General features: G+C 38.8%; 2 protein-coding genes and 1 long non-coding RNA gene across 3 annotated transcripts in view; 1 reads left to right on the top strand and 2 right to left on the bottom strand.

Moving 5' to 3' along the window:
- LOC122556177 (zinc finger protein ZIC 1) overlaps positions 1 to 12,487 on the bottom strand; it is a 15,137-nt gene extending 2,650 nt beyond the window's left edge. Inside the window, exons 1-3 of the mRNA XM_087993325.1 lie at positions 12,018 to 12,487; positions 4,164 to 4,296; positions 545 to 2,361 (exon numbers count right to left, since the gene is read on the bottom strand). Coding sequence (XP_087849451.1) covers positions 545 to 1,517 — 973 coding nt within the window. The 5' untranslated portion in view covers positions 1,518 to 2,361; positions 4,164 to 4,296; positions 12,018 to 12,487. The remainder of the gene's footprint in view (positions 1 to 544; positions 2,362 to 4,163; positions 4,297 to 12,017) is intronic.
- Positions 12,488 to 14,001: 1,514 nt separating this feature from the next.
- LOC122556176 (zinc finger protein ZIC 4-like) lies at positions 14,002 to 20,362 on the top strand. Its single transcript, XM_043702695.2, has 2 exons — positions 14,002 to 15,364; positions 18,542 to 20,362. The coding sequence occupies exons 1-2, from the start codon at positions 14,200 to 14,202 to the stop codon at positions 18,976 to 18,978; spliced, it is 1,602 nt and encodes a 533-aa protein (XP_043558630.1). The 5' UTR covers positions 14,002 to 14,199; the 3' UTR covers positions 18,979 to 20,362.
- Positions 20,363 to 22,354: 1,992 nt separating this feature from the next.
- LOC122556178 (uncharacterized) lies at positions 22,355 to 37,409 on the bottom strand. The gene is made up of 3 exons (XR_006313472.2): positions 37,322 to 37,409; positions 36,709 to 36,811; positions 22,355 to 22,974 (listed from the first exon to the last, which is right to left on the bottom strand). It is a non-coding gene; the product is annotated as an uncharacterized LOC122556178 (long non-coding RNA).
- Positions 37,410 to 72,089: the final 34,680 nt, after the last annotated feature.

Genomic DNA, 72,089 nt, shown 5'->3' with positions numbered 1-72,089 from the left:
GACACACACACTTATGTACATATATAGACATCTATAAATATGTAAACACAAAATGCGACAGAAAAGAGGAAGCGAGGAAGAAAAATATACAGTGCAATTATTGGCTGTGAATTTGCAACGAAACTAAGCAAACCATCAGTCCTGAATAATTTCCTCAAGAGATAAAATTAAACACAGTAATAATTGAATGAAAAGATATGCAATTATCACAATATATTTGCTGCGTGACTATTTCCCTCAATTTTGGAAATCATTAAGCATTGCTTTTAATGCAATTGCAGAACTGCACAGAATGTAACATAGTTCTAGATTTTAAAAGAACAGAGCTCACAAATACAGAACACAGGGAGTTAAGGGAAATCAAAATACTTAAACATGCTAATTTTATTCTGATATAAATATTTATCTTCACACGCATGTACAACGCGTTACTGAATAAATACTTGTCCCGTTTATTTTAAAAATATGAAAATACGTTTGAAACGGCTAGTAATGTTTCACAGTATTCTACTCTCTCTTTTACTGTTAAACACATTCGCCATACCTGTGTGAGTTCTCTTGTGGATCTTGAGATTTTCTGATCTGGCAAAGACTTTCCCACAGCCAGGGAATGGACAGGGGAATGGTTTCTCACCAGTGTGGACTCTGATGTGATTTACAAGTTTATATTTGGCTTTGAAAGGCTTTCCCTCTCTTGAACACTCTTCCCAGAAACAGATATGATTCGACTGTTCTGGTCCCCCAACGTGTTCCACTGTTACGTGAGTAACCAGTTCGTGCATTGTGCTAAAAGTTTTGTTGCAGGATTTTTTAGGATTCGTCAACTGTTCGGGCTCTACCCATTTACATATGAGTTCTTGCTTAATGGGTTGCCTCATATAACGAAAGAAGGCCCCGGCCCCATGATGGGCCGCCATGTTCATGTTCATGGGGCCATAGCTGTGTAGCTGGGTCGAAGCATAGTGGTCCGATCTGGGACTAGTAACTTGGCTGTACTGGTCTGCTCTGCCGTACATGTCCCCTGAAAAACCTAAGCGCATTTGGCCGTTCATTACATGTGCATTGGACGAAGCGTGGCTGGTCGGTTGCTCGTGAAGACCCGGGAAGAGTAGATGCCCCGCGGCGTCAGTATGTCCATGAGGTCCGGCGAAGCTGCCCGCAGCAGCCGCTGAGGCGAACAGACTGTGGCCGGCGCTGGCCGCCGCTTCCCCAAAGCCCCGGTTGCGAAACAGAAAGTCCCGGGTCGAGTTGAACGCTGCGCTGCTGTACGAACTCACATGGCTCGGATGGTGTCCCAGAGCAGCGGCGTAACCCGGAGCCTGCGATGTGAAGGCAGTTTGACCCGATGCGAGATCGTGAGTGCTGGGGCTGATCTTAAAAGCGCCCATCCCGTCAGCGAAAGGATTGATCCCCAGCCCTACTTCTCGGTCGTTGACATCGCCTGTTGAGTGATGTCGAGATGAGCCGAAGGTAGTCACTCCAAGAGTAGGATATTGAGGTCCAGCGTCCAAAAGCATCGTCTGGCGATGGGGGTTGGCGAAGGAATAATGGTATATTTTTTTTGTTTGAAAAGAAAGAAAGGCAATTCACAACGAAACTTGCTCAATGGAAAACAGTCTCTGAGTCTGTTTGGAGGACTTGCAAAAACTCCTTATTTTTCTTTCTCCTTTTCTCTCTCTTCAGCGTGTGGGAATTTGCTGGAGATATTCCCCCCTCTGCAAACGCAAATCATGCAATATTGTCTTTTGCGGTTTATCTTCCTGGGGAGAAACTTTCACCTCATCAGCCGGGCGGTGAGCTCGAGAATGATAGCGGCAATCATTCCTGCAGATAAATGAATTGAAAAGACAACACCATCCCCTTGATGAATGGGAGTTGGGGGAGGGATCACGTGCCCCCCGACTTTCGAGCCCATTGGCCAGGCCCGTGCTGCCCCGTTGCGCCCGGTCACCAATCAACGACTGGGGCCGACCATCCCGCCTTCTGATTGGCTCGCTCGCCTCATCAATCCCAGGTATTGTGCGCGCATGACAGTCGCTCCTGATAAATTATTGTCGAGTCCAGATTTTCTTTCTTTTCCTCTGTCCTCTCTCTCTTTTTTTATATATAATATGGAAAGAGGAGGGGAGGTGGGGGTGGTGGTCGTGGGGAGGAGGGTGGGGGGAGAGACGGGCAGCAGAAAAGAGCGAACTGAAGAGAGGGAGAGAGAGAAAAAAAACTCTTGTCTTCCTCGACTTCACAATTCAGTCACCCCTTGTCAGACTGTTTGAAATTCGTTCATGTGCCACAACTCCAGACGAGAGAAAAAGCGGGCGGCTTCCTTTGTTGTTCAGTAGCTTTTTGATCGCCGGTGAAAATTCACTTACCCAGATGAGTGAGCAAAAAGAGAAAGAACACTCTTTTGAATTGGGTTCAGAAAATGCATATGTTTGGATTCAGTGCAAACATACAACACTTGGTTGTTTTCGAGACGAAACCCTTGATTAACCTGTCTTTCCCCATGTAAAAGGCGATTGAAAACATCTTGCTTGGGCCTTTTTTTTCTCTCTAAAGTGACAATGAGTTGCTCTATACATATCTATAGGCTCTCAAACAATTGCAGAATAGCTGAAAGTAAGGATTTCCCCTTTTTTAAAAAAAACGTTCGGTGCTCTTTTCATTGATAAGAAACAAAGGAAGTGAGAATGGTTTATGAATACTGTCAGCTAAGAAAAATCTAGCTGTTTTCTACATCATGTTTTTGAATATTCCTTGCCACTCACACCCCCAAATTTGCTAAAGTCCATCTTCTGTGTTTCTACAAAGTAATTTAATGATTAACGTGAGGCCAATAGTTTGCATATTCATTAAGTCTAATTATATTCTAGCAATAGAAACGTAAAAGCCAACAAAGAATCGGAATCGTTCAATTTACCTTTTGTTCACCACTTCAATGAGTTTCCTTGAAGCTAAATCTGTGTTAAAGTCTTATTTTATAACAAAGAAGCCTCACCGGATCCTTTAATAATTATCTCCGTTAGTGGACTATCACTTTGCAAGGACACATTGGAAAATAGTTACCTTGTTTCCCGCTCCCTCTCTTCCCAATTCAACTCTTTCCTTGTCGAATATCACATTTATACGAACGTTTGTGCCCACTTACTTTTTAACTATTTTTAAAGCTTTCACGTAAAGGTACAACAGGTTAACTTAAGAGACAGAGTGGGAAAAAAAGATTATTCGCGCGGGGGTATTGGCGGCGGTTTAAATGACTTTCCTCGGCTGATTCAGTTGCAGTTATATTTTACAGGTTTCCCTCAAGAAAACAAATTTAATACTAAATGTTGGAAAACTGAGGGATTGGGAGGGGGAAGTGTTGACGTTTGAAGTGTAGCAACAAATTATTTTTAAAATGGGTGACTCTTTAGTGAATATTCCTAATTTAAGTCGGTTTGATGCTGTGACTACTTTGCCGATTAATTCCAAGCGTCGGTTATCTAATAAGGAATTGCAAGTGTACATATCAGGTACTTTAATCATTTGAAATCATCTTACGTGAGAGTATCTCTGCGGTTAAACGGGATCTTACGATGCATCAGACCCCCACGCTTTTTGTGCATATAATGAAATGCTATTTTCCAGCTTGTTCGTGTATGTGCTCCCTAAGAATTAGATGGAACGCGATATTGCCTTGCTGAGTGAGTACAATAGCTAACATCATAGCATTGCTTTAAATGATGTAATATGCTGAAAACATGGATATTAAAATCACAGCAGTCGAGGAGCAGAAGCTGGAGTAATTTGATTCAAAAAGATTTACTGCTCATTTGAAAGTGTGTGCAAATTCTAAAGGGACACTTAAAGAGTATGAAAAGTAAACGTTTCCCTTAGCGTTATCTTTAGGCTACATCTTCAAACATACAAAGAAGGGCTGATTTTAAAAGTTGTGGGATGGTAGAAGTTATCAAGTGGGATTTGCCGTGCTCTCCGCAGGAAACGCAGGCTGCTTGAGTTCAAAGCCACATGCACCGACGTGACATATAAGCCATTAAAATATCATCCTGACGGCTCATTTCTGCTTCATCATACATTCCCTAACTGCTTCCAGAAACCTTGAAAAGGCGAAATGAAGAATGACTACCTAGGCAAAGCTACAAAGTAGATTTTTTTTACTTCGAAGTTACCTGAATTAAAAGATCGAAGACATCTTCTTCAACAGGTGGAGGACGGTAAGGGAGGCACGTGTATTCAAGTGACTTTTTACTAAACGACTCCTGACCTCTGAATTTCCATCATCTTTCATGTAAATGCAATTGACTAAAAAGAGAATAGAGATATCAGTCAGATTTTTTTGTTTCCTCAGAATAGCCCTTGTCAGGGGCCATCATGTTGCAATAAAAGCAAACTAGGTGCAAATGGCTCTGAATTATGCATTTCCATTCGAATGCATTTGTGTGTACTGATATTTTCCCTCGTATTGTTTTCAACCGATGGATAGCAAAGCATTTAGTTGTTCTGTGAAGGGAGGGTGGTGGGGGAGGAAATATTTGCCTCGAGGTTGAAGTGTTAGTTTACAAAAGGAATTTTTCTCTGTGTGTGATTTAAAATTCTGCCTATTTTCATTGAGTCTAATTTAAAATTTAAATTTGATTTATATCTCGAAACGAAGTTAATCATTCAATCGTTTATTTGTGATTAAGATAGACTGTTGCTGTCGCTGAAGTGTAGTTTCGTTTGCATGCACACTCGCACCTAACATGGGCTTCATGCATATTTGAGTCCAGTGCAAATCCTTCAAAAAGTGAGCTAAATATCGCGTGCCGTTATCCGCGTTCTGCCGGTAAGCAAATGCTTTCGGATATTGAGGTAATTAATTGGTGTTTGCATTCACGACCCTTAAACATGCATATTTCCATTAATGCCATTTAACTGATTTTAATTGTAATGCTAAAGTCATGTTGCAAATTTGTTCCTAATGATTAATCCTAACACAATATATTTAATAGATATATTTTTTCTGCACATGATTTTCATAATTGTTTAAAATGTGCTAATATTTTAAAAATCAGTGTAGAGTTAGGATTGTCTCTAACGTTCGTTTCAGTGCATTAAATAGCGCTTAGTTTATCATATTTATCCCTATTAAAATTGATTCCAATCAAGTTAGTCAGTTGGCTTTTTGCGCGCAAGAATTGCTCTGAAGTTCCCGACTTCTGAAATACCATATCTTTTGACCCCTGACCCGTGACCGACCACATGTGCCGGAGCCATACAATGCCACATAATGCAAACCTTCGAAAATATTGGGTGTGGGGAAGTAGAAAGTCGTTGACTAAAGTGGGAAAACAATAGTTTAAAATGCAAGTGCTCTTTATTCGGAACTGCAAACAGAACGTTTTTTTTTCCTCTCTCCCTCTGCTATTCTCACATTCGCGTAAATATATCCGATATTTACATCCGCAACATTGGATACGACGGGGTACCAGTGCTGGGGTCTTCAGTGACATGACTTCTTTTTTTCCCTGTGTGCATTTTAAACTTTTCTCATGCTTCATGTAATCGAGACCTTTCCACTGGGGCTATGATAGAACCTTATCAAACCAAACGTAAATTTTAGCCCGTGTTCAAAAGATGTTTTGGCAAACCCAAAATTAGCTCCACTCAAACTATTAGGTACAGCAGCCCCCAAAACATGCTATCATGCTTCCCCTTAGGCAGACGTTCACATTTCTAGTATTTTGTTTCAAGTTGCCCGTGGCTTTGAATTAAAATTCCAACTGCCAGAGGTTTGTCTTAGAAACTTTGGGCGTGGGGAGGGGGTGGGGGGGGGGGGGGGGGGGGAGGTTGCGGGCGGGGAACGGGGGGATTTTTGAAGGTCACTCTAGTCTTTAGCCATTATCCGCCTGTCTGCCTTGAGTTGCGTGCATCACATCACCGCTAGAGCTGTGATCGTATCTTGAACGATTTGCTATAATTCCATTTTCGGGATTTTATTTCCTTTACGTGTTTTCTTACAGACAGCTTGTAGGGAGATAGACATTTTTGTTTATATATAGATGAAACATTCTCACGTGAGTTTCGTGGTCATAAACTTGGTAGGTCTTTCAGCGGACCAGGGTATCCCAGTGTTGAAAGAAAACATTCTGACACTAATTCCTTTATTTTTGCTGCATTTATTCTCGGGGTTAGAAGAAGTTTAAGAAGTGCGTGAAAAGTTTACGTCAGGAGATTTTCCCAACTTTTGGGAAGGACGAACTGGTTATCCTATGCCTTGTGTTTTGTTTTTTCGAATGAGGACAGCTGTGGAACAATAAGCCTGAGAGTCTATGCGCTTATGTTGCAATATATGCATCTACCTTACAAAAAGACAGGCTATCGTAAAATTCACCTGGACATCAAATGCGTTCAGATGATAATGTGAAAATTCAACAGACTTTCGGGGTGTGGGGTTGGGGGGGGTGGGGGGTGGGGTTGCTTGGGATGGGGGCATTGAGGGTGGAGGCGAATTCATGAGGATTTTGCGACGCCTAACTATCAGCAGCTGTAGTTGAGTTTAATATAAAGAACACGTTTTCACAGGAGGATCCGAAAGGTCATAACTGCATATGGTATTGGAACAATGTAAAATTGGAGGGAACAATGTAAAATTACAACGAAAAATTAGGACGCCATGTCCATATTGGCGATTCATAGATCAATAATACCTTGAGGAAAATAAATTTCCACGCACTAATTCCAATCTTCAATATCACTAGATGCATTTTATGCATAGGTAGTCTTCCAGCTGTTCAACAGATCACGAAGCCACTCTATCACGTTTAGCCAAGTATCCACCGCTATTGGTATTCGAGACATAAGCTAATCATGTTATTTCGTTATTCTTACCATTTAATTAAAACAAACATGCGGATTTAAAGCGCAGGCCTTCGCCAGTTTTTAACTTATTTGATCTTGCTATCTAGTGATTCAGTTATCTTACTATTTATTTATAGGCATCATACGACCAAAGGAAGTTATTCAGACTGCACATTTTTATATAGATTGTCAAACATCCTATTGTGTTGTTGGTCTGTCTGGGGTATATGTGATAAAATGCAACACAGGAATCTCGGAATGATGTGTATATTTTTCCAAAATTACACAAGCTGAAAGATGACACTGTAATATGTGTTTTACAGGTCTAAATATTATGCTTAACTGCTGCAGATGCACGCATACACACGCAAACACATATGCAAGCAACACTATGCTTTAAGTTAGACTTGCTTTCTGCAGTTTTCTTTTTCCTTTTAGTTTCTTCACGTTGTCATAGTTGATTTAAAAATTCCAACTGCCAGGCCACGAGATTTTCTTTCACGTTTGTTTAGTACGCTATGTACACTTCAAAAACACAAGCGCCATCAGTTCTACTATAGGTGCGACGCTAATGTCATTGAATTATTGCCTTACAGCTTAACGACAAATACATATTGCAACTATGTAAACATGCACACTACAAAATGAAATGTTCCTAACATTAAAATTTCCACTACTGTGTTTAAAACCACGTTGTTGGTGTTAAACGGTTGTAATGTCCTGTTTAACATGGTACAATGGCGATTTTATAATTTTAAGTTATATACCAGGGAACTAAAAGTTGTAATTTACTCAATTGGTACTTTATTAATAAACAGCTGAGTACTTTCTTTGGAACAAATACGGATACGGAAAGGTTTATGTAACAGTAATAGTTGCCTGATTAGTCCATCAGTATATAAACACTTATCTATGAAATTGGGGATCAACCATGAACATTTTAAAAAGGCAATGAGATCTCTCTTTACTCGTGGTTTTCAATCCCCAATCTGTATCGTTGTCACTTACAGTGTTTTATGTGGTCACATACTGTACAAATTAGTGACAGTACATCCCACAACCAGCTGTTTGCTGTAGTTCAATGTTCTCTGCATGGCAGTACTAGAATAAATATTTGACGACCATCTCATTGTAACAACAACCTACGACCCAATGTGCCTGGACTGCCACATTATTGCATGACATTTGCATTCTTTAATTCATTTACGGACGATTTGAGTGTAATGAAAGCTGGACGCATACTTGGATCAACTTAAGACTGGGACTTTGATCTCCTTGATGGGTTTATGCCCTCTGATGAGCATGAGGGTTACAGGTATCTATGTTTTAGCCACATCAGTGGGACCATGACGGAAAGAAAACTTTCCAAATTGAGAAATCGTTTGCCAACGATAGCTGGGTCATCTGTGGAAATAGTAGTCAGCAGGGATATATATAACCATTTGCTGTGGCTGCAACTAATTGTTTGTGAAAATAACTGGGCCGTGGTTGACCTCAACCTATCAAGTGTATTCCTTGTCCCCATAATGGTTCTGTATTTATATAGAAGCAATAAAAACGCACGACTTGCAGGTCCACTTAGCTGTCAGGGCGTTATAATTTCTGGCAATGCCACAAATGGATATCACCCAGAGTTATATGATTCACAATTGTGTGCGTTTTAGTTGACCTGTGATTGAAAAATGTTTAAAATATTAAACACAAATATAGCACTTTGGATTAGTTGCACAAATACAATGTCCAGGTCAAACCTGTGAAATTCAAATAGCACCGCTTGTTACTGTAACCAGTCTGCATTGCTACAATCGTGTGCACATTACATTGAATGAATTATGCAAGTTGTTTAATTTCTAGTTGCTTTCCACTTTTTTGCAACCATGCACTGGTTATAGGTCTTCATGAAGATGAAGACTATCTCCGTGACCAACACAACAGGTAAAGAAACGAGTTACGTGGTATACCTTTTTTTTTTAAATGCAACATTGCGTTTGAAATGTTGCACCGTTATGTACCATTTAGAATCAGTGTGCAATATGTTTACATTGTGGCAATATTGAAGGCGTAAAGAGCGATCCTGAATGAAGTATATCGCGAGATACATATCCAGGATTCTCAGTGTTCTCCATCGTGCTTGTTACCACACTTGTTATCACACCCTAACTTCCTTCGATTGGAGAAACTAACATGCAGTAAAACAAATGCCTCCTTCTGTCTCGGCACCCATGGTTGTGGATTATGAGTCTACTGCCTTAACATAGGTTCCCTTGCCTTTTACGATATCAATTGCTATTACAAAGGTATGTTAGCATTTTTATTTTTCAGCTACGTTTGCAATATTGCGTGACTGCAAAGCAGGTAGGTTGTTACTGAAATATTGCTCAGACCAAACAAAAACAATAGAACTAAATCGGCGTTGCTTGACGAAAACTTTCATTAATGCCTTTAACCTACCAACAGTATAACAGTTGCTGATACATGAACATTAACATCGCGAGTAACTGGGATAAGGGTGGGGAAGGGTCTCTTTGCAGCTTCCTATATGGAGCAAGTATATTTTAAAGAGAATAAATCGCCACTATATTAAATATAAAATTTAATTCTGCTGTTCGTACTTTAATCATCTCAATGATGCTTACTGGCCGCAGCTTATCCTTCAGTACTATATAGTTAGTACAGTGCCTTAAACTAGGATAGTGTCTTTGCTTTATCATTGTTGCCTTAATAGGAATTGTTCGTATATTTTTCACAATGATACACCACACGACTTTACCACTTTTAACTAGATATTTACAAAATTCACATCGATGAAGACAAATGCACCGAATTCTAATAGCATGTGATTGCTAATGTCCAAGCACTCACAGCTTGTGTTTGTGGAGGGAGTTATTTCTGGCAATTGGATAAACTAGCCCATTCTATTCAGCAGGTTCATGTTATTCTACTTTTTGCTTGATTTTTTTTTCAATTATTTAATGGGGAAATTATAACCATTCCCCAGAAATGTATCATTGTATTTTTTTTGTGTATGCAGGAGTAGATGGATTCTCAGATTAAACCTTCTGACTTAAAATGCAGACGTGCACAAATCCCCACATATGCAACCCAGCCAAACTAATCTGTAGTAAAAACGAAGTATTTCTTTGCTCATTACGCCAAACGTTTGATGGGTGGGTTGAAAGGTGCAAATATAACGCATGGAATCTTGGGATTCTAAATTACTAAGCTTCAAGCTTTTTTTTTCTAAATCGAGTTTCTGATTAAAAAGAGCTTATAGAAAATATTGCATTAAAACGTTGCCAGAGTTGAGGTTCAGGAAAAGGAGAGGGTTTCCCATAAACTGTTTTATTTCAACGCATTTTCCGCGAGTAACTTTATAAATTAATTTGAAATTTCAGTGCTCAATTTCAATTTAACCAAAAGCAGATACCACGCCTATTTGTTGCATTTCAATTTTTTTAATGTTCCCGGCGGGCTTCACTTTACACTAGGGTTTAATCAAAGTTCCTTAGGATCTCTGTTGGATTTCTTTAGTGCTGATCCTGCAGTCTGCAAACTTGGAATTCTGCAATAATTTCCTGTTTATAATGGGGTACAGGAAGCTGTGAACTGCCCGCCATAAGAAGGGCATAACGTCTGCCTCGTGTTATTTTGTGACATCTTAATCACAGAGTGAAATATCCTGTCGATGACAAAAGTGCTAGCAACGGGCTAGTGTCTGAAAATGTTGTTTGGGGGCTGACTGTAAATCACATATCCGGGGTGGAGGCGGGGGGGGGGGGGGGGGGGGGCAGAACACGTTTTTCTATATTTCATGATCGTTTGCAGTATTTGCAAATAAATTAAACAATGGGCTGGAAAAATCAATTACGTTAAAACGAAGTACTTCCATCTTACTTACATGTTCATAGATGGATGCATGCATTGTGACGCTGTATATTCTTTACTTCAACGCTCTATTTAGCTAGAATACATTTACAGTGATGAATAAGGAGCGTTCTCGCGAGTTATATTGAACATAAAGAAGATTTTGTTCTCAAAAGTCTGTTGTAATGAAATCTTACTCATCTAATCCTTATGCAGCACTAGTGTAATCCTTATCCAGTATTTGAATAGCATTAAGTAAAATAAGAAAAATCAGAGCTCGGTGTAACATTATGTGTAATAAATGTATAGTCGCACCATAATGCTATTGCTCTCAATCACACTACGATATTTGGATATCTTATAATACGCTCGCTTGAGAGTTTCTGCTGCATTGCATTTTGCCTTTGGAAGACATTTATATATCACAGCGTTCTTTTCTAGGGTCCTCGGTTTGCGACTGAGAAATTACTCGACAGATAACGGATAAACTGAAAGCAAGGTGGGACCTTGACCAGGTATGCAGCAGCACATATGCAAAGCCCAGTTTAAACCTGTACCGTGAATCCCTGGACGCTGAAATGCAAACGCATCAACAATCGCAGATCCACATTACATCCTCCTCTGTTAACACGCCTGTGCTTTGGTGGAGGGGTTAGGCGGGGGATTCAAAATTGTAGCTGATCATTAATTGACTTTGGAATTTCGAGTGATGGCCCGAGACAAGTGATATAGCCATTAACCGAAAGAGAAAATGTCAGCAATTGTGACACTGCAAGTAGTGGGAAAGATATACACAGTTATGCAGGTATTAATACAACTTCAGTTTAGCCCTCGAACGTCATTAAAAATCCTAAAGCCACTGATACCCACATTTGAAATTATTACTCAACAATTAATTATATTTTTGCACTGAGTGGAATGCCTTCTGGTAATCTATGTTTTTTTTGGGGGGGGGAGTACGTTAATGTTTATAATTGAAGCGAACCCTTTATTGTATTAAGCACACTTGCTATGACTGCAGAGAATTTTTTTGAATGACTGTGATTTTTTCCCACCGCCGTGCCCCTACCCCTCCCCCACCTGTTCCCAATTTGATCATACTTTTCTTTTAAAAAATCCTTTCTAGTTGCGAGTGTTAGTCTGACTCTGGAAACATTCCTCGCACGTACAGGAATTACTTATATTTTCCTTCAAGTTTAAATGTGCCCCTCTCCCCTCTCTCGCCTCTCCCTCCCCCTCTCCCGCTCACCCCACACCCACCCCCTCCACCATAAATTTCTGTCCCCGCTATTGCTCCCACCTCCCTTTCAAAAACCTACCTTTTCTCTCTCTCTCTCTCTCCCTCTCTCTCTCTCTCGTATTGTAGCGCTAGGGGCGGAACGCTTCAAGCCTCTGCCGTAGATCAGTTTAGAACGACGGCCTAAATCCACGGGAAAGCGCAGCACCGGGTATCCACGTCCCTGCAGCACCCGTGTTGCGAAATCTAACGGGCTGCAAGGTTACACATTTGAGTTAGCAGCCCGTTTTGTCACCCGGAAAAGAAAGAACTAAACTACTTTTTTTTAACGTGTTTGGCGAGATGGTTAGACAGACGTAGGCACTCAGAACGCATTAACCGGGCGTTATATATTGAAGATAAGTTACAGTTGTGGACATAGATGTGGGGTAGGGGGTGGGATTGCAGATAGCATTACGTTCTGGAACTGGAAGAAACATGAAAAAGTCAGACTGATATAAGAAGCGCAGCTTGGTCTTAAAAGCGTCTCAATCGTGTTTACGTAGACAGAAGGGAACAACTGACAATCTATCATGGCTCTCTCTCTGTCTCTCTCTCTCTCTATGCCTCCCGATAGTACGCTACACTTTAGTCTTCCCGTGCAATGCAAGTTGCCTATTCGCAGACCGCACTCGGAACACGGTCTGTATCTCCCCCGTTTCACGCAGTGTCACACAAAATTACAGCAAAGGAGAAACCCGACTTGTAATGCAGGCTGCAAATTAAATCTTTCGGCAATCTGCCGAAACACTGTCGGAAACCAACAAAAAAAAGACTTACCACGCTTTAGGGAACAAAACTATACCCCCACCCCCTCCCGCCACCAGAACCAAAACTTCTCTGGATTCTGTCTTAGAGAACGGCTAACCCGTGACTACAGCCAGAACTCACTAAGTTCGTACACGCTGAACAAACTCTCGGATGGCGGGGCTGGTGGGGGAGAGAGAAAGTTCATAGATACCACTGACTGGGATCTCTTTGATCGTCAGCTAAGAACTACCAGCCGTCTGATTTTTTTTTTGTCTGTGTCAAGAAAATAACACGACTAGGAGTCGGGTAGTGTCGGGAAAGATAAAAATCACTAATTTCCCGCCTGAGCATAACAGGCCATAACCTCATTTTCAATTCAGCGCTTCTTGCCAGCACAGGATACAGAGAAAGAGAGAGAGCGAGAGAAAACACCCCTAGATGAGTCGCTGGAACTGGTGGGGGCGAGATTAGGTTAAAATATGATAGCGCTTGATCGGCTCGCCGGCAGGATAAACTTTCCTACGCTTCATAACTGTTCGTGGATAGCGGATCTAGTGAACTGTTTTTTCAAACTCTCCTGCAGTGCGCATTTTTTTTCCGTACTGTCTGTTGATCGACTGTTCCAATTTTCCCTATTTTTTTTTGTTTTGAAAGCTAAAAGGTAGGGTCTTTGATCTGATAAACAACGGTTGGAATTTTGTTTCATAATTTCAAGGAAGTTTCATATGCATTTGCACATAACTTAATAATTAGCCTTAACCCCCACAAACCTTTAAATCCTGCCCAAATTCACCGTTGTTCTCACACCCCCCCGCCCGGGAATGAATTATATGACCAAGTGTAGAAGGGGAATATTAATTATTCACTTTTTGTTGGATACCCCCACCCCCACCACAACCTCTATAAATCCACCCCGCACCAACTTCTAAATTTTTTTAAAAAATTGCGTTGTTGAGGGCAAGACTCCTTCAGCAGCAGAAAGCGAGTGGGGGAAGAAATCTAAAAGGAAAGGTTTCCCTGATAAAATGAGCAAGGTGCAAGCCAGCAACAAAAACAAGCCAAAGAAAACAAATACTTTTCCACGTTCTCCACTAGTTTCTACTCCACGCCCCCCCCCCCAACCAACATACCCCCGCAACCACAATCTTCACCTCCCCCCCCCCCCCCCCCCACCCCCCTCATCACACCACCAAAAGTGCCAAGACTTGGTGTAATACGCATGTGCCCTGACTGGGGTAAGTAAGTGGAACTGTCAATCATCGGAGACTGACCAATGGGATTGCGTGTTGCTCGCAGAGCTCGACGGGCTGCAAAGCAGTTCATGAATCTCAATTCAGTTTCTCAAAGCGTCCTGCTGCTGCTATCGCGCTGCACACTCCACACCGAATGGCTTTCCACGTTGGCAAAGAACGAGTTTCTAAAGTTCGGTAACTTTGAAAGAAACGTTTTTTTTTATTTTCCCGCTGTTAGGCATTATGAGCATGGATGCATTAGGGAGTCAGATGATGGACCCCTCATCATTCGCCAAACGAAATCCAGCGCTGAGATTAGTAGATCTGGCAGGAGCTCACCACCATCATCATCACCATCCCCCTCAGAACATGACAGGTTTCCCGGGGCTCAGCGGCCATCCCCACTCAATGGCACACACGCACCCTGGGGAGAATACTGGAGAACCCCGCCTGGGGCCGAGTCCTTTCGGGCCTGAACACATGGGGCACCCTGCAGCCGCCGCCGCACTTAAACTCAGCCCAACCCATCCCCACCACCATCACCACCATCATCATCACCATCATATGGCAGGCCACGCTGAAGTTGTCTCCAATCCCACGGCAGCGTTTGGCCCAGCGCAGGCGGCGGCAGCAGTCAGTTACTCGGTCTCGCACTCCCACGCCAGCTACACTGCCCAGGCTATCTCGGCAGGTAGAGATTTCCTCATCCGCAGGGATTTGACATCCTCAGTAATGCCAGGGCTCACTGATCAATATCCCGGCACAAGTTCTCACCACGGAATGTTTGTGTCAACAACAGGTAGTTATCCCGGACACCATGGTCACCCCGAGGCTGGGAGCCACTCTCTATTCCCTGGACTGCATGACCAACCTCCCCTTGCAGTCCCAGCTGGACACCATCTGAACGGACAGTTAAGACTGGGTCTACCTGGAGATATGTACGCCAGGTCTGAGCACTACAGTCAAGTGGCAAGTTCCAGGAGTGATCCTTTTGCCTCTTCCCCTCTACATGGCTACGGTGGTATAAACATTAACATGAATATAACTGGCCACCACGGCCCAGGTGCTTTTTTTCGCTACATGAGGCAACCCATCAAGCAGGAACTGATCTGCAAGTGGACTGAACCGGACCCTATCACTAAAAAGCCATGCTCAAAAACTTTTAGCACGATGCACGAACTGGTTACTCACGTAACAGTGGAACACGTTGGGGGACCAGAACAGTCGAATCATATCTGTTTCTGGGAAGAGTGTCCACGAGAGGGAAAGCCTTTCAAAGCCAAATATAAACTTGTAAATCACATCAGAGTCCACACTGGCGAGAAACCATTCCCCTGTCCATTCCCTGGCTGTGGGAAAGTCTTTGCCAGATCAGAAAATCTCAAGATCCACAAAAGAACTCACACAGGTCAGTACTTTCGAAGGATCATTCTATTACGTACTTCTAAATGCATTTTCGTTAATAAAATATGTTTTCGTTGTATTACCAGTGGGACAAATGCACAGCGAGCATGAGTTTTATGTGGCTTGGAAAATAGCCGATTTTCTTTTGTTGTTGCAGCATTTAGAGAAACCACACAGCTCCAAGAACTTTGAATTGTTGTGGGTAATAAATAATGCATAACGTTTTAGCTGTAAACAGTCTTCCGGTTGCAGATAATAAATCTGCTCTGATTCAATTTCGACTGAAATTAAAAGTCACTAGGTTTCTACCTTCAGCGGCAGTTAAAGGTAGTTGGAAAATATGCCGTTTAGCTCTCAGTGGACAATATATTAAGGTTAAGTCAATTTCAGTGAAAGCTTTTATAGGTGGCGGAGAATTATTAAGAAAAGCGTTGTCTATTTTGCCCTTTTTTTTGGTTTTGGTAGAATCCACAAGCAAAAATATATTAATCATGTTCTGTATCATCACTCCAAGTGTCTATCCATTTCCTAACCTATCAGCTTTTCATTTTTTCAAAAACAAAAAAATCCAAACATTTTCGAGGCCTAGAACAAATGAAAACAAATCTTCAGGCCTACGTTCTGAAAAAAAAATGTCATTTGCAGAGCCATTTGTGAAACTGGGACATGTGTCATAAACATCTGCTAGTTCCACTTAGCAGCAAGTAAATTCAGCAGATCGAAGCTCATTCAAAGCTGCGTTTGAACTTCCCGAGCCAGAATAATCTATAAGTAATGCAACCGCAGAGATGAGATTTCCCCATCCTCGGGATTTTTTTTTAGAAAAGCCTGTATTAATTGAGCTTACAGCAGCGGTTCGATACGTCGCGGACTCGCTCTCTTATTGTCTATTGCCTGCTTTGTGCTCGAGTAGTAAACCTTTACGGCAAATTCTACCTCCACCGACCCTCCACTCAAAATTTCTCCTCAAAAGACTGGACATATTTCAGCTTCATGATCAATGGTGCGCCAGCGATGCACGCTCCTCATTGTTTATTTTATCTCCTGACTAGCTTTGGCTGAGCGGAGGGTTGCGAATGGTCGATAGTGGTTTTTTTGAGTGGGGGGGGGGGGGGGGGAGAGAGAGTGGTGTTAAGGGTTTTGGGGGGGGGGGTGTGGTGTGGTGGAGAGGTTCGGGCCTGTCAACTGGTTAGGTACGATACAATCTGAGCCACTTTGCTACTTGGAAACTTTTCTAAACTGCCTGCTCGCATTTTCTTTTTTTCTTCTTTTCCGGCCTCAACTATCCTCTGTTACGTAACTGTGTAATGACGGCTGGGCTTTCTTTTTCTTAAAATGGAATTGAAGTACATTGACCATGTACATGGTATCTAGGGGAGGATTGTCGGCCTTTCTTATAGCTAGGAATCTAATTTTAACTTAAATTCAACACATATTTTTTCCTTCACTATGTCACTTAAACATCGCGATAGCACTAATAAAAATGTAACACTTGGTTAAAAAGGGAAATGGTTAGTAACACGGGTATGTGAAATGGATGCTCCAAAAGAACGTACTGAATGCATTAGGTTTCATATTTTTAAACAGTTGAATGTATTATGCATACAAATATATCTGTGCAATGGTTGCTGAGCAGGCACACTGTATGAGTCCAACAATTGATGGCACTGGCCTAAGCTAACTTTCCTAGCACTTCCAGCGACTTCACCTCAGATGTTAAGAGTGATGAGCACTTAATTTGCAAAGGAAAACAATTCATTCGACCGACGTTATTTCTATTTATTTTAAAATATTATAGTATCCAATAAAAAGAGCTGTGTGTCTAGTAGTATCGATCGCGTACACGTCCCCAATATTTCAGTTAAATAGCATTCTCCATATGTTGCAATTAATCATTGTAAGGATGATAAATATCGCATTTCTCTTTTAGTTTAAAATTGCACACACTATTGTTACTAAATTCTTAAATAAAAAATAGCAAGTATAGTAATTCTATTAACAAAGTAATTATGTTGTAAAATATTCATGCCGTTTGATTGGCTTCAGTCCTTTATAGGCTAGTTTTATTGAATTGAAATCCCGTCCCTTTTACATCATTTATTTCAACAAGCATGAAAAGATTGCCTCTGGGTAAACAGAGACTTCAGTAGTTTTGTCACCTCACTTATAAAATATTACCGTATGAAGTCCAAATCTAGAATTTAACATGCATGTTAAAAGATTGATTAGAACGTGCAAGCAGCTTGTCGAGTTTATCACCAGGTACACATCTTTTACTAAGTTGCGTGATGCAAAGTTTAAATTCAATTTCAGGGAAGCTTTATTCAACTGATTCATCTTAGCCAGGACTGAGTTAACTGGTGAGATGACACTTAACAAGGATTGGTCGCAGTTAATCTTATATTACTCACTCCTTTATACACAGCATTAATAGTAAAGAAGGAGAAATATGTAGCCAGGAGGAGTTTAGAACTCTCGGGAATTGGCCAAGCAGACTTCATACTCGCAGTGTCGGACGCTCCAGACACGGCACAATAACAGTGTTTATGAGTCTGGGCTTCCCCATGGGTCCACTAACTTACTACTAGCTTGTAGAACACTAATATCGTTGATTGGCCGTCTCAACCTAGCAAGTGAAGGTCAAATTATTCTAACGGCTTTCTGAACGTTTGGCTAATTACGGTGTAATATTAAATCGACATTTGGAGAGTTCGGTGAAGGGTCTCTGTTGTAAAACACGTCGCCTTGCACTGTATTGTGCTTACCACTGACATGTAGTTTTTAAAACAAAATTGACGATTAATGATATTGCAATGTTCATTAGGAATAATAACCATTAGAATAATAATTGAAAACCAAAAAAAAAAGTTTGTTATTTCCCTTCCCTGCTGTTTTAGAAATCCTTTGTAAGTCACTTAGAACAAGTGACTGCTTCTTGGGCCTTTGCATTAAGTCTAAAAAGCAGAAACCATTACGTCACACCAGATCTACAGGAACGTACCTGCAACACTATTGCAATAGCGTTGCTCCAAGTAGTTAAAACAACGGGTCTTTTTCTTGGTTTGAAATACGTGTTAGTGATTACGTTGCAATTTTTATAGTGGATAATAATGTTAATAATGAAAGATAATACCTGCACGTCAGTGAACTCATCACTCTGCCCCTTGTCGATTTCTTTCAGGAGAAAAGCCCTTTAAGTGTGAATTTGAAGGCTGTGACAGACGTTTTGCTAACAGCAGCGACAGGAAAAAGCACTCGCATGTGCACACAAGTGACAAGCCCTATAACTGCAAAGTAAGAGGCTGTGATAAATCGTACACGCACCCGAGTTCACTTCGCAAGCACATGAAGGTCCATTGCAAATCTCCACCCCCCAGTTCGGGATACGAATCCTCCACCCCCTCGCTGGTCTCTCCTTCTTCGGACTCAGGTCGGGACCCCCCGGCTTCAGCCTCCCAGCTTGACCCCATCACATCTTCCCACGCAGCTAACCTGAGCGAATGGTATGTGTGTCAGAGCACAGGAGCAAGTGGTATTCCAACACCTCCGAGTAATTCATCATCTCCTGGACCAGGGGAGCACTCTTACAGAAACTCTGACCCCAGAACTATTCTCTAACCAGAAACTTGGCCAAGTAATCCACAATTTTAAAAATGAAATGACTGATGCTTTGGTATGGTGTTAGCATTGCCAATGCTGCACTGGACTTGGTGAAACTACTTGAGTTTCTGGAGGCCTAGCGCTGAGGTACATGATGTAATGCACTGGCATACAAAAGGATAATAACATTTATTAAAGAGAAAGTATCTCCAATGTAATCTTGCACAAGTTGCAGTTTATAGTTAAGAATGTGTCTCGAACAATGCAGCATTTCCGATCATAAAGTGTTGCAAGCATACAGTATTGTTTCCACAAAATGTTGTATAAAGAAAATTGTTGTTTCATTTCTCGTTTTTATCTTTTTTTGTGGAAGGAAAATACACTGTTATATCGATTTGTTAAGAAAGTACATTGCAATTCTTTCTGAAAGCCAGAAGGGCGAAAGCAGATATTCCCTACACCTGATGTGAATAGTAATGAACAAAAGCCTTTGTAGGCCGAAACAAAATGGATACTGTCTCTTCAAAAGCCTGCCTATCCTTTGACTTTGTTTAAACATTTCTGCAAACTGCATTTTTGATGTTAGACCTTTTTTTTGCGGAATAACTCTGTAAAAACATATAAATATTGGTATTGACGAATACAGCGTACATCTGTTTTAAGTAATTCGTTTATATTTTCTCACTATTTTGTTTTCCTTGAAATAATTTATTTAAAATGTTACAATAAAGTGCATTTTGTATAAATGACCCAAAGTGTTTATTACAGGGCGATTAAGACAGTGTACATTTTTTTCCATGGGATTATGTTAAATAATTAGCGCGTGTTCTGTAAATTATAGTGTTTTATAACTGGAAGTTTTGAGTATGTAGAATAATTTTCTTTCTGTATTTCGACCCTGTTTTGATATACATTCGTACTGATTTGTAATAAATTGATAATAATAGAAATTCTGCTTAAAAGTTTTAGAAGCTGAGCCATTTGTCGTTAATATACATCGTGAAACATCAGTTCCGTCTTATCTCCGTGACATATGTATTTAACCACTACAGAGGAGCAAGGTCTAACTCATTGGTCTAGTCTTTCTTTCTGTCGTCAGGAGCATCAAACAATTTAGAACTTATGATTTATACTACACGCACGTTTCCTTTAAAATAAAACACATGAAGCTCTAACATCGGCGAAGCGCGTTTCCCCTCTGTGGAACCTTTCAAATAGTTGGTGAAAAAGTTGTAAGACCACGTATTGTTACGGTGAAACCCTACTGTTTAAGCAGCAAGCGTTGGGATGTGTACTGAAGTCACATTGTACTTTATCAATGTACGAAAGGATTGTGTATAGCTTATAATTGTATTGTCAGAATTCCTAAGTAAATGCGTCTTGTAAAAAATAAATTTTGTAAAATAAATAATGCCGTCCGTTTGTTGCAATTTACGATGAAAATCTAAAACACACAGCTGCCTCCTACCTGTTAGAAGGGTAGAATAGTAATTGATAAGTAGTCAATAGTGAATAGGTAATATCTAATCACACCGATAACCAGAAATGTAAATTTCTTTGCGATTAAAACGATGCACAAAGCATTTATAAAACAAGAAAGTAATGATAAACTACTACTGTGCAAAATAAATTTAGGTCCAGTTTAGGACAAATATCTCCTTGTGGTGCACTTGACGGATCAAATGTCTCAAAATGACAAAATAGTTATCTTTTGGGGATTTCGCGAATTGCAAACTTTTTTTAAAATTGGAATCCAACTAACAATTCATGACTGAACATTAAAATATTCCTCTTTCTCTTGCCATTCGTTACATCTTCCCCCCCACACACAAACAGGTAGACAGACAGACACACACACACAAACACACACACGCACACACAAACATAGCCAGGGAGTTTAACGTTTGGCATGAGCGGTTGGCGTAGTCTCTGCTTTCTCTTCACTTTTTTTGTGATATGGGGCCTAGCAAATAGGGATATAACGTATTGCACAGTAAGGGGACGAGGTTGCTATGCAAGATAAAGAAAATGGGGTTAATATATTCGTTTCTCCCTCAGAGAAAGCCTAATCTACTATTTATTCCAGTAAAGTCTGGGCAGCTGTGAAAAGATATTAATAATCCAATCATCTTTTTCCTCAGTTTGCTCTGTTGCACCGCAGTGACTAAGGTCGCCTGACTTCCTTCACAGTTTATTAAATAAGTTAGTTTTTCTTTCTTTCCTGAATAATGTTTCGCTGAGAGCCGGTGCAGAAAGAGTTTGTAAGCCAAAAATAAAAGATACCATGAGAAGAAAATTAAAATAGAGAACAGACATCTTCAGAAAAGACGTGGCATCCATTTCTGACAATAACCAAATTTCACGTGAAAGACATGGAAAGCAACCGAAACGTTATCGATGAGCGTATAGAAAGACGACGAAACAATGGAAGAACAATTAAATCAATAAAAGTTGAGTAGTAATACCAGTAGCAAAGTTTTTATTTATTTTAATCTGCTTTTAAATCAGATTGTAGTGTCGTGTGTTAGTTTTGGTACAGAGCCATAAGATTAATGAAATGAACTTTCCGGCAGTTTCTCAAAGTTTTGAGGTCTAAAATAATTAAGAAAAGTAATTTTAGACTTAAGTTTATGATTGGGATTCATTACGACGGGTAGTGATTCACCTTAATTTTTTCATTTACTTGTTGCAGATGTCCATCCAGTTGCTATAGGTAATCCAAGCAATCACAACTCAAAAGGCTGAATGTCCTTGTGGAGACATCAAAGCAGAAAAATCTACAAAGAATTATTTCTTCGCAACGGTGAATCTTCACGGTGAGTTAGGATTTCTATGGCAATAGACAAGTCATACTTAAATACTGAAAGCCAAGTCTGGAGCTAGTGAAGTCTTTTCATTAAGAACGGAATGTGTACGTCTTAAGGACCTTAGGTAAACAAGTTTATGTGTGTGATATATATATATATATATGTATATATATGTGGCATACGTGACTCTATGTTTATGCAAAATTTATAAAATGCGTATGCATACGTTTGTTTTACGGTTAGCAGCTCATTGTTACTTAAGGCTCGGCACCCAAACAAAAACCTCACGCGAAACATGCCTAGTGCCAAATTCCAACAACACCATAAATATTACCATTGCCCCCAGGTCCTGCTGGAAAAAAAAAGCCGGTTTGAGTTATCAGTGTCAATTAACTTTTTATTTCCTGTTTCTCTATGATATAGTTAATCAGGGAGCGACTTAAACTTTCCATAAACTTTTAGAAGGGCGAGAGATCTCCCCTGCTCCCCACCTCCACCCCCACACCCCTCCCCACCCCAAACCCCGAAGAATGAGAAAGAAAATAAAAGACACAAGGACTCTAATCAGACTCGGGCTGTTCAAAGAGCCGGGTTTTAGAATTCCAAAGTAGGAGTTTTATGGTACATCAGCACGGCACGCTAGGATCGCTATGGTAATGAACGGGGCAATAGCAAACTGCCTTCAAAGGAGGCACACTAGATTCGAGACACTCTATTAAGATACATTTGCGTTGACCTTTGGTTTCATGCTAGGTTAGTACAGTCAATCTTCACTTCATCATAATCTTTAATATTTTGGGTTTGGAAGGAATTCTCAGGCGGATTAGGGATGGCCTGAATCAAATTGCCTGGCTGCGCGGATGAAGCCCAGCGGTTTCGATCCCGGCCCTGTGAGCAGATAAGTTGGGAATTCGTCTTTTAGTAATTGTCTTGTTGTTTATTTTATACAAGTACCCAGTGAATGGCGAAAAATAAACACGGCGAAAAATAACCAAACAGTCGAGTCCTCTTTAGTGAAAACTCTTGTGACCGAATAAAAAGGATGGTACATTCTCTATTCAGGGCAGATGTCTTTGAAGTGGGAGTTATTATCTAAGGGATTCTTCCTTGTCGTCTTAACGACGCTGGCGAAACGGAAAGCGTTCTTTGTCAGCGATTTGTTCTCCTCTCTGTCAAGCGTTTTCTGTCCGTTAGTTCTGAACCGTTTCTAAAGAGATAAAAGATGGAAAGACTTGTATTACTACCTTGAGCAGACAGGACAGTATTAGAACTGTTGCTACATTTTAGACTGAACCGGTAATTGTGTTGATGTTATGCTGTCGTCACCTGTTCAAATTCCTGATTCAAACATTAGCGCTTTCCCGAAACTTCAAAACATGCAGAACTGTTAGAATAAGTCTGACAGAAACTGAGCGTTGATATAAAGAGTTATTGTTTTAAGTGATATCAAGAGAATAATTAGTTCTGATTTTCTTGCCATGTCTGCGTGCATAAAATGAAAACATCCTGCATTAAACTGGATCCTTTTGTTTTCTTGCAGCAATGCAATAACAGCGTTGAGAAACGTTCATTAACAAATCTCGGGTTCTGCACTTCAGACTCCCGCACGGTCGCCATTTTGTTCAATGCAATTTTCTATAGTTTTGTGTTAAGGAGTATTTGCAGCAATCTGCATTAGCCAGAGGCATCATCTTTGCTCTTCTTGTTTCAGTTCATTGCCCTTTCCCCCAATTCTACTAGCAAGGTAGTGTTCTACCCGCGTGGTCATTCAAAATCCGTTATCCCATTTTTTAAAAAAAAAGTTGGAGGGACATAAACAAACTTTATTGAGCAATGCGTTCAAAAGTGCATCCTACCATCACAATAACATAACCTGTCTTGGATATGAAACAAAATTATCAGCACCCCTCGTCTTTTTTAGTGTAAGACTCGTGCGACGTTTCAGTTGACGCAGATGAGTTAGAACAGACCACTAAAATGTTGCTGTTTTACTATCCCTGCACGGATTTCGGGCCGATTTCTCCAGGGTAAATGCATTTCCCTCGCTCTGCAATCGCTTGAAATGTCTGAGTCTTTTGTTTGCTGTTCACTTTTTGATTATGTCGGGGTTTTTTTCCCCCAAGAACACGGCAAATCGGCACTATACAAGAAGTGCGAGGCATTACATTGCGCCTGACACCACTAAAAAAGGAATCTTTTAAAAAGCATTCAACCTGAAACAGATTCTTTCAGCCGTTTTTTTCACAAAACCTTGTTTAACAATATAAGCCAGTTTTAATTAAACTATTCATAGCTCTATCCCTGTCGCCTTTAAAACTGGCCACAATTCCGTCCTGTTAGTTTCCATGTTAAACTCCACACTAGGTTAGGTCCCTAAAGAAACAATAGGCATCTAACTTTTAATCATGGATTCTTTCGGCTGGAATTATTATGGCATCACATCGCAAATCAATCGTTTCCAAATTTGCGCCAATTGTCACTGAAATAAGTTAGCAGCCTACGCTGTTTCATAAATAGCTGGTTCTCGACGGTACAGACAAGTTGCAATTTGCAGGAAAGCAATTTTCTAATGAATTCATTAGCATGATTACAGAATTTCGTCCAATGTAACCCTCCGTCACCACCTCCCCCAACACCCTCTACCTCCCTCATCCCCCAAAAGTCCTGGAAGCATTTATTTTGCACGGACGTTCGGAATCTTTACATTGAAACCTCGGCCTCGAACAAATAATTTATTATTTTCAATCAAGTCGAAAGGACTTATTGGCTGTTGCAATAAGTGCAGTGTCGTTCGTAATAAAATATCATAATGCATAGGGGGAATCACATCGAAGTGTGGTCAAAAGTTGGAGATAATTACTTTAATCGTCAGGTCTTATTGCATCCTGACGACTTTTTTTTCTTACAATAGTAAGTCAGAGTATGTTGACAGCAAGTCACTTAATGTAGATGTTTAATGACTGCGAGATGGTGTTGGCGGGGCCGAGGGGGCGGTATTTCCTTGTGCTACTATAACTGAAACACACACAGAAAAAAAATAAGTATTGCAGCGCATTCTATCATACGTGTGCGAATCGCAACACGTAGATACCAACTCCAAGATGTAATTTCATTCTGTTCAAATATTGTTTGATTATATCGTTTAGCTCAAATTGTTTTGAGTCATGTGGAATCACGTCGACAGAGATGCTCCCCCAATCAATAAATAGAAAGCTAATTGAGCTTTTATATGCATATCTTTTAAACGTGTTGCATGCACAAATTGTCTTTTACCGAGGAACAGCCAGAAGGCATTGAAATCGATGACATATGATGGGCCCAAACGATGGCCAGACTTAAAGGAACACAGTTGTGTGTAGTCAGTTTTCTATCAATCGAATAACTTTGCTTTAATGTGCATGTTTTAAACACAAATGCAGCAGCAACGTCTGAGGTCATTTTAGTCACATTTGAACTCTCAGTTTCACATCAACGCCACAGTTCATTCCACTGACTTAGATAAAGGATTGAAATTTAAAGCTACACGCATGCGCTGTCTTTTACGACCATGGTTGATGGTGAAGTGAGCAAGCAATTTTTTTTTTCCGGTGACTTAACAATTTTTGTATCGTCTCTAGTTTATGAACGTTCGAGGATCATTTGAATTCTTAAAAGATCAAAACGGCAAAAATCGAAATCCAATCCCAGAATCGCTATACCTTCTCGCAGTTGCATGTTTTGAAATTCGTCCAAAATGGTGGCTAGAAAGAAATGAAGAGGTGACAACTCTTACTAATTAATCCACACGGTGAAAGGCTATAATGCTTGACTGAGGATATGCAGTTATTACACTTGACTATAGTCAACAAGAGATGGAAAGGCACGTTGGACAACATGGTGAGAGACGTGTGGCCATCATTAGTGGTTCTTTTATTGACACTGGCTTTTCTTTCTCATCATTGACAAACCATTTTGGAGGGATTCATCCCCTGTTGCTTCCTATCATCCACTCCATCCAAGCTTCTGGAGAGCATTAATTAACGTCCATTCACTGATAAGTCCTGACAACAAAGCATTGCATGTGTAAGAAGTAGCACCCCTAAACAATACGCAGACCAAAATACAAAACTAGGAAGTAGGCAAAAAGGAATCAACTTATATTTACACTCAGATATATTCTTTTCTAATTAATCGTCTGGTATGGAAGATTTTCGATTTTGCAGTAGCAATTTAAAACATCTTGCCGTTATTATAAGGTGACGTCAGAATTCATAATCTAAATAGAATTTCAGCACCCATTTGTAATCTCATATTTAGTATGAATCTCCCGAGTCAATACTCTCACGACACTGTGCAGTACAGTCCCTGTCACTGTATTGCATTTGTACGAATTAACCGAGGGATTTGCAATCGCTAATTATCGTAGCATCGTACAAATGGCGCCTTTAATGTTACTCCCCATCTTTAGGTTTCTAAACTCTCGATTATAACGGTGTTTTGCGATGCTGCTGTCTTGCATTTAACCTGTAAAAGCGTGCATTTTCAACCATGGCACTTGTCAAATATACGATTTTCAACTTTTTGATTAAGAAAATACGGCCAGAATATAATTTGCATAATTATTGTTTAATACATCTTGGTTAGGGGTAAACCGATAATCAGTTAAAAAAAAAACTGAAGGTCGCGTTGAAGAAACAATATTTGACCGAAGCAATCTTCTCTGGTAGTCACTCTGACGTCGTCAATGTCACTCACATGACTTGTTAAGACTGTATAGCTTCGGTAAGCCTTTTAAGCTGTGAAACATATGTTGATTTATACAGAGCGCAATAAACCATTGTAATATCAGATATTATGTTGTGAATAAGGTTCGTAAAGACAAGAACTAAAAGAGCGCTGGTCAGTAAGGGATAAATAAGACACTGTTTAACTAGCTGGTAAACATACAACCGAGACTCTATAGAATCAAAATGATAGTTAAAAATTATTGACTCTTCCAAATAGGCAATAAACATTTCATATTCTTCTTAATATTTTGTTTATCATTAGGGACATTCTTCAACAAGGGAACATTTACAACTCAAGAGCGGTTTTCAATTTTATTTGCATGGCTGCGGTTTTGTTATAATGAAAAATTAAAGTGTCAAAAATATCGTGATGTTCGCTTTTCTTTACTTTGGGCGGATCCATATTGTAGAGCAAAGCGCAGCCCCTATAATAAATCTACAATCCTGACTTTGTTTAAAAGATAACATAATGCGTTTAGCAAAATATTTAAGCAACTAAACTTATCCTAAGCTGTTGCTAAATGTGACATATTTTAGAAATTTGAATGAAAGAGATATGGTATTAAAATAGGGTGGTCCTTAAGCGGGCAAGCACAGTAACATTACATTTCAAACACTACACGCTAGGATTTTGCGTTACACGAAAATAAATGTATAAGCGAATCTTGTCAGTGTCTTGCAACTGCATCAAGAACAGAATCGATCAAAAGTCCTATGTACAGCCATATTTCTATCAAAACATTGAAACAGAACTTTAAAACATGTTCACCACAAGAGACGTTTCAGTGGCACAGTTAGGAAATTGCTCGGTACATTTTAAAATACTCCACATTTCCATTAGGCGTGTGAAACACGGGAAGTCAGATGAAGACATAATATTAACTCTAATAAATCAGCTACAAGCAAAGTCGCGCTCACTTCAATGGTTTCCACACATGCGTCCATCACTGTTATTTTTTCAATATAAAATCAACGCAGATCCAAATTATATTTTCTTGAACCAATGCAACAAAATGCAAAAAAAAACTGCCTGATTAACTAAGATAGAACAATGGAGGCGAGAAATGTATTTGTTTATGCTTCATCCAGAGCTCCTGACTATTTATACAACATTTCTGTTAGTTTGAGTGAGAAAATATTTTTTACACTTTGGAGAATGCAAGAAAAAAAACCAAACGTATTCATTTTGCTGCACCGTGAAAATAAGACCTCTGTTTGAACAAATAGATTTTCAATGCGCTAAAATGATAACTAGTTACATCATAGTGCAGGTTTTAAACTTTTTTTTTAAAGAACAAGCAACATGATAAAAAGGTGACCGTCAGATGCATTGCTTCAGTTATAACGGTACAAATTAGTTTCTTAACATCTTAGTTTATAGACTACTTGGCATGTTCCTAGAATATTTTGAAGCTTTTACTCAGTGCATAGAGATTCAATCTCTATTCAAGTAATGCAAAGGCCGGACGATATACATTTGGTGATATTCATTTTCTGAAGTTGAGATTAATAACGTGCAGTGGTAGTTTCAAGCGCTCAAGCATTTCTCTCATACTTGCATCTGGCGCTACCCTACGCAAATCAATCACGCATGCAAACTTCAGCTTTTCATAAATGACAAATTTAGCCAGTCTGCTGTTTATGCAGCACGTCTCAATCCCAAACATAGGGTTAGTGAATATGATTCTGATTGCAATATTATTGATAGTTTATTTCTCGTTTACGAATGGACAAATGTGCAAAGAACACGTAGGTTAACTCATTCGCAGGTGTACACATTGAGTTGTGGGCTGATTCGGATGTGCACCATCACATTCATGCATTTCATCTGTATTATTTGCAAGCAATCAAAACAATAAATTGCAGATGATCTGTTGCAAAATAAGCAGTTGGAGCATAACTATATTTTAATAACAGCGAACGAGTAACGGCGTTTTATGCATTTTAATTATATTTGTTTTAATATAATTTTAATTAACATCGTTTGTTTTTTTTTCCTTTGTTTACTTTCTGTGAGGAAATCAACGGAACCCCGAAAGTTTCAAGCTTGTTCTTTTGCCTCTATTATACTGTGATGATTTTATTTCCCACATATAAAATTAATTTTTGAATTTATCAACATAACGTTGCTAAAGCTTTTAGTTTATTGGAAATGTGAACTTATACTGACTGAGTGGTGCGTTCAGTTACTGAGTGGGAATGTTCAACTTTATATTTCAATGTATGTAGTCAAATAGTGAAATACCACATTAACAGAAGAAAAAAGACCCAGGTTCTTCATTGCATTTTTAATTACGGCTGCGAGTAAGGAGATTATTGTCATCCTGTGTTCATAAAAGCATCAAGCTCCCCTTTAGATTTCTAATTTCTGGAAAATAGAGGCTGACCTTTCAGAAGCTGTTATAGAAATACAGAGGTTCATTTGAGTGTGAAATATCATTTCATTGAAAAATAATGGAGTCGGTAATCCCACTTCCGGAAACTGTCCTGAATTATTTAACAAGACTCCTTTAATAGGGGATTAGTAGGAGCCTTAGAAAAAAAATCTTTGCATTCTATTCAATGTCTTATTTTATGTTATAATTACTAGATTTAAAGATGAACAGATTAGTATGCAGAGATCGTCCTGACAACACGCAGGTGCTATTCTAATCATTCAGCTTACTTAATTAACGAATCATGTAAGAAAATAGAATAATAAAAACATTTCCGTGAAAGCTGAGGAGGTTTTGTTAGAGGCTGTGTGAATGATGCCTTTAACAAGGAGCTGAAGGGTCAGACAGCAATAGACTGACTTACGACCTTTTATGTGGAAACAATCTCCTTTAGGTTTTAACTTGCAGCTTGTACATTAAGGAGATTTTACTTTTTAGTAAATTGCATTTGTTTGAGATTCAACACAACTTGCTGGTGTAAAGTCCGTGGACAAACGCAAGTTCAATTCTAAAACAATTCATTGAATCTACATTGCCCCACTGCGCTGCTTTGCAAGTCGAGAAAATGAAAATGCAATCTTCAGTATCCATCCAATCTCGAACAAAGTTCAATATAATTGCTGGGGGAAAAATGTGTCCACTGCCTTCTCGCACGCACATTCCAAAATATGGATGCAAAGCATTCGTAAATTTGTCTCCTCCATAAAAATGGAAAGTTCGTATTTCTTTTGCCAACATTTTGCACGTGATGTGTAATTTTGAGCTGGATACCAGTTATGTTAAAATGATATTACACATTACAATGACCTGACCTGAATAGGAAATGGGAAAGACGGTGAATCGCAATGGCTGTTTAAACCTACTGCATTATCACCAAAAATATATTTATTTCTTTGCATATTTACTATGGTTGCATATTAATTTAATTTGCTTTGGCCTTAATGTGCAAAATATTTTATTCTAAATTCCAGAATATTTGAAATTTTCTGACGTTATGTTCAGTTTTGCACTAGATAGGTTGAAAATTTATTAACACATGCGTGTGTTTTTGCGTTATATATTAAAGTATACGTTTTATAGCCTGGAAGCATCATCATTTGAATTATACAACTTAATTTTGACACTGTTTGAAAGCTGATATTACTTACAAAATGTTCCTGAGCAAGCTAGGGTCCCTAAATGATCACATGACTCACAGCCAAGCGTGACAGGATCCATACTCTTTGATAATATTTGGATCAATTATAATAAACAGCTTGCTACCTAAACTAATACAAGTAAGCACAAATATAAACTAATGAACATCTGCTTAAGAAGAATTTATGCATTTGTTTTAAATTTTACTTGCGTTTGTTCTTGTTCCAAACCTGCCTGGCTCACACACCCCACTCGTATGTTTTCTATATTCTTCCTCTTTTTCTTCCATTTGTACCACTTACCTCGTTTATGCTGACCACTCCCTCCCATTTCCTTCTCTTTCTCCCATTTCTTTTACACACGCATCCGTACTCAGTCACAAACATACACGCACATACATGCACCCACTCACACAGTGTTAATACTCATTTCTAAGATTTGTGCAGCGGGTGTAAATTATAGGTTTCTAAAGAAGCGATGGAAAGTGCTCCAGCAGTTTTAAAACACAATAAAAGTATTAGGGTATCAACTGCACTCCCAATGATCACGCGTTAAATTATTTTGCTTTCACGGATGAAGAGGCTTTCTACAATGTAAATCAAGCAGCTTAGTTATTAAGTCTGAACACTAATCTCTAACAACCTTTACATAATGTGGCAGAATGTGCCACACTATTTCGCACCTGCACTATGAATAGAACCGTCTTTTGAATATAAGACACGCTTGTTGCCCTTCTGTTCCAAAGCAGTTGTCTGAATAAGTCAAGCGTCCTGAATGCCCATACTTGCTTTTCTGTTCCTCCTTTGATCACAGAAAAATTCTTCCAATTTGTCCTTTTCTTTGTAACAACGTTTCCAAATCTTTTTTTAAATCACGTTCCAAAACGCATTTTGTAAAAAAAAGAACATAAATCGGCAGGAAAACAAAAGTTCTCGGGAAACATTTAAAGTCATTCAGGGTTTTGTGAGCCTGTGGAATTCAAGGAAGATTGTTGTATGTTACTTGATTGAAAGTGACGTTTAAATGAATATAACTTTGAATGCTAGTGGCGGGCAGTTTGAGGGAGAGAACATTTTCACAGATATCACATAATGTTTTGTCAAAGCTGACACGTCACGTTTTTTTCCCTTAATTAATCGCGTTGATTAAAACGTGAAGTTTATAGAAACCCCTATCTCTCCACATTAAGAGATTATAGGGCTGTGACACACTTCACGCAACCAACATGTTTTCAAATAATCCAATTTGGTAGACTTTTGTTTTAGAACTCTCAATCCAGACACCAAAAATGAAGCAAAATCGCTGTTCACAATCTACTGTTTTCTTAAACTTGTCAGAACATACCCAGAACGTTTTCAATGCTGCCTGCAATTATATTTTCCCAACACCATAGTCGACATCTGACAATGTATTGTACTCCACCAAATCAAACACAAAAAAAACTGGTTGTAATGTTTGCTTTGAAAAGCAAATTATTACTTGATTATTTCGGAGCATTTACGTTCACGCCAATGAATGTGTAGACAGGACTTTTATTTTCAGGGAAGGGGGCTTCTGGTGTAACTAGATTCACCAAGCATGTTCAAGAAGGGTGGCTCTGAACATCCCTTCTGAATCAGCTATAATTAAGTGTTCAAGAACCAGGCAGCAAAGGTAACAAACTGAGTGACCCGGGATTGCTTGGGGTCATCAACAGACCAACGGGAATGTAACAAAACTATGCTCTCATTCGGGAACTGAAAATGCAAGATTATTAAAGCTACCAATGATTGCAAGAAGGCGCGCATTTGTTGTAAAGGTTCTAAATTTTAATAATTAGCAGCAAGGTGATATGTATGAACGCGATTGAAAGAAAACAATGAATATTTATCTGCTTCATTGCAAGGAAGCCATTTAAAAACTATACTTAAAGAAGCTGTAATCTTCTGATTGCCTGCATAGAATAATATAAAAACCAAAAAGATGTGATCAAGAGCGACCTATTGCCTACTTGTTTTCCTAAGTGTTTATGCAAAGAATAATATATTTGAAGAAGAGTTCGTCGAAAATTTGGTTAACGTATGTGCTTTTTCCGCGTGTAATTTCAATCCAGTCTAAACTCACCGGCAATAATACATGTGTTTCAATCTTTTGGAACTCAAGCAGGAAACTAACCAATGGAGCAAAAGTCAATATTTGTTTTTGTGCATCAGGTGCGCAGTTATCTCTGGAAAGATCTCGCAACTTACTTTCTCAGTTCAGTGTGTAACAACCACGGGGGTCTAATACAACCCAAATAAGGGCGATTGCAGTAGAAACAACTAACTAAATTAGCTCCATGTTAGTGTATCTCTCGACTTCATTAATATGTAACAGGGCTGCCAGTTAATCTCCTAAACCTGTGTTCTCCCTCTAAAATGGCACTCTGGGACAAATTGTACATCAGATCAATCACGCCTAATGCAGCAAGGTTTACTGAAGAAAAAAAGCTATTTACACCTTCAAATGGAAGCTTTTCAGATTAGAGAGAAAGGGTCGTACATCACGAAGAACAAATGATTATGAATTGGTAAACGCGCCCTCCAGCGATTAGTTCTTCGACGCTATTTATCATTTTTTTTGTCTTTTAAAATCATCTGGCAGTCTCGAAGGAAGCCTGACGATAGGGAAGAAACCAACACTGCAGGAAAGTTTGTTTTATGTACGCACTATAAGTCATCAAAACTCTACCATCAAAAGAGTGGCGGTTTACCCCAGCGCAGACAAAAGTGCACCCCAGTTTTTTTTCTCTCTGCGTTATCTGCATATGATGCCCTCTTATGTCACACTTGGTTGACAAACATAAGTTTGCGCTACATTTATATATCATGAATACTGTGTCACTGTTCCGCATCCCTTCATTTCTATGTTATAGTTTAGTAGTGTAAACTGGCAAACCACAGCCCAACATAATTTCCTATAATTATCATTGTAGTCTCAAAGAATGCAGTTGCATCAGGGAAAGCAAAGTCCCTGAGATGAAGAAGTAGAAGGCTCCAAGTGAAATGTAATTCGAAGATATGCGGAACAGGAAATGAATGATGGGGGAAGCAGGTTGAGGATAGGTTAACTCCATAAAATGTGTTAACACGGTCATATTCGAGTGATCAACCCTTCATTTCGAGGGAGAGAAGGTGCCATTTTAAGATTGACTGGACTTCAGCAGAACCCAAAAGGTAGGTTCAGCAACAGGTTTCACGGATGACCCTATTCAGTCCGAGAAAGAATGGAAATGATCACCAGCGAGACCAATAGAACATCCTGAAATCAATGCACCGGACCGGAAATTGACTCTTTAGTTCAGCTAAAACTCTCACCTTGGATTAAAAATGGATCAGGTGATGCTAAAACGGTTGACTTTCACCTACTACATTAATCGAACATGATTAATTCAGACCAATGAAGACTCGTTTAATTTACGCTCATGTTTCCTTTCATACATCATATCAGTATAGGTCACCCCTTTTATAAGAATATAAAACTACATCCTGGCCGGGCTGTAATTCTATCTGTGTTCACAAACGCTGCGACTATGCGAAGCCCCCTACCCTACTGTTTTAATGCATTAAAGTTCTGTTCCTCCTGCATCGAGAAGTGACCTTCATGCTCCTCCGTCCAGAAGGAAAACTAATGATTGGTCGTTACATTTGTTGAACAAGCAATCACAATCGATATTGGATAAAACTTTTTACTCTTTATTAAGCAAATGCAGCCCTCTGACAAAAAAAGACTGGACATAACTTGGATAGCTTTGACCTCTTTAAAGAGCAGTATGCGAAGGACTGAATGTTTGACACAAGTGATGAACGCATTTGAAACCACGTAGATTTCAAATGCGTCTTTTTTATTTAAGATGATTTAGTGCAAATACTACACATAAGCAGCAGGACTACAGAGCGAACAATTTCAAAATCCATAGTAAAATGCTTATATTTTTGTGCCATAAATCGATTTTCAATAGTGAGACAAGTGGTTTTTTTTTTGAAGTATCAAATTTAATATGTCTGGTCAACAAGGATGGTGGCTATAACTCTCTCTGTAGGAAGTCTCTTTTAGGTCGTCGTTGTGTAACTTCTAACAACAGGAACATTGAAATATTCACAAGATTACTCAATGAGGTAACTTCCTCCTCAAAATGTATTTATCAAGGGCGAGGGGCTGATGGGTTACACCTTTAGAAAGACAATTGGGAATTTTCGATGTATGACGTAAAATGATTGCTGCACTTTTGCTTGGAAAAAGCTGAAGTTTTCGTTTTTAAATAAAATGCAAAACGGGTTTGACCACATAGGTGAATTTAAAACGGATATTTGTACAAGGGAGAAATGTAGTAATTCGATGACGTTCGTTAGAGACGCTACGACATTATCAGGCAGAAACTTCTGACTCATCAGTTGGCACTTATAATTCCGATTACAGCTATTGCGGGAATATGCAGGTAAGTGGGTTTTATTAAGGTGATAATTTCAGGTAATCTCTGCAACAACACTACAAATGTCGAGATTTAATTCGTTCACCAACGTAATTAGCCAATGACAGGTGATGGTGGCAAACAAGTTTGAATATTACTCCTGCAAGCTAAGCTGACTATTTCTACAATAAGTACTAACCTTGAACTTGTCCTAAAAGAAATGCAGCAAAACGTAGATCAGAATTATTCATATTAAAATATCACATCAATACCTATCAAATGAACGCTGTTCTCAATAAATATAATTCAATTAAGAATTGTATCTGCATTGCAGAATGCATTGTTATAAATAATTAGACGCAACTTATTGACTAAACGGTTGCATCATCTAATTTATTGCATTACCTTTTTTTCGAAATCAATCGAGTTACGTTTATTCAATCTACAAGTTTTGTTTCTACAATTTAATCATTGGTCAGTTTGTATTTACATAAATTCTGGAACGACGTTTTCAGGTTTAAGGCAATTAATTCATAATTAATCATTAGACTTTACATGAGTGGATTGATAAATATACATTCAAGCATGTACCTAAGTATTACAACGCATTCTATAGAACTGATTGCATCGTTTTAGTTGATACAATTCAAATTGGATGTCTCGTATGGTTTGAGTGTATAGCGCGTTTTTAAAAATCACATTAAAATGATGGAGGCCGAAATGCTTTGGCGCATCTTCTCCCATGTGATAAAGGGAGTTAGCCAACAGAACTGAGCTCTTGTGTTCAATATGGACCGTGAGCGATATTGGTGTAAAGCAAAGGGAGCAATGCAAAAAACACGGTGGAGACAGGTGTGGTGTAAAGGAGTCGGAGTACCCAGATCCAATGCAAAATGTGTAAAAGACGAACAGCTTTTTTTTCAGAGAGAAAAAAAGCAAAGATCACATTAGTTTGTCGACAGGATATCACACTTCAGTTGCATGTTGCATTGTGTAAAGTGGAACTACTGTTCCAGACGCATAAATTCATTTTTGTGTGCACTGTACGAATCATCATACAGTTTGGGTCATTCTTCTGGTCTCCCGCAGAAAAGACATTATGTCTTCCATATTTACATACTTTCTAATATTTGTCAAACAATCATAAATTATAAATTAATGAAATGTTGTGTGGTCTTTGGAGATCCAACTAATGAAGACATTTACCTTTTTGTTATTTTCAAGCGTCTATTTGCAGGTTTAATGACATCTAGACTATCACGGCTTATTAAGCTTTATTAGATTTTCTCTTCACTCCCGCTGTCACTCAGATGTCTCTGTGTCAATGTCACCTGCTACAGGTACAAAACCGCGCACGGCTTTCCAGAAAAAAAATGTGCAAAAGGCCAATGCCAGGGTTTCAAACGTCTTCGAAAACATTAGATTACAATTCATTTGATATACCAGCTGTGGCACTATATGCACTATTTCCCCCTTCATCTCAATTTAATCTCAAAATTCATGCTGGATAGTTGGAGTATAGTGCCCTTCCCCGCATGACATTCGTGGAGACAGCAATAGAACAGATTTCTATTAATCAGAGACAGAAAGTACAGCCACCTAGAAGTCGTGAAACACTATTTTGCAAAACACCCTGAAATACTTATTTTAGTAGTATGTTGGCAATTTATTTTTATTTCTTTCACTTTCACTGCTAAAAGGGGCGCTATTTTTTTCCACTTAAAAGTCTATGAATATTAAAAGGGAATACAAGGCAATGTCAATCATTTTTATGACTAATTCAATTTTTGTAACCAGTTTTGTCCTGTTGCCTCGCAACAAAGACAAGAAGATGTAGAGAACGGGGATGGAAGCTAATGCAATCAAGTGGTATAATTCGATTGCTTATTTTACAAATTTCATGAGCATGTGGTAAAACAAGTACTCTGTAATGTGACTGATCGAACAGACTCTGATCAAACCTCCCTGTGCTAGGTCCACATGGGATATCATTGGTGCCTATTTGAACGCAGACACCCCCTTAATTTAATTCCCCCCTCTTGCGATCCAGTTGGAAAGAATATAAAGAAAGTAAGCTTCGCCATTAAATTATTAATTTCCTTCTGCGCTAAGTAAGTCATTATATCGTGTGTGGACATACTTTGTGTCAAAGTAGTTACCTGTATCAAACTCACCTTCTTGAGCATGTTTGACGGAGCCAAATGTTTATGGTGGCTGGGATTGCTCGTCAAAATCTGTCAAACGTAGATTGGAGATTGTCTTACTCTCATCAAACAACTACAAACAAAACAAAAAAAAAAATGAAACGATGGTCGAATGCAAAATTTGCACACGTGGTATTTTAAAAAATATGCTTTGAATTTCAATTGCATTGACCATTTGTTTTTTTTTTGTGTGCCGTTTATTCCCAAACAAGAAATTCATTTTAATACACAGAGGAGAATTGTTAAAGTGCATGTTGGTAAAGGGAGCATGTGTTCTGTAATCATCAAAAATTGATATGTGCCGCCAGTAAAGTAATTATGCACCATCCTGAGAATATGAGTTCAGTATATTGTTAATCTACTTGCACACCCGTTGACTTACAGCATCAGTCTACAAATAGCTTAATTAAGTCATACACGTGGAATATAAGCATATTGTTACTTTATATTATGCACACTATATCTTAATTTATGGGCAATTAATGTGCGTGACAGAATGCGAGCGAAAATGTTGACTGTGGAGACCTAAGTTGCTCGCTGCTGTCAGTTGTGGTAGAATGCATAAAAGCAGCCAGGGTCATACCTGCATAGTAAAGCTGATCTGTTCGCTTTATTTCTTAATGGCAGCTTGCTTTCATCCTGACAAAGATAGAACTTTTAATCTGTCTGAGTAAAAACCTTTTCAAGGGTCGGAGCTGGATGCATTTTCACTGTAGCTCCCTCTGTCGACTCCTGTGTTATATAAGATAATCGATACATGGTATAGAAAACTTAATATGCTTTTGCATGACCTCTTTCATCCCGAGCTCCTCCAATTCTGTGCAGCATTGCACAATGTCCCCCTGTCGGGAGTGTCCCCTTACAATCGATTACAAACAGGAAAATAATGCGTTTTGCCGTAAATGTGAATATTCAGACTTCAATCAGCTGCTCTTGCTCATCGGCATGATATTCATGCAGACCTTAAAAATATGATCAATGAATTCTGTCGAACAAAATTCATTGCGAATTGTTTTCAGCACCAATGTTTGCATTATATATAAAATATAACAAAAAAGGTAGACCTGGTTACAGTTTGTAACCAATCACAGCTTTGAAATTTGAACACCTGTCCGCATCGAACAATGAGGAAATTCATCAGATGCGATACGCTAAATATTGACATCGCACCTTTTTGCGACCACTGTTCTGAACTTCACAGGCTATTCAGTGTAAAACATTCTACCCACGCTGACACTTGAAATTAACTATCACTAACTGGTGACTAACTGGTTAACGCGTGAGACGAGTGGTTTACATGCACTCTACATTTATAGAGTGTGAATCATCACTTTTTTTTGTTGATAATTCAAGTTGATTTAGAAACAGCTTGTTTCTTACGGATGCATCTAGTGTCAAAGATTGAATATGTTGAATGAGAGCAGAAGCGAAATACCCTTGGTGAGGTGCTGTTATCCGACGTTTCTGGAGGTTATGAAATTCCCTCCACATAATGCAATCGGAGTTCAAAAGCAAGCGACAACTTGCATTCAGAAACACGTGACAGTCAACCTTTGTTTCCAAAATGTGTACAACACATCGATATTCTATCTCGCATCCTTAAATCCAAGCTGTGGATCCAGTTTGAATCCATTGTGTCACTATATTTCTGTCTAAACTGCACAGTGGGTACAAACCTGGACACCCAATACCCTGCAGTCTATTTTTAAGATCAAACAGTAGGGAAAATCAAATGTCATTTAAGGTAAAATGTTACACTCTTTGACCCAGAAATAACTTAACCCAAATCTTTTCTACAGCATTTTATTCTCTTATGAAATTAATATACACCTATTGCGTATTCAACGTAATGTATAATTTGCTTATTGTCCTGTCGATTTGTAATCGACCATTTCTTGACATGTTGAATTTGACGTTCTGAACAGCAGAAGTCAAGTAACGTTGTTGCACAGTAGATGACTATATGCGATTTATCCTGTAAATATGGTGCTTTGGAGAAAGCTCTATCGAACTAACTGATGTTGCCAGCTGAAGTGAATCGCTTTATAGAAACTAAGCTACTGAAGTAGATGCTTTCTTAAATTCCACTTATCGGGTGTTGCCTTGGTCACTCATATTCCACCGCCTTGACATCAAACGTGTACATCCACGCTTGAAACGGGGTGCAATCTTGGGTTCCCTTGTCCAGCCTACTAAAACCCACAACTTCGTTAGGCGTCTTCTCAGATCCTCTTGGTAACACTCGGATGCCAAGTGACCTGTAACAATAGTTTTCAATGTTTTAACATTTTTGTTAGGTATATTGAGAGCTCTCAGCGACTATGTCTACTCAACTTCTTGGGTTCCGGATGCTCTCAAGTGCTTATTTGTCGGGGCTTCAGTGACTGTTCTAAGTGCAAGTCACAACAATTGACAATTGACAGTATAACTCCCGTCCACTAGTGGAACTGCATTGATATTTGTATAAGTAGATAGCAATGCCATCTACTTGAAGCAAATATACTCTATAGAAGCAATAGGTGACCGTAGAAATAAATATAAGACAATAATCGTTTGTTTTGACCATTTGACTGATTACATGCGTGCAACCAAAGAAAGTAGCACTTGCTCAGTGTGTATATGCTATGCATGTGTGCTTAAGAAGTTGTGTTTATATCATTCTGCGCATGGATGTCCTGGCGTAGGCGTCTTTTTCCTGCGCATTACTCAGTTTCATGACATTTGAAATGTTTCCACGAAGGAACAAAACGCACTACAACCAGAACCAAGAAAATAAACGGAATCTGAAAGGAAATATGCGAGGGCAAGAACGTACACAAGCTAGATTCATGAAGTGCACAGTATTACTTGAAACATGTTGCGTTTCTGTGAGTGTGGGGAGAAAAATTTGGATTTAAAATAAACGTATCTCAATCCTTTCAAACACGAAGAAATTCGATGGAAACAAACATTGCTCCTTTGTAAATGCTATTATTTTAAACCGGACAGAAGGAGGGGTGTGTGAGCTAAATGCTTTGATTCATGGTCATTCTTATAATATGAAAATACGCAACCTGACGATGATAAAATCAAACATTGTTTAGTCGTATATCACTGATTTTAAAGGGACATTGGCCCTAAACGAAATATTATGTTATTGAGTATTATATTACAGCAATACAATTATGCAAAGATGGAATTTTTAAAATTAATTGCTGTTATTCGATTTAAATATTCTATAAATGTAAATGAAAAAAGAAAAATCAGATTTATTTAGATTTATTCATATTTATTTTCTCTCAATAAATCAAACAAAACAAACTAAAAACCTTTCTCAATATTGATTGTTAACTTCGGTGTGAATTAATTTAAAAGAACAAATGCACCATGATCAAAAGGTGACCTTTTGAACCATATCACAACCGGATAAGTTTTCTAAAATAGCTTACTAACTGTCTTTGAAAACATATTTTCTGGCCTTTCAGTTTGTCCAACTCCAAAGCAGCTGCTGGCCCTCTTTACCTTGGGAAGGCAGAGCTTTACCACAGATATGACCATCTGGTTGTTTTTTTCGGCTGATAATATCTTTTCATACTCGCCCATGGTAAGGCTACAGATTAAAATCACTACCGTCCCTCTTTTTTTAAAAGAAAAGAAAAATGAATTCATCAGTAGAGAAGTTTCCCTCAGATTTTTAAAAGACTAAAATAATAAGGCGACCACTGTGACATTCTTTCAGCTGAGGCCATTTTTCATAACACAGCTGATACCCTTTGTGTAGCTATAGCGACTTCACAGATGAATAACGAGACATCTCTTTAGGAACTCCCCTGCTCTTCATATATGCTTAATAGTTGTATGTTCACGGAGGGTATACAGTATCTGACGTTCAGATAACAAATGGGGGAAAATAGTGGTTTGTTCCTTTTCAAGTCATTGTCAGGGCAACTTTTCCCCCTCCATTTGCCTCAGTAACAAGTTGCTAAGCATGTACAGAAACTGCACAGGTGGCGTTGAGAGGATCAGGGTCACTGGGCTGTAAAGAGGGAAACAGTTTAATACAAAATATCATCCACCACCCACCACCACCCCTACTCTCCCCCTCCCCCCCAAAAAAAAAGACTAGGAGGACAGAGGACAGCAGTCTGGCAAAAAACATAAAGCGGCAGTGACCGCCTGATTGAGTTAGATCAAATTATACAGCTAGACATGATTGGTAAAGTGACCAGCACTTGTGGGTAAGTAAGTTTCCTTTTCACTTGCGTTATGTTGAAAACATAATATCAACATGTGTTTGATGTATATTTATTTGGCATAATTCTTCTTCTTCACCTTTGGCCGAGCCCCCATTAGGTGAAATGGTTCAGATTCTTAGCACAGCTACAACAGGTATGATACGTGCCCTTGGTTTAGCTTCGCTCTCTTGATCCAACCTTGCAAAATACCAGTTGCTAAAATAGGTTTCTCGGAGGCAGATTGTAAATGGTTATTGTAGCCTTGCCCATTTTAAGAGAGACGCGTGGGTAGATTTCCGCAGCGTTTGTCCGCGGAGTTATCCTTAATATTGAGAGAGGGCCCTCGTTGCAGCCCACAGTCAGTGCAGATGCAGTTGTACTAATGCCATGGTTGCGCCAGCGTGGACGTGAATCGGTCAGTGCGGCAGTATAATTAGCTCTGCTGCCTGGTGGACTCATTCTGAGCATCCAGGCGGTGCCTTCTCCTTTGAACAACTTACTAGCACACTTGCGTAAGTGTGAAACAGGAAACTGCAGCAAGCAGCGCTAATTAAAGCGCTCGCTGATATGTAAAAAAAATTAATGCAAAACGACTTAAGAAGCAAGTTAGCCTGATTTCCCTCCCACGTGCACACCAGAACAACAATAACTGCAGCTTAGTATGGGCAATTGCGATCAAGTTTACATCATCTAGGTCTAAGAAGGAAACGTATTTTACGTTGGAAATTCTACCACAAAGGTGGATTTGGATAAGTGCACTTCAATCTCCAAAAACTAAACCTTATCGACGTGATTCAAGTCATTAACCAGTCCTCCATGCTATATATAATGTCAACTGCACACGAATTGACTCTTCACCATCTCTTCACCTACAACCCCCTCCCCAATCCGAACTCCACCAAACTCCGAAAATTCAAGCCAGGGAGAGCACTGTATTTTTGCACACAAGTTGAGAAAAGATTTCTTCTCCATGTGCCACTCCTCCCGCATCAATGCAAAAAGGCTCAAATAAGGCATGGTCTGCTTAATGATTATTTTCTTATTTCTTTATTAATTGATTCCACTAACACACTCTACTGGGGGGGGGGGGGGCTTTCCCCTTTCCGCGCAATTAAAGTTGTCATTCTCTAAAATATGATGGAGGCGAGCAAATTTCCTTTCGCGCCAATGGCCCAGAGATCTAATGAACACGTTTTTCACTCTCGACTGTTTTCCCCATAAACTCGAACTTATAATTGAAACGGGAGCGAATTTGAGCCAAAGACCTAAACAGCCACTTAAGGCTATCTGAAGAATGCGACATGAACCGGAGGTGGGGTGGGGTGGGGGGGGGGGGGGGGGGAGAAGTTGAGGGCAGAAATGGTGGCGGTGGGTGGTGTATTGGTTTATGGCACATAGGCCTCTTTTAATCTTCCTAAATGTCAACGGTTTGGGACTGTTAAAATATACAAAGCAAAACACAGACTAAAAACAAAGACTTCACTCTATTGTGCTGGAGATTCAAGGCAATAGGATAACCCTGTCATGAAATCTCAATTCTACCGAAGTCAGAGATTTTAAAGAGGTGCAAATTATTGGTTCAATTGAAACCAAAATGTCAACAAATTTGTTCCGCTTATTAGAGGTGAACTTTTGCGAAATGAATTAACGTACCGACGATCCTTTAGCTTCACTGGAGAGAAAAAAAACAAAACCCGTCAATGATGAGCCTGCACATCGTGGTTTTGTTGCACGAGGAATAATTTCCAAAAGCAAAGATTGGTCAAAGAATACAAGCCTTGTTTATAATAAAGCTGTCCCCATCACATAGGCTCAGCGTGAGGCGGATATGGAATAATTGTCTTCTATGAAAAAAAAATCAATTCACTTATTCAGTGGCACACTAAACAAAAGGGAGCTATTTAAACTGTTTAAATTATATCATTTTCATAAGAGTATAAAGTATTCACATCCACTGACCGGCGGACACAGTTAAGAGCTGAATTTAAGAATGTGCTGAATTTTCATTTGGGGGGTGCAGGGGTTTGTGTGGGGGGGGGGGGGGTGCAGGGGTTTGTGGGGAGGGGGGGTGGGGGTGCAGGGGTTTGTGGGGAGGGTGGTGGTGCAGGGGTTTGTGGAGGGGGGGGGTGGTGGTATGGAAAGAACGCGTTCTACCTTTTCTGATTTTTATGTATCAAACACCCCTCGCTTCTCCATCTTAAGGTGCGCGTTGCATATTTCATTAAAATAAGCAACTAACGAGGAAATCCGGAATTAGGATCTGTCCACTGCATGCCGGAAGACTTAATAAAAACAACTATCCTCGAAATAGCTAGTGACATATTCCTCACGTTAAAATAAACAGAACAGTGCTATTTCAGACGTTCCCCTGAATCAAAATAGAAGGAACAAAAAGCGAATCAGTGCTAGCAATTAAGAAGGCAAGGGCAGGATGGGGTAAAGGAATGTCCTGGAAGTTTTGTTTTATATACTGAAATAGACGTTAAACTTCCTAAAATAATGATGGTAACTGGAAGTCGTGACCTGAACTTTAATCCACACTTTAAATTGCAAACATGAGATTATATGTAAATGTGATTATACTTTATACTAATTATCGAAAATGCCAGCCCGAAACTAACTTATCAGTCAAGGCTACGTAGTCCAAAGGTTGTTCAGAATTTATATGAAAAAAGGCCAACACAAGACCTATTCAGGGGAGTGCACGCTGATTTGAAGTATAAGCATAATAGGTTAAAAAAGGAAACAAGTAGTAAAGTGGTTATTTGATTTATTGATAAATTAGTAGAATGTAGGAGGCACGTGCTTTTAAATATATAAAAACTGTAGATAAAATTGGCTGGGCAGACAGGCTTTCGTTTAGTGTATCTAAATAACGCTTCAGAAAATATATGTGCAACGGAAAAAGAAACGACTGCCTTTTGATTACAACAGCAGGATAGTCCTAGCAGAATGAAGATGTGTCATCTCCACCCGAACTAGGAAATAAAAGAAATAAGTATATTACTTCTATGTTCATGTTGGACCATGGACTGCGAAACCGCTGCGTTACCAGGAGATGACCCTCATTATTAAAATCTTCATCAGAAACAATTGGTCGATCTCGAAACATTGAATACGGAAGATATTGGCTTGTTTACTGAGCACATTCTGACATGAAATTAAAAGCAGTAGATTAAAAATGAGGTTTTGAAAGGAATAACAAAGAAATAAAGCAAATTTTCATACAGCTTATCTGTAAGATAATAGAATGTTGCGATTTAAAATTCATTGGAAAGCACTTAAAGCCAGGAAGCAGAAGTTGAGCATCATGATTTTATAGGAGAGAGAACACAGCGCCACACCTGCCATATCTGCTTCTGAATGGTACCCAACAACAAGGTCAGGAGTGTATCACCCACTTTAAAATGTAGAATGCCAATTTCAATCCTTCACCCCTTTTCTCACAGAAGGATCTACCTCCCCTTCGTTTGGTATATATTCTTTTCGATAACTATTTATTTCAAGATCCTTACGTAATTCTAGGAGAGGTTACTTTAAAATGGTCACTTTCCCATCATCGTTTCTCAAGTTTCGATAATCCTCAAAAGCCCAACCACCACCATTGACTAGCGATGACCGTAAAATGCTATTTTCTCACGTACTCATCCGACTTAGTAATGCCAACGAAACGGGAATATTATCTCTAACAGGAATATTATCTACTTTTAGTGTATTTTCCCCTCCTCCTCCCCACCCTTATGGTGTGGTGTCACAATCTCAAATAATAAATGAGAGACATCGCATCAGCATTTGTGGATTTCAGTGGTCTCACTAGCACAGTCACCCATAAAGTCAGACAAATCATGAAGGTATGCGCCATTCATCATCATATTTGTTGATAAAAATGTTCAGGAAAAAGATCACGAGAACGAATAATTCTTGTCAGTTCATGTTTTAGGGTAACGCACTACCACTTTGTTTGAAATTCGAATAATGGTCATAACTTTGATTACAGACTCTAGAAAGAAACTCCTAAAATAATCTTTAACAAACTTCATCTCGGCATTAACGAGCATGTTCGCCAGTCAATGAAAAGATCATTCCAAACTAATTTCCTGATCATAAATAAATATCGAAAATGACATTCATTTTTGTTATTTTTTAAAAGAATGCCACGATGCAATTAGAATGATGGCCATTTTTCAAAGATAAAAATGCGTTGGTAATTTGGGTGCAAGGGAAACTATTATTTCAAACAGTCTACTGTGTAGTTTAAACTGTAAAAAAAAAACATCGATTCGAGCCTTGAATCGTGGGGGATGTGGTTTCACCCGCTTTGCACGCTTATGTTTGGAGGGGTGGGGGTTCATTCAAATTGGTGGAGAGCATATTAAGCACAAACCGCACAAGCAAACATGGCCCACAGATAAGGTCAATGCAATTGTGTATTCCAGGTCCTTGAACCCTAGCTAGATGACTGGATAGTTGAACCAGCAAACAATTGTTCTGAATGGAAGTTGACCTTAGTTTATCGATTTGTTTGCACAAATGTTTGCCTTAAAATACAATTAGCCCTGACAGGAGTGCCCTCTTGCTGAGTAGTGATGAGATTTCAAGAACCGCATTATCTGTGTTGCCCCACACTAAAGAACTAGTTTCACCATCAATAGAGATAGATAGATAGATAGATAGATAGATAGATAGATAGATAGATAGATAGATAGATAGATAGATAGATAGATAGATAGATAGATAGATAGATAGATAGATAGATAGATAGATAGATAGATAGATAGATAGATAGATAGAAAGAAAGAATGCTAATCTACAGAAAAGGATGATAATAAAATGCTTATGAAAATGTTAAGAGTTCCAGATACCAATCGATATTAACACCTGTTGGTTGATATAGGTGGAATATTTTAGAGGGGGGATTCCGACACTCTTTATCAAATATATCTACTTCGAAAATTATCAATATTCAAAACCTCTACTAGTTTCATTCGTTCTTCAAAGGGATTTACATATTACCCTTGCCAATAATTGCTAATGGCATACCATGGTCTGCATTTATCTTCCTTAGCGATAAACTAGGGAATCCATTGCGATATCTGACAAATGTCTATCCACAACTTAATTGGAAGGATTGACTTATTGTAAATATACCTGCTTTTCTCGCAAAGCATTAATGTGGATGCCTGGTTTATGAAATGGTTGTTCGCTTACTTGAGGGCAACTTATATTCACATTCCTAATTCCTCAGATCTTATTCTCCGGAGAAGCATGTAAAAAATTTAATTCGTCTGCAAAATAGTTTTTTTTTAATTCACAGATCTTGTAAATAAAGATAAATACCAACTTTTCCACAGTCATCTATCTATCTATCTATCTATCTATCTATCTATCTATCTATCTATCTATCTATCTATCTATCTATCTATCTATCTATCTATCTATCTATCTATCTATCTATCTATCTATCTATCTATCTATCTATCTATCTATCTATCTATCTATCTATCTATCTATCTATCTATCTATCTATCTATCTATCTTTTTCCTCCATCTAGGCCTTTTTCTGTCTACACAAGATATAACAAACCTGCGTGATGCTATTTTTTATGATTTCTCTCTTTCCTCTTTCGACACCTCCCCTCCCTCCCCATTCCTCAACACACATAAATCCCCAATTTGCTTGTGACACTATCTCTGAGGAATACTTGGTCACTAACCATATTGACTGGTCATTAAGAAATGAATTTTCATATAATTTTTAATAATAGAACTATTCTCTTCGAGCGGTAGTAGTGTCCTCGCCTTTCATATAATGTTTTAGCTTTTATTCCAAACATTTGAGTTGATTGAGAAAACAATCGACGATCCCATTCCAGATTCGCATGAACTCCGGGCATGTTCTTGTGCTTATTGCACTTTTCAGATTCTTACATTGCCCATTCTTTCATAAAACTTGAAAAGTGTAATTTCTAAACATAATAAAATTGTGCTTAAAAGCCCTTTGTGAAGCGATTTTAAACGATTTAATTCTACGTTATATGTTCTAAATTCGCTTGATACATTTGAATGATCACTTTGATGTTGGATGATATAGTTCTGAATCGCGACTCATCGAACGAAATTAATAATGTCGACAAATAGAAATGACCAGTGAGTTGTCAATGGATGGAACGACAAAAAAGGCACCTTCTGTAGTAGACAAACCCGACTTTGCTTGGCGATAGATTCATCATTCGGCATTTATTCCTACAACTTCCTTAGGGGGCAAAAGAGTGAAGAAAATGAAAGAAGGTTTTGCATAATATTCAATTACTGTGGGAAGTAATGATTGAAGTATTGGGCCCTTTAGAACCACCTATAAATCGTTGGAAATATGGCGCCATGCATCATAAAACGATAGAAACGTCAGGCCCATCAAATTACAAATGTTTACAACATCTGAGGTCTTGATCTACAAGTTAAAGTTGGCATCTCCTATTTTAACATTTAGAGTAAGCCACTCCAAGTTGACGAGGCAACACGTGCTCCGGACTCTACATTAACCAATCAACCCTGTGGTCTAATCTACTATCGCTTCATACGGTCAACGAAAGTTCTCTAGCCCAAACCAAGCCGCGGGCATGGTTAGGGAATCTACTGCTGTTATAATACAGTGCCACTCTGTTGAGAAGACAACTGATTTTCCGCAATCTATTTAATGCACTTGATGAGGTTATACAATTAGCAGGAGTGAAGGCCAAGTTTGCTGTAGTACGAGATCTAATTAATCTGGAAAGGGCGATATTTACAATAATGGCACTCTAGGATTTCTTGATGAGTTTCTTTACAGCTAACCGGCTTGACACTAGCTGAGAGATGGGCAGTTAACAGATTAGCATCTGCAGTAGTGAAGATAGTGATAATGACTGGAGAGCTATGCACTTAACAGAAACGGCTGCCATAAAATGAACAGGGAAACGTGTAGTCTATAAACTGTTTCTGTTCCTCAATCAATCAAATAACGCATTTTATATCTTCCATATTTACAAGGAGGGAGTAAGGTCTCCCTGGAGTATGGCAAAACATCAGAGCCACAGTTCGCGTGTCATAAATATCACCTGTATAAATATCTCGAGCAAATCTGACGCAGACTCGATTTAGATAGAAAAATAACAATCTGGTGTTTTAAGTGCTGATCCTGCATGGTTTATTCCCAACAAAAGCAAAATATTTCCAAACGAAATCCCTCAGCACTGTGTATTATTCGCAAGTGAAAATAATCACACATTTCTCCCATGAGTTAACACTTTAAAGCAGAAAAAGGTTTTTATTTCAATGAAACAATTTGCCACACTTTCTCTCTGTGCATATGTACACACATAGACAACATCACAGAGCACAAAGCGGCCAAGTTATGTATAGGATGCATGAATCATGGCTGCATTTATTAGTGCATTCACACAGTCCTGAAAAGATTAATATTCGCTTTAAAAATCACTGACACACTTGACCCTAATAAGGTCAGTCGCCAACAAAAACTTCAAGTGATTTGAATCAAGATTGAATTGACTTCAATAATTGATTGGAACTTTTAAAATGGAATCCTAACATGATGCGTGTCTTCTGTGACCTCGCTCTAAAAAAGAAGCGGCCGTGGGGGTGGGAGACCCAAAAAAAAAGCGAGTGAGGAAATGTTAAGATTTATTGGATTCCGTTACATGAAAAGATTCTTTTCATTTTGCATCGAGCACTAGACGCTATTGAAGCCTACCAGGTAGCACATGTGCACACAGAGGCGAAGTCTTTTTAGTTCGGAACCCGAGGCAGCGCCCTGTCATCAGGGAGCGCAAGAACAGGGCGAGGCGCCTCCAGGAACCGCAGGGACTCCCAACAACTTTCGCTCACCTACTTTTTAATACATTTCTTTTTGTTTTGGATTTTCTGACCTCAGGCAATAAACAACACTAAGAACCCTGTTAATCGATGAAGTGAAGCAGTGTGTTACAGACTAAACATGAACTCGCTGCAACGTTTCAAAATAAAGATAGACGCTTTTGGAAGAGTTCCATGGCGGATTGCTTTAGAAAGTCAAGTTAAGGAAAGTGCGATAAAACGACCAGCCGCGCTTATTCTGATGTCCGAAGTGCTTAATTAAATGGGGGGAGGGGAGAGCTGGGGGGCAGTTAGGAGTGGAGGCGCGGGGGTGTTGGAGGTGTGGGGAGGAGGGGGTCGGAAATTGAAACACCAACATCTAAAGTCAAGTTTTGTACTTCAGGAAGGCCGCTTTAAACTCTGATTGTGTCCATTTGGATGGAGTAATTGTCTGGGGGTGGGGGTGAGGTGGGGTGGGGGGCGGGGAGTGCGTTGGTGCTTCAGAAAACACCCACTCGATTCCTGATATTATAATTGCACATAATTTTTAAAAATGCTATAAGTTAAAAGTGTTCACATTTTTGCAGGGTTTTGCATCAAATTAATACTCAAACTCGCGCCCCCATAAAAAAAACATACTGGGTCGATAATGATATGAAAACAAACTTTTCAGGAATGATAAGACTTAAGAAATCTAGTATTATGGGGATGAATATGTGTGTGTTGAGGAGAAAGTGGTGGTCGTGGTGTGTGTGTGTGTGTGTGTGGGGGGGGGGGGGGGTGGATTGTGGAGGGTGGCTCGTTTGGGTCTCGGTTATTTTTTCATTGACTGCTTTCCCCTTTTTTTAGCTCCACAGATCAAAAGGAAGAGAAAAAGAATTTGGCGACCCGAAGATATACATTGTTAGAGTGACAAGCTGACTATCCCTCAGCAGAAGCCGCGAGAGAATGTGGCTCCATCGGAAGTAGATGCAGGCCGAGAGAAAACTCACTTTTCAAACTCTTGGAAGTCATTGTCTTTCGGGCTTGCCATACAGTAGATTGTCATGGCAACGCAACCTGCTGGTGTTACAAAGAGTTTAAAATGTTGAAAGGCAGCTGAACTGACTAGAGTAAAGAGCAACAGAATAAACAGTATTTTGATTCATTTCGACGGTTACAAAAAAAAGACCATGAATACGGCATTGTCAGAGCTTTTCTAAATCTGATTCACCATATCATAACCCCTAGGAAGAAGAAAACATCAATATCGCGAAAGGAAAGAAGATGTTTCTATGGAAAACCTAGGAATTTACTCCATAACAGATCTGGTGAAAAATCAAAGAGATCAAAGCGAACGCTCCTGGGAGTTAGATGCGGCTCTGAATCAAAGATGTACGAGGTGGACTCCAAAGTGGCTGGCTTCATTTCAAGTCTGAATCCCAATTTCAAGGGAAATGCTGTCGAAACTTCAACCCACCACCCGCCTCCCCCCACTCTCCAAATCAGTCAAAACCAACACTTCAGCAGGTGCTGATGAAGGCATAAACATCGCATCAGTCTGGCCAATGTGCACGCATGACATTCAAATAACAGTGTTAGAGCCTTTACATTATTACCACTTTGTTCTGCAAATGCATATTAATGAAAAAGAGAAATAACAAACAGAACGACACATTCCCCAGACACCACTGCAGATAAAGCATAACAATTTAACAGGAATACTGTACTGTAACTTTAAAAAAAGATAAGTAAGTAGCACTCTTGCGCCTAGCAATTGTAAACAATAAGATACATACAAAATCTATTCTTATTAGCACAACTCGCCGGGTTTATGTTTGATATTCATTATTGCGAATTGCATTCTGAGCGTAAAGTTAGGACCGTCACCTTCCCTCAGTGACCATTAATAGTGTTAGTGCTGTTGACACCAAAAACACTTCTTTGTGAGTTTGAGTTTGTAGGCGCTGGTATCTTGGGAAAACTGGAATTAAAGAGGGGAATCTTTTGATAGATGGTACTACTAGGATTGACTTAACTATAGACCAAATGGAAGCGAATACGGCACTTTTTTGGCCAAATTAAGCCCTTTACGTAACGTGCAATGAACGGCATTATCGGTAACATAATGTTTGCAGCAGATCTTGCAAAACCCAAAAAGCAGTTATGGTCTCACAAATTAAAAAATAAATCCAAAAACCACGGAGAGGTACCGATTGGTCATTTTCACGTGATTCGGAAAGTTTGACCAAAGTTAATGTTGACTAATTTCATAAAATGCAAGAAAACTGTGGGGGAAGCTCCCAGCAGCATTCCAGTGGTGACAGTAACAAGCACAGAATCGGCAGCGTCGTGATCATTCAGATAGCGTGAAAATCCCTTTTCTTTGCAAATATGAATCATTCCAAAAAAAAGGAGCAAGGTTTCAAAATCCCATTCTGCACAAATCCCGTGGATAACTGCGTCAAAGCAATTCGAAAAAAAAAATAAATTTGGCGTTTTTTTGAAACTCTTTACGGTTTCTTAATTTTCTGCTGAATATTTACCAATTATTGTTGAGAAACCGCAAAACGTAATGAGTGAAACTTTCGAAATGTGCACAACATTTTCGTCTATGCACGCATTTAGATTTATGAGGAAATAGATGGATTCTAGAAAGAAGAGCATTGATTCCTATCTGTTTTTTGGGCACATGCGTTTGCAACAGATTTGCCCTGTAGACGTAGTTTGCCACATATTTCCAGTGCAGATTAGGTGGGCCGACAAGGGGATACTATATCTTATTTTGACGATGTGGGATAAGTGTATGTATAAGAAACAAGTGCTGCTTGCAGGTCAGAAAGAGAGCCCTAAGTAAACACGGTTAACAGAAGTCTAAACCCTTTGTGATGCTTGTGCAGCTGGCCAGCCTCCCATTGTCCTGAGCTAGACCGTGTGGAAGATCCCTGCTGAACCTTACCAACTGAGTGCACAAAAACAGATTGGGATGTTCTGCATGCATGGGCAACACCGAGGTCCAGAATCCTCCCTGTTCCCCGTTCCTTTTGGAGAGATGACACTCCAGACATTTTCTGACAATCACAAAAGCATGGCCTGCTTTAGAATGGATTTTGAGCAAAAAAAAAAGAGGGTGAGAAAAGAATCAAGTTGATAAAAGCCCCAAAAGAAAGGCCGGGCTGAACAATGGGAAAGGAAGTAAAAGACAGAAGTAAAAGGGGAGGCAAGAATTATCTTGTTAAACAGTAGTTCTTTTTGTCCTAAGTTGTCTCTGCGAACGTTGGTAGCAGTATCATGACACAAAAAACAAGCTTGCACCCACACCAATTTCAATCAAGGATCATGAGCTTTTAAAAGCCTTGATGGCTTATTTAGGTGACAGAAAAATTAAGAGAAGCTTAAATGACTTTGAAAGGTTACACGGGACCCTTTGAATTGCTGCTCTTCAAAAACACTTGTGCTGCTGGAGTTGACTCAAATTGAATAAATGGTAAACATGAAGCAAAAAGGAATGAAAAGCTAGTTAAAAAGAGACAAAAAAACAAGTAGACAATGATAAGCAAAGACCACACGGTAACCCAGCTGTTGTCTGATGGATTGTTTGAGACGGGAATAAGCCGCAAAATAAGTGAGTAGCGACAGAAACATGGACACAAACCCGGTTCAGTATTCTGAAAGAGAAAAGATGTGAAATTCCAACTCTTGTGTTGCGAACACTAAATGTTGAAGTTTTCAGATACGAATTTCTTTTTTTAGGTGCAGGCGAGTTCAACATCCAATTAGTTGCATTGTTAAAAAAAAAAGAGGAAACTCAGCCTTTGTTCAGTCAGAGCTGGAGGGCAACGTTTTTTTCCAGTCTTTTTTTTATAGACCGCATTTTAGTGTGAGAATGCATTTGATGTAGGAAAGTTTCCAGTTGGAATAAAACAAACAGATTACGCATTAAATCTGCACAGTTACTGAGAGCACAACCAAGTAAAACCTGGCTTAAAGTTTGTGTCCAACACACAGCCGCAATTTGCTTCTGCACCGAAACAGTTGTCTTGAAAGTGCAGGATACATGACTTCACTTGGGCTCTGAAACAATTTGGTAGTTTTAGACTCATAGAGATATATAATACGGAAACAGACCCTTCAGTCCAACTCGTCCAAGCCGACCAGATACATTTAAATTAATCTAGTCCAATTTGCCAACATTTGATCCATATCCCTCTCAGACCTTCCTATAGCTGATAAACCTAACTTAAATCGGTTTTCTTCAATTGCTTCGAGGGTTTTAGCAAAAAAAAATCCGTTTTACAGCATGAGTTGGATTTAAAACAAACAATTGAAATTCATTACAAATATTTAGTGATGAAACCAGGCGCGATTTCTGTGAAAAATGCTGTACGCTTTAAACAACCGTTCAGTTTTACATTCTGTCTGTGAGAATCTGTCCTTGGCAAATTATTGCCTCAGAAACCCATTTCCATTTCACCCCGACTTTCTGAACATCATTCGATTTCACTCTGAAACCATTCTTTAGTTCTCAAAAGTACAAAACTCTTTTTGGAATAAATCCTGTATTTGGCCTTGTGTCATGCACAAGAATAGGTAATGAACCTATGGTGATAGGCAGCCAGTCATATTCACTTGATTTGTGAAATGTATGCAAAGCAACAAAAGGCCAGAAAGCTTTCTCAATTTTTGCAGTTGTTAATGAAAAGGTACAAAAGCTTTATTAGCCTCTAGCAACAAGAAAAAATGCCTTCACCTACTTAAGTTCAATGAAAGCGTGGGTTTGAATACTTTTGTGTCATAATAATTCTTATAATAAATGTAGTTTGAATTGAATTACAGCATTGGGAATACGTTTTATATCTTTTAGCCCTGTCTTTGACATGAGCCTGCAGCGGATGAATGGAAAGCCAAGTCCAGAAATAAAAAGAAAGGTATGTGAAGAATGTTGCAAAATGCAAAGTCTGCTTTCTGGCTGGTAAACTATGATGCATCATTTCGAACTTACTCAAAAAATGCATGTTATTCAGAAGAAACAGTAGACATTACAAACATTAGACATTTTAAACATTACCTGACAGGTCATCATTGACATTACATAAAGTGCAATACAGATTCATATTTTTGAATATAGTATCTGGCACTCAAAAAAGCCTTCCTTTATTTATAATTGCAGGTTATATTTACATTATATAATTTATGTCAAACATTTTATGTAGCATAAAGTCAAAGATCTTACAAATGGGATTCAAGTCCTTGGTGTACTATAACAGAAGAGCCTTCTTTGTTGGCTTTTCTCCATTTCAGCTCTGGGGAGCTGCCCCATGCTTTAGTGCATCCCTCAGCACACTGTCCTGGAGCTTGGGCATCTTTAAATACTCTTGATATTGCCAGTCCAATTGACTAGAAGGCAACATGTACCTTTAAAATCTGTGTCTTTTTTCATTTCATTTCTGGTGATGGTCACAAACATTCTCTTCTTCCTTTAAATATAGCTCAGGAATGTAAAAAAAAATCCTCAAAAGTATTTGGAGATGCAAAGGGTACTGTTGATTTGGATGCATTTTGCAATGTTATATTTTAATACCAATGTTGGATTTTTCCCACAAAATGATGGAATTGATAAATAGGACAATAAAGGAAAAACTAAGGTTTTTTTTGCTAAGATTGTTTGGCTAACATTTGATAAGGCATTATTTTTATCTTGTTCAGATATCTGTTGCTTCATGATAATCAACTTGCTGTTGTTACTTTATAGCTATATTAAAAACAACCTTAATTCAATCACAAAGTGTAGATGTAGGTGACTCACCAGCATTTATTGCCCATCCCTAATTGTCTGGAGAGTAGTTTAGAGTCAAGCACATTGCTGTGGGTCTGGAGTCACATGTAAACTGGCAGTTTCCTTCTCTAAAGGACATTAGTGAACCAAATGGGTTTTTCCCAACAATTGCATGATTTCATGGTCATCATTCAACTTTTAATTCCAGATTTTTCTTTGAATTGAAAGTCCATTACCAGCTTTGACAGGATTGAAATCTGAATACCCAGAACGTTATCTGGATCTGTGGATGAAAAGTTTTGTGATAATACCCCTAGCATATCACTTCCATTTAAATAACAGAGCGGGTGGGACTTGAACCCAGGCCTCCAGACTCAGAGATAGGGACACTACCGCGTGTCACAAGAGCTCGTTATTCTTTTACAAGCTTAAACTGATCAACAATTATTAATCCTCCAGTAGTGATATCAACAGGCTTCAATCCATAGATCAGCTTGCTGTCTGTCACAACACTCCTGGATAAATTAAATTGTATCCATGAAACTCATAAAATCTATCATCTCAAAAGTGTTTTAAAAAATCAACGATCCTTTCAAAGTTACACTGGCGTACAGAATTAATTCAAATATTTCTTTCACGTTTTATGATTCCGATTGAACTTACTAATGACAATATTATCTTGTATTCAATCATGTGTATGCTGTTTTACATTTCGTATGATTTTTCTTATCTCTTTACATCAAACTAGAAAGAACTAAAACAAGACAAAACACTTACAATTTAACAGATGCTCTTTTATCAAGGATTGTTTTAAGATTTCATGTTGAGAGACAGTTTATTTTTCTGCAATTAATTTAATTTGCAATTTTGTACAGTAAAAATAAACATTGTTTAATGTTAAATTTCTAAAATAAGCTTCTATGCCACTTTAAAATGCATACAGCAATGACATCAGGATGGATCACTTTATGAGGTAGTGCAATTATTTAGCAATTTCCTGAAAGTATAGAGGAATTTTCTTCAGTTTCAACAAGATGTTATGTAACTAATGGCTGTAACATTATAAGCTGTTTATGAATGTGATTAGAAAGTTAATCAATGAAAATATAATAGGTAAACACCTTCATTTTATAGATTTTTCTTTTCTGGTGTCATAATCATGCCAGCAAATCATTCATATGGAGGACAGGGTATGTTTTAAACCAATACTGCTGTCAAAATGCAAGCAGCATTTATAGCTGTAGTCAGGATTAATATGCTTCCAGTAGATGACCAAATTAGAAAATTTTTGAAATAGAATATAGAAGATGCTGGAAATAATCAGGAGGTCTCGCAGTTTCTGTGGAGAGAAGGACAGAATCATTGGTAGAAGTTAATTTAATCTGTCACAACCAAACCTGGTGATGAGGCCCAGAAAATCAAGTGGGAGGCTGAGTGTCCATCAGCTAGTATTGGGAAAACCTCTCTTGATTAGTTAGGAGGCAGGAAGATGCCATTGCATACAACGCACCCGTTAATGGAAAAATATTAGTGGGCTCATTCATGAGCCATTTGATGCCAATTGTCTCTAAGACCACAAGAATTTCATGGCAGGTCATGGATTAACTTGAGAGTTGCACAATTCTTTCACATCTCCTGAAGACAGCTTGGCAAACCATGTTGGGCTTTCCCATCGCTTGCATGAGAAGTTCCCTTATTCACCTCCATGTAATGCTTGATTGAGGGAGTCAATATCAGGTTGGGCTAATTTCTGAAAGCCCCATCTTTTCTATTGTAAGCACCTTCCAGTAATCCCCACATCACTCTATTTTCAGTTGTGTCTAGAGATCTAATTGCAATCCCACAGAGAGTCCTTTGAGCATAACGGGCAGTGTCCACTTTTCTCTCTGTGACATTGCTGGTAATGGAGATTTTCTAGCCTCTGAATAGCTGGAACCTTCCACCATCAGGATTACTGGTCAATTACATTTCTAATAGCACTTCATCTGATCAGACTGCCTCTGTAGAAACTATGCAGGATTTCAATTGGCCCTCAGACTAGTAGGTGAGAACCCATTGTCCTCATTAATCCCAGGCAATCTTTCAGGTCTATGAATTTGTTCTCCACAGATGCCTCTAGACCTGTCATTTCTTTTCAGCATTTTCTGCTTTTAGTTCTGATTTTGCAAAATTGGCATCATTTTGCTTTTGCAGATAATTCTTTTGTGACCTCACCTAATATTGTGTCCACATTGCAGTTGTTATTTGGAAGTAACAATTACCGCTTTTCCCACCAATTTCCTTTTTGACTTGAGCAAATACAAACTGTGGACAAAATACAGATTACATTATAAAAGCTTATGTCCATAAAACAAATATTTCCTACTAATTACAGTAATGAACTTCATCACATAGTTTATACTAGAATAGGTGAGAAAGTGTATTTAATAACAGGAGGCATTGTTATGTGCTTTCATCTGTTAAATGTCCCCAATCAAGCATCAAGCGTAACAAAAAAATCACCATCTGCATTAATAGTCATTCTGAGGACTCAGAGTACTATTAGCACATTACTATGGCTTCTGCCATACAAATAACTAAGTTATTGCATTAATACGTTGATTTGCTACAAATATTGTACATCTTGAGCAAATTGGTTAAGCTATAATGCTAAAAGATGATATTAATGTATTAATCAGGAAATATTTAGCAACAATAAACAAATGTTACAGTTCCATCTGATTCAATGCAACATCACAAAAACAACATTGAAAAACATAAAAGGAGCACATAATAAAATGTAAGGAAGATGCATGCACATTTATAAACTACAATGAGACATTATTAGCAGCAGTTACAATTGGTTGCTGTTTTATGTTTTAGATCAAAAGCAGGAAAATTGTTTTTTTTAATTGTTCTAAAATTGTTTAAAACAAAACTCTAGTTGTACATTCTGCTGACAAACTGTTGGTGGGAAATAGACTGACATGTATGATCACAGTATCTTGACTTCCTTATTCTTGCTGGATATCCCTGAATAAATCATTCAGATAAAGCAAAATGTTAGGGGATAAGGAAGTGGGGTGGGTTATATTACTGAGGTTTTATTCTATAATCTGCTTTTGAGTGGAATTCAGTAATTAGATCAGTCACCTTGGATTTGGTTTGATGGCAGAATTTTACAGTATGAAAGAGGCCATTCAATTCATTGTGCTTTTCTAGCTCCCAGCTAGTCCCATTCTCCAGCCCTATCTCCTTAGCCCTTGAAATTCATCACTTTCAGGTTTACATCCAGCTCTTTTCTGAAACCTCCTCTGGAATCTGCCTCCATCACTCTCCCAGGCAGTGCACTCAGAATCCTACTAACTCTCTGAGCAAACAAGTTCCTCCTCATTTCATTCCTAGCTCTCTTGCTGACAACCTTGGAACTGTGATCCCTAGTTACTGATATAGCAACTAGTGGAAACAGAATATCCTTAATAAAAAACTGAAAGAACTATGGATACAATAAATTAGGGCCAAAAATAGAAATTGCTGGAAAAGCTCAGCAGATCTGGTAGCAACTATGGAGAGAAATCTGAATTAATGTTTTGATTGAGTTTCTCAGAACTCTGTAATACTCTATTTATAAACCCAAGGAGCCTATAAACCTGCTTAACAGCTATTTCAACTTGCCTGGTCACCTCCAGAGAATTATGCACTTGAACCCCGAGGTCCCTCTGCTTCTGTACTCCCCTCAAAGTTGTACCATTGAGCCTGCATTTTGTCTCTGTGTTTCTTCTACCAACGTACATTTCCTAGCATTGAAATTCGTCTGGCAGGTGCTTGCAATTTTGACCATCTTGTTAATGTCCCCCTGAATCGCTTAACGTCAAGCTCACAATTAATTATTCTCCCTAGCTTAGTATTATCTGCAAACTTTGAGATTTTACCCTCATCAACCATCTTGAAATTGTTTATATATCATCCGGATGCAAGGAGTCTGCAATTGGATTCAGTATATTGTGGTTGGGAGGTAAAATTAACTAGTCTTCAACTCTTATGCCTATTTCAATAACCTTTTCATGTGGTTTCCAAGTATGAATCAAAATCTACAGAGCTGTGCCCATTGTACAATAATTTTCATTCACATGCCCTCTCTATTTACACATGAGGGAGTAGGCACGTCAGCCTCAACTCCCTATTCAGTGACATAATAGCTGATCTTCTACTTCAGCACCATTTTCTTGCACGATCTCTGTATTCCTTGAACTTAGCGATATGTAGAAATCTGTTGATCTCAGTTATGAACATACTCAATGACTGAGCCTTTACAGCTCAAAGTTAGAGAATTCCAAAGAATCACTGCCATCTGAGTGAAGAAATTCGTTCTCTTCTCAGTTCGAAATGGCCTACCACTTATTCTGAGATTCTTTCCCCTAGTTTGAGCCATCACAGCCATTAAAACTTCCTTCCTGCAATTACCTGTAAGAAGTTTGAATGCTTATCTGATACCAGAGGGAGTCCACAGACCAAATAAATTATTTGTCATTTTAATTCAATGTCTCATACGCAGAAAGAGATAACTAAACAGTAAACAGGCTGGGAGTGGAATGGCGAAGAAACACAAACCTTTGTCGCATGCTGCCAGAATAAGTGTAAGGGATATATTTTCCCAAACCTATGACTGGTCTTAGTAGATTACGTGAGTATGGTGCTTATAGGATATGTATCAGCGCTGATTACACACTAGCAATGCATTCTGATTTTCTATCCTCTCAGACATGCAATCCCCTCCACTTGATTTTCCTATTAGCCCTGTTTCCACGTGATCCCATATATTCAAGTGCAGAAACAGAAAAATCTATCTCAACATAAATGTCAGTCATTATTCACTTACTCAAGGCTGATTTACACTCTCGGGTTGAACTCATAAACTAAGAATCGTTTGCTGATCTAAAAAATGTAGTCATGTTAAGAATAATTATAATGTGATATGGTGATACAGTACATGCATTGAGACCAAAGTTCAAATAACACAATTTATTGCAAAGGATTTGACATGTCAGAGAAGGTCTTAGAGGCCTTAAAATGGTATTGTGTTAAGCATTTATAAGAAATTATCTTAAAAGAGGTATTAATCAGTTTATTACTGACAAGTTGATCTTTAAAATTAAATTTAAACAGTGCAGATGATGTGTTTGAGAAATTATTTGGTGTAATGGTAAAAGCAGTATAAACCGATTTGTATGGTTTAAACAACACCACAATTGAAAGAAACAACAAAAGAACTGCAGATGTGTAAATCTAAAACAAAAACAGTAATTGCTGGAAAAGCTCAGCATGTCTAACAGCATCTGTGGAGAGAAATGAGTTAACTTTTTAAGTTGAGTGATCTTTCCTCAGAACTCAGGGAAGAGTCTGAGATAAGGAAGGATCACTTGACCTGAAACTTTAACCCCGATCTCTCTCTAAAGATGCTGCCAAAGGTGTTCAATTTTTCCAGTAATTTCTGTTATAATTGAAACATTCTGTTTCAGGAGTATTTGATGATGTTAACTCAGCTTCATCCCAATTACGGGTTTAGGAATTAAAGTGAGAGGGGAAAAATATAAAGGGGATCTAAGGAACAACTTTTTTCATGCAGAGGGTGGTGCATATGGAATGAGCTGTCAGAGGAAGTGGTGGAGGCTGGTACTATTACAACATTTAAAAGACACCTGAATGTGCACATGAATAGGAAGGCTTTAGGACCAAATGCTGGCAAATGGGATTAGATTAATTTAAAATATCTGGTCAGTCTGGACAAGTTGGACTGAAGGGTCTGTTTCCGTGCGGTACAACTTGATGACTCGATGACTCTAAATCACTTCTAAATATCAGCTCCAACCTTCGAATAAAAGGGTGAGGGGATGCTGGCTCTGGGAACTTGGGTTCAAATTTCATCAAGAAGGCAGGTAGAATTTTAAGTAAATTAATAAATCTGGAATATAAAGTTAGTTTCAGTAATAAACATGGTCAATGGTTATCAATGGTCATAAAAACACATCCGGTTTGATAATATCATTATGGAAGGAAATCTACTATCGTTATGCAGTCTGGCCTACATGTCAATTCAGAAACACAGGAATGTAGTCAGGATTAGAGTGGTGCTGGAAAAGCACAGCAGGTCAGGCAGCATCTGAGGAGCAGGAAAATTGATGTTTTGGGCAAAAACCCTTCATTCCTGAAAGTTGATTTTCCTGCTTCTCGGATGCTGCTTGATCTGCTGTGCTTTTCCAGCACCACTCTAATCTTGACTCAAATTTCCAACATCTGCAGTACCCACTTCAGCACAGGAACGTAGTTGACTCCTAACTGTCCTTTAAAATAGCCAAAACAGCCCCTGAGTTTAGGGGCAATTAGGATGGGCAACAAATATTGAACTTGTCAGTGACAGTCACTTCCCATGAATTAATAACTGAAAACAACTTTCAGAGTTGTACAGTTTGATGTGATGGACCTTTACTCAATAATATTTTGTTAGTTGTGGAGACTAAATTATTTCAAAGTGTAGATTACTGGCTTATTGGGCCAAAAAATAAAGAAACCAACTCTGGTTCTTGAGGTGGTGTTATTACAATTTACTCATTGCCAGTAGGCATTGTGCTGTCAAAGTCATCGTTTGGATGGAAACATGGAATGGAAATGTGTTGCTGGAAAAGCGCAGCAGGTCAGGCAGCATCTAGGGAACAGGAGAATCGACGTTTCGGGCATTAGCCCTTCTTCAGGAAGGGCTTGGATTTATGGATTAACTTTACCCAGAGTGGAAATAAGTCCTTCTTCAGGAATGAGGAAAGTTTGTGGCAAACTTTCCTCATTCCTGAAGAAGGGCTAATGCCCGAAACGTCGATTCTCCTGTTCCCTAGATGCTGCCTGACCTGCTGTGCTTTTCCAGCAACACATTTCCATCTCTGATCTCCAGCATCTGCAGACCTCACTTTCTCCTGGAAACATGGAATCAAAAGGTACAAATTTATGGCAATGCAGAGTAATTTTGTAACAGTACTAAACTTGTATTCTGAATGTAGACAAGCAATCTCAGGCTTATGAAAGGGTTTCATTCATGAATACATTCATACGTCAATTTGTACTCAAGTTGGAACACAATACAGTACAATATAAAATACCTGCTCACAGTATAAGCAAACATTTGCATGTTGAATCCTTAAACATAATAAGACTATAGAATCGCTTTCATAAGTACAAGTGCTCATAAGTTGAATATTTTAAAGTTAGGGACACCTTGAAATTCTAAGAGTTAGACTCTGTACTTTTGGTTTGACATCACAGGAGTTAATGAATTCAGTGTTGCTACAAATTTAGTTTATATGGTACTTAGGCAGATCATTAGATATTTTATCATTATACCTAATCATTACCTTAATGTAAGTGTATAAGTGGCAGGGATTCTTCCTTGTTCTTCTCTAACCATGCAAAGAGAACTGTGTTCAGATATTTAATCAACTTATCTACTTGGACAGTATTGTTACAATCAGGGAGATGTATGAGAGGATGGCCAAGAGGAGGAATAGAGTGAAGTTAGTTGCTGTCATTTATTCAGAAGTTATTAGGTAATGTTGCTTTCTCTGGTCTTTGCTGGGTTCGAGCCCAGAGTCAGAGCATCAAATGAGGCCCAGGAATTAAAATTATGATCTGGTTCGGAAGTGGTTTAAGGTTCGGGGACGTTACAAATGGTTTGATCTAGCTGTTCCATCTCCATACGTAATTTCGCCCAACACTTGCAATTCTCGCTTCGAGTTAAATTTGGAGCTTGACAAGGCTGAAATGTAAAGATATCATGTAGGGTGTTAACCTGTAAATGTAAATGACCCATTGACCTAATTTCAGTTGAGTCCCCTGGGTTGGTGAGATTCTTAAGATGCTGGCCAAAAGGGAATGAGGAAATATTGAAGAGTGTTTCAATATTGTCTAATGGTAAGTATATTCTAAGGGTGATTTACAAAATAACATTGGATTAAGTTTCTTATTTGTCTTTTCAGCTTGAGAATAATATACAGAGGATAGAAAAAAAATACTCAAAATGAGTCTCACACATAGATCTAATCTGAAGCAAAAGCAATTGAAATCAATTTCAAGGAATAGTGTAAACCTACCTTTAGAATTGATTACTCAAGGAATTTCAGCATGGATTTGTTAAGAGAAGGTCATCACCTGCTAAGTTAATTGAGGAAGTGATAAACAACATTAAGAAGGGTGGTGTGTCGGTTATGGCTTGCACTGATTCTTGCAACACTGTTGACAAAGTCTAACGTGGTTGGCTGGTCAATACAGTAAAATTTCTTGGAACGAAAGGGAAGGGGTTTTCAGGGTGCGGTGCCAAGTTGGATCCAAAATGGGCTTGGTGGAAAAAAGCACAGGGCAATGGTTTTTGAGTGTTATTTTGACTGGAAGCCCATTAACAAAGGATTCTGCAGGGTTTATCACATAGCTTCTGTTTTTTCTAGCTGAAAATGTGTTGCTGGAAAAGCGCAGCAGGTCAGGCAGCATCCAAGGAACAGGAGAATCGACGTTTCGGGCATAAGCCCTTCTTCAGGAATCAAGGGGACATAAATTTAAGGGGAAGGGTGGAAGGTATAGGAGGGATGTCAGGGATAGGTTCTTTACCCAGAGAGTGGTGGGGGCATGGAATGCGCTGCCTGTGGGAGCGGCAGAGTCAGAATCATTAGTGACCGTTAAGTGGCAATTGGATAGGTGCATGGATAGGTGCTTAAGCTAGGACAAATGTTCGGCACAACATCGTGGGCCGAAGGGCCTGTTCTGTGCTGTATTGTTCTATGTTCTATGAGACATAGTTGTTCCATTCAGTTGGACAGAGTAAAAGAGGAAAATTGAATTCAAACTAGAGAAATGTGAGGAAATGCATTTTGGGAGAGGCAAGAGAACACATAATAAATGAAAGGATACTAAGCAGTGCGGAAGAATACAGAGACCTAAGAATTTAGGTCGATAGCTCAGGACATAATTTAAAAAAAAAATCAAATCCACTTCTTGAGATTTTCTTAAAGTCTAATTTTTGATTCTTGGGGTTTATGTTTTGATTTAAAAGGGCTCAATTTCCATTTTCACTAACTCATTTATGAGGTGACCCAATCATTTAGATCACAAGAACATTAGAAATAAGAACAGGAGTAGGCCATTCAGCCCCATGAGCCTGCTCCAAAATTCATTAGGATCATGGCTGATCCAACATTGCACATGTCCCCTTTCCTGCACTTTTACTGTAACCCTTGTTTCCCCTACTGATCAAAAATCTATATCAGCCTTAAATATATACAAGGATTCTGCTGTTGCAGATCTCTGTTACAAGGAGTTCCAAAGACTCACAACCCTCTGAAAGAAGAAATTATTCCTCATCTCAGTCTTAAATTGGCAGGCTGAGACTAAATCTCGTTCCATATTCTCCCATGAGGGGAAACATCCCCTCAGCATTTACCTTATTAAGTCCATTAAGGATCTTTCATTCTTCTACGTTTCAGCAAATACAGCCCCAACCAGTTTATTTTTTGCTCCTAAGACAATACCTCAATACTAGGAATCATCCTAGCAAACCTACTAGGGCAGTACAGTGGCTCAGTGGTTAGCACTGCTGCCTCACAGCACCAGGGTTCCAGGTTTGATTCCAGCCTCGGCTGACTTCCTGTATGGAGTTTGCACATTCTCCCCATGTCTGCATGAGTTTCCTCCCACAGTCCAAAGATGTGCAGGTCAGGTGAATTGGGCATGCTAATTGCCCATAATGCTAGGTGCATTAGTCAGAGGGAAATGGGTCTGGGTAGGTTACTCTTCTGAGGGTCGGTGTGGACTGGTTGGGCCAAAGGGCCAATTTCCATACTGTAGGGAATCTAATCTACTCTGATTGGCCTCCCATGAAATGGTTTCATTCTTTAAACAAGGAACCAAAACTGCTCACATACTCCAGCGGTGGTCTCACCTGCAGCTTGCACAAATGCAGTAAGATGTACCTAATCTTATCTTCTAATCCCTTTAAAATAAGGACCAACATTCCATGAACCTTTCTGACTACCTGCTGCATCTGTGTGCTAGTTTTCTGTGTTTCATGTACAAGTACACCCAATCCATTGTTGTAGCAGATGTCTGCAGTTTCTCTCCATTTAAACAATATTCTATTCTTTGTTCTTTGTTCACCCTTCCAAGACTTCACATTTTCCCATGTTATACCCTATTTGCCAACTCTTTGCCCACTTACCTAACCTATCAATATCTCTCCATAAACTGTTAGCATCCCTCTCACAACCTGGCTTTCCACCTACTTAGTATTGCCTGTAATTTGGCTATCTTCACTTCGTTCCTCCAAGTCATTAATCAATATTGCAAACAGCTCTGGTCCCAACAGATGACCAATCTGAAAAAGAACCTCTTACCCCCATTAGCTGTTTCCTGCTCATGAGCCAATCCTCTATCCATGCCAATATAACACCTCCAACACTGTGTGCTCTTAGATTATGACTGAACCTTTTGCGAGGAACCTTTGCAAATGCCTTCTGAAAGTCTAAGTACAAGACATCTACTGTTTCTCATCTATTTACTCTGGTTGAGAGTTCCTTGACAAACTCTAATGAATTGGTCAGACATGATTTCTCTTTCATGAAGCCATGCTGACTTCGCTTGATTAGGTTATGATTTTCCAAATGTTCTGCTACTACATCCTCAATAATTGATTCTAATACTTTTCTACTAATAGATGTTAGTCTAATGTGTCTGTAATTACCCAGTTTTTGCCTCCATCCTTTTTAAATAGTAGTGTCACATTGGCAATTGTCCAATCCTCTGATAGTTCTCCAGAATCTAATTTTTTTTTGGAAAATTACAACTGATGCATCCATCTCTGTAGCTACTTCTTTTAGCATCCTGGATTGCAAGTCATCAGGGCTGGGGGACCTATCTGCCTTTAGACTTATAGGTTTGTCTAATGCTACTTCTTTCATGATGGTAATGGTACTTCATTCCTCCCCTACATTTTTTAGTTGTAATGGAATGTTGGATTAAACTTTCCACTACAAAATTTCTGTTTAACTTCTTACCATTTCCTTGCTCTCCATAACCATCTCTGCAGATTCATTTTCTAAGGAGCTTATGTCCTTTGACCTCTCTTTTTTTCATACATTTATAAATATATGAAAATATAAAAACTGTTATTGTCAGTTTTTAATATTCCTTACTAATTTGCCTTAGTAGCATATTTTCTCTTTCTTTATTATCATTTACGTCCTCCTTTGTTGAGTTCTGAATTTATTCCTATCTTTGAGGATATCACTGAATTTGGTCTCCTAATCTGTTTTTTCTTTCAACTTAATATTCTCCTTAACTTCCTTGGTAAGCTATGATTAGTTCATCCATCTTCTTAGAATCTTTTCTCCTGACTGGGATTTATTTTTCCTGAGAGTCATAAATTACCTTCTTAAATATCTGCTACTGCTTGCTTACTGTCATTCCTGCTAATCTGCCCACTCAAATAATTTCAGATAACTTCTTTCAGTGTAATTCCCTTTATTTAAGTTAAACTCAGTTGGTACTGACCTACATTTCTCAGTTTTCAACTGAATATTAAATTTTAACATGTTATGATCACTACTTCCTTGGAGATCTTTTACTCTGAGGCCACTTATTAAAACTGCTTCACTACCCAGTATTAGATCCAGTATAGTCTATTCTCCAGTTTGTGCTGTAACATATTGTTCTAGGAAATTATTCCTAATTCACTCTATAAATTTGTTGTCGTAGCTTACTGCTCCTCGGATGCTGCCTGAACTGCTGTGCTCTTCCAGCACCACTAATCCAGAATGTTTTAAACTGCTCTATTCTTTCCACATGCGTCTATTATTTGTTGGTTTATAGCCTTTCCCACAGAGTGGCTACTGTTTGATGGCCTGTACCAACATCCTTTCTCCCTTTTTATCTCCAACCAATGGACTTGACAACCTCCGAGCCTAGATCATCTTTCACAACCGTTCTCATTTAATTTCTTGATAACAATGTTTCTCCATTATCTTTTCCATCTTTCATGCCTGTCTGAAAAATCAAATAAGAGGAGAAAGTGACGACTGCAGATGCTGGAGATCAGAGCTGAAAATGTGTTGCTGGAAAAGTGCAGCAGGTCAGGCAGCATCCAAGGAACAGGAGAATCAACGTTTCGGTCATAAGCCCTTCTTCAGGAAGAAGGGCTGAAGAAGGGCTTATGCCCGAAACGTCGATTTTCCTGTTCCTTGGATGTTGCCTGACCTGCTGCGCTTTTCCAGCAACACATTTTCAGCTCTGAAAAATCAAATATCCCTGAATGTTAAGTTTTGATCTCCTTGTAATCATGTTTGTGTAATAGCTATGAGATAATATTCATTTACCTTTACTTAACGAGCAGGTTTATCCACCTTATTCTGAATGTTTTGCACATCGAAATGCAGAGCCTTAATGTTTGTTCTATTATTGAGTTTCCCTACACTTTTATGCTTCCATAAGAGGGCTAGAATACGAAAGTAGAGATGTAATACTGATTTAGTTACCTTATTAACCTTTTAGCTAGACTACTGAATTTTAAACTTTTAACATGAAGAACAAAACTAAATATTTACTAGTTCTATATCCATGCTGCTGAAATTAAACTGGAGTTGGAGGAGGAGATAAAGCACTCAACTCCCCCCCCCCCCCACACACATTTCTCTCTGCAGGGTTCTTGTGAAATTATTTCTAAATTGTATCTCTGTCCCTCTACCAAAATGCACAATCTCACTTTAAAATATTAAATTCCATCTGCTGCCTCTCTACCTTTTCTGCCACCATATGAATATCCTGTTACAGTCAGTTGGTCTTCCATCCTCACTGTTGGTCAAACATTACTGGTCTTCCATCCTTCAGTCTAAAAAATAACTATTTACCATGGCCTGCTGCTTCTGCCCTTAAGCTGCATTTTTTTTGTCAATGCTGCCACTCCCCCAAATCTACCAACCTTGAACTCACTGGCCATTGTTTTGATGATAATTGGTCAAATCCTTCCTTAACATCCATACGGACAAAATCATTGGCTTTCCTTTTGTCAATCTTCTCTATTGTTTCATCTCAAAACCTCAATTATATGAGTTAAGCACCATTTATCTTTCACTGAACTGTGTTGAATCATCTTGATTAACTCAAACCTCTTCAATAGATCATAGAATAGAATCCCTTTGAAGAGTATCCCACCCAAACCCATTCCCCTACTATTCAACAGTTGCCCCTAACTAATGCACCCAACCTACACATTCCTGAACACCATGGCGCAATTTAACATGGCTAATTCACCTGAGCTGCACATCTTTGGATTGTGGGAGGAAACTGGAGCTCACCAGTTGATTAACTGCTGGCTCACCTTGATTAACTTAAACCTCTTCAATAGGCCTATTATTTTTATAAGCAAATGCAATGACTTCTTCTGTTGTTATTTAATTAATGTGGACTTGGAAGGTACAGATTTTTAAGCAATTAAACTATTCTAGAATTGGAGAAGTTTTAGTATCCAACCTTCTGTTGTAAAGAAACCTAATTCAGTAGAACGTTTTGCATTTTGGTTCAAGCAGCTCTCTAAAGTTAACCGTCATACTTTGTCAATAGCTTACGTAGGGATACTGTTACTGAAACATTTTTGCTTGATTGTTGTATTTATTGGTTGATGTCATTAATGAGAACAATTTCCAAGAGGTATTTTAGTGTTAATTAGCACAAATCACCTCTGGTAATACATGACAGCTAATCAACAGAGAGAAATATTGGCAGCAACTTCACTCACTGGATTTGGAAAGTTTGCACCTAAATTAGATCTTTGTGAAGTTAAGAATGAATTTAATTCAGATTGTCATAAATAATCATAGTTTGCAGTAGCAATCTATCTAAAATTAGCCAAAGCTTTCTGTAGTCTAGGGCAATGTCTTCCTCTGTATGCATGCAGCTAGTTAAGAAGTGTGGATATGGTAAAAATTGTGGTTAGCTAGATTAATGCATTGTATTAAGCACCACAGGCAGCAACAGTAACAGGATAGCATGTCATTTATTCACCTTGGAGACTGGAGAAAGAAAGTTAGCCCACTGTGAGTTTATATTGCTCTGAGAACATGTAAGGAGTTTAAGCCAAAAAAAACAGGCAGACAAATCACAGTTATCTTCCATGTACATTGTTTTTTTTAGAACTCTCAGCCATTGCATCAGAAAATGGTACGCATTGAAGCAGGCACCCTGAGGGATATCTGTTATGAAGTTTGAGATGATGTCGCACTTTGCTCAAAAATCATCTTAATACAATATGATTAATGTGCTTATTTGATCTGATAGTGTTTATAAGTGTCGCATGTTTTCCAAACAACAGTTTGTAATTAATGGTGTGGTTTTCAATTACCTCCACAATAGTTCAAAGATAAATTAAATCTCTGGGCGAAGGAGAAATTAAAAGATGTATTGTTTTGTGTGATGAAAACATTTAAGATGTGAGCGTTCAAATTCTAATTCAAAATAATATGATTGAAAATTAAACTATTTATTATTCACACAAATAAATTATTGTCAATTTTGGGAGGTTTGAAGAGTGTTTCTCCCATGAGCGCTTGTGAATTACCTCACACATTTCTCATTACCTCACGTTATTATGTATGCACCACACCTCTACGGCATCCCAAAGTTATCACAAACATAACAATAATAGGAATACTGATCGCTGCTGGGACCTTCTGATATTTCCAGCACTGGTGCCACATTCAAAGCCCTACTGGGCACCAGATACATATGAATATAGGAACAGGAATAGACCATTCAGCCCCTCGAGCCTGTTCCCACATTCAATGAGATCAAGTCTGACATGTAGCTTAACTTCATATACCTGCTTCGGTCCATCTCGCTTATTACCTTTGCTTAACAAAAATGTCACTATCTCAGATTTAAAACTAACAACGAACAACTGCATCCACTGCCATTTGTGGAAGACAGTTCCAAGCATCTACCAGCCTTTGTGTGTCAAAGTGCTTCCCAACATTTCTCCTGAACGGTCTATTCATCCAAGGCCAATATATCCTTCCTAAGGGGTGGTGTCCAAAGTAAACCAGTGACGGCTTGGAGCTGACCTTTGTAGTGAATGCAGTGGGAGGGAAAATAAAATAGAAAAGCTTCTGACTGCAGCAAAGATACCTTGTCATTGCAAATACAAGTTCACATTTGTAATGTATTGCTAATTTATATCATGACATGTTTGATTCAGTCACTGTAACTGCAGTTACAAAAACCAAGCTACACAGGCTACCTATACTTAGTGTCAGAGCATATTACAACCCTGTTAAGGGAGTGTTACACTTTCTGTATAGCCGAGTGTACAATAACATCTTCTCATTGTTCAATGTGAGAACATCCCATGTTGGAAAGCCTTCAAATGTTGAAAAATATTTACTTTTAATCAACAACAACAACTAAGTGAAGAAAAGACAAACAGAAAAAAACCCTGCATATTTTTCTGGGAACAGACAGAGACTTCTAGCCTTTTTAGCAGGAACAAATTTCAGTCAATAAATGATCACTGCATTCTAGAGTGGTGCTAGAAAGGCACAGCAGTTCAGGCAGCATCCGAGGAGGAGGAAACTCGACATTTCAGGCAAAAGTCCTTCATCAGGAATAGAGGCAGAATGCCATCACTGCACCCAACTCACATCGCTTGGAACCAAGTCACAGAATCATAGATTCATAGAGAAGTAAAACAGACCCTTGGGTCCAATTCATCCATGCTAACCAAGTTTCCCAAGCTAAACTTTTCCCACTTGCCTACATTTAGCCCATATCCCTCTAAACCTTTCCTATTCTTGGACTACCCAAATGTCTTTTAAATATTCTAACCCTACCTGCATCTTTCACTTCCACTAGAGACAAACCACATTCTCTGTGAAAAAGATGCCCCTCAGGTCCCTTTTAAATCTTTCCCCTCTCTCCTTAAACATATGTGCTGTAGTTTTGAACTCCCTCACTCGAGGGAAAAGACCTTTGCTATTTACCTTATCTATGCCACTCATGATTGTCCAAACCTCTATAAGGTCATCCCTCAACCTCCTACACTCCAGTGAAAAACATCCCAGCCGATCTTTATATCTCAGACCCTCCAGTCCTGGTAACACCCTGATAAATCTTTTCTCCAATTTGATAATACCTTTCCTATAGCAGGTTGACCAGAAGTGTATGCAGTGCTCCAAAAGTGGCCTCACCGACATCCTGTAGAATTCTAAAGGCTCACAATTCCCTGGATGAAGAAATTTCTCCTGGAAAAATTCTGAAGAAGAGTAATGCAGAATTTGAAACATCAACTTTACTTCTCTCTACTCAGAAGCTACCAGACTGGCTGAGTTTCTCCAACATTTGTCACAGAATCCTACTTGTTCTTTCAACACATACAACAGCTCATATTGTTAACATTTATAGTACTAACATTCAAAGTATTTCACACTATCTCACTTAAACTGCAAGGGAGGAAGGGAGGTTAGGGAATTTTGAAATACATGCATCTTCAAGTAAATACAAATGACCAAACTTTGTAGATTTTTCAATTTTTGTTCCAGCCCATATAAGCCAACTGGATGACATTCAGTAACATAAAAAAAGGTCAGGCATGAATCCAAAATATTTAATATTTGTTATTTTTGCTGCAAACTGGTTTCTGCAGAATTTATGTTGGATAGCATCACAATTATGACAAACACTGTACATATTTAAAATGAACCAATATTAACTGCGATGTATTTAAGTGGTTTGCTAAATCATTCTGGAATATTTCTGTTCTTCAGAGATTAGCCTCCAAAAAATACAAGGCTGAAAACTGTGCTTAATATAGCTATGAAATTCCTCTCTCTACTATTTTAATGGCAGCATTAGCTTGTTTATTTGAACAAGTTAGTGTTCAAGTTTCAATATAAGAAAAGCAATTCGACAGAAATGTTTTAAATATTGCAAACTTAATATCACACTGTAATCCTCAAATATGAATGAGATCTCATTTCTTAAAAGCATTTTAGATCAGTGACTGTTCTTGATAATGTTATTCAAGCAGGAGTTTGGAGGGTCATGTTGGGGCTGTGCAGGGTATTTGTTAGCTGCTTTTGGAATTCTGCATTCACTTCTGGTCTCCCTGCCATAGGAAAGATGTTGTGAAACTTGAAAAGGTGCAGAAAAGATTTACAAGGATGTTGCCAGGATTGTAGGGTTTGAGCGATAGGTAAATGCTGAATAGGTTGGGGGTGTCACCTTATCGAGGTTTATACAATTATGAGGGGCATGGATAGGATAAGTTGTCAAGGTCTTTTTCCCAGGGTAGGGTCGCCCAAAACTAGAGGTCACAGGTTTAAGATGAGAGGGGAAGGATTTAAAAGGGACCTAAGGGGAAACCTTTTCATGCAGAGGTTAGTGCGTATATGGAATGAGCTGCCAGAAGAAGTGTTACAATTACTACATCTAAATGGCAACTGGATAGGTATATGAATAAGAAGGTTTTAGAGGGATATGGG

The sequence above is a fragment of the Chiloscyllium plagiosum genome, unplaced genomic scaffold (genome assembly GCF_037043375.1).
Source record: "Chiloscyllium plagiosum isolate Xiang-an unplaced genomic scaffold, Cpla_swu_hap1 HiC_scaffold_13, whole genome shotgun sequence".
NCBI classification, from domain to species: Eukaryota; Metazoa; Chordata; class Chondrichthyes; order Orectolobiformes; family Hemiscylliidae; genus Chiloscyllium; species Chiloscyllium plagiosum.
This window is presented reverse-complemented; position numbering and strand designations above follow the sequence as displayed.

What these genes read in the sequence shown, in the direction of transcription:
- LOC122556176 (XM_043702695.2), top strand. Translation starts at nt 14,200, where the DNA reads ATGAGCATGGATGCATTAGGGAGTCAGATGATGGACCCCTCATCATTC. An exon ending in CCACAAAAGAACTCACACAG is followed by an intron (nt 15,365 to 18,541) that starts GTCAGTACTTTC and finishes GATTTCTTTCAG; the next exon opens with GAGAAAAGCCCTTTAAGTGT.